General features: G+C 38.6%; 1 protein-coding gene across 2 annotated transcripts; it reads left to right on the top strand.

Moving 5' to 3' along the window:
- The first annotated feature begins 23411 nt into the window (after positions 1-23411).
- On the top strand, positions 23412-71761 carry LOC117405516 (uncharacterized). 2 transcript variants are annotated; one of them, XM_034008634.2, is made up of 8 exons: positions 23412-23586; positions 23666-23701; positions 24422-24730; positions 25217-25321; positions 59861-59911; positions 66605-66709; positions 66973-67043; positions 69249-71761. In XM_034008634.2, exons 1-8 carry the CDS (start codon positions 23556-23558, stop codon positions 69390-69392), a joined length of 852 nt encoding a protein of 283 aa, XP_033864525.1. In that variant the 5' UTR covers positions 23412-23555; the 3' UTR covers positions 69393-71761. The 2 variants fall into 2 exon arrangements, with proteins under 2 accessions (XP_033864525.1, XP_033864517.1); XM_034008626.2 differs by having other exon boundaries at positions 25013-25321.
- Positions 71762-72089: the final 328 nt, after the last annotated feature.

Here is a 72089-nt window from a genome sequence, read left to right as displayed (position 1 = left end):
TTAGCACTCAACTTGTGATCGTGTGTGTGTGTCTTTGTATGTGTTATACTGTTATTATTATTTCAGGACTGTAAACCCTTCATTTGGAACAGTGCAATACACATTGCTGTGTATTGCCTGGGATTATTATTTTTTGCGGTCACCAGATCCGGATTATAAAAATAAACGTGTTTGGATCGTGAACTTTGTTGTCTGTCTTCTGTTTCGTGATCACATCACTTCTACACCTGTGTACTGCAAACCACTTTGCCACACTCTATCGCTGACTTACTGTGTTACCTTGAGCAAGTCACTGAGCAACAACCTCCTTGTGCTCCGTCTTTTGGGTGAGATGTTTTTGTAAGTGACTCTGCAGCTGATACACAGTTCACACACCCTAGTCTCTGTAAGTCGTCTTGGATAAAGGTGTCTGCTAAAATAAACAAATCATAATAATATAAACGTTTCCCACAGTAAAAGCATAGAAAAGTGTAACAATGCAAAGCAAAAGCCGCATTATAAGCCAGAACGAGTAATTCTAAGTATAATGGCTGTATTTCGTGAGTGAGTAGATAGAGCAAGGGCAACACCCAAGTTATCGTTTAGTAATCCAGACTGCAATAAATAATGAAGGTCTGTGGTTTTAGTGGCCGCAAAAGTTTTCTTTTAATTTAATTTGAAAATAAATAATCTTGGAAACAGCACTTGTATAAGCTGTCTGTAGCATGCTATATAGCCTGGCCTAGACATGATTACACCCGTGAAAGGGTTATAATACAGACAGTAGAAAGTGCGAAGGAGAGGCAGCGGAATCGGAAGCCTGGCAGAATCAGTGCAACAGGAGACTGAATGAGTGGGACGGCGGCAGCGAGCACGGCAGGATCAGCAGGGCCGAGGCGACAGGCTCAATGAAGGCAAGGGGAGAAGCGCCAGCAGCGTTGTCGGAGGAAGGAGAAGCAACAGGACAGACGAACTTCCCCAGAAACATTTTGCTGGATTTTGAGTTGAATCATGTCCAGCAGGTAACCATCAACTTATGAAGAGAAAGAAAAAGTGCAGCGGCTGAGTAGCCATTCTATAACTAAATTGATCGTCTTCCAATGGGAAACGAAAAGTAAGGGTCTGCAGAGCTGTGTGACAATACGCAAAAGAAAAAGCAAGACAGAGAATAAGGGTGCACACAAGGGTTTAAATAGGGGGATTCTTTGATATTTTGGGGGGATATGACAGTGGTAGGAATCCTAGCTCCTGCCCCCCCCGAACCAAACATAGAGGTTACAATTAAACCGGTTATGATGGAACGTTGCAATCCATCCATACCAGTGCACTTGTGACATGACTTGATCAGTAAAACCGTTTGCATATATTCAAAGTTATTAGAAATTCAGGAATACCATTCTATTATACAGGGAACTTTTTTGACCTTAAAAAAGAAACAAGGACCAGGGGTCACAAATGAAGATTAGATAAAGGGGCATTCAGAACAGAAAATAGAAGGCACTCTTTTACACAGAGAATTGTGAGGGTCTGGAACCAACTCCCCAGTAATGTTGCTGAAGCTGACACCCTGGGATCCATCAAGAAGCTGCTTGATGAGATTCTGGAATCAATAAGCTACTAACAACCAAACAAGCAAAATGGGCCGAATGGCCTCCTCTCTTTTGTAAGCTTTCTTATGTTCTTATATTTAATACGTTCTGTTTCAAGGCTGGTGACACTATCATTTTGATAGCCAGTGAATAATTATATTTAAGGCACTCTTCATATTTTTAGTTGACATTTTACCTTGTACTGAGGTTAAGAAACACAATATAAAAATAATGCAACAAGATGAAGCCAGTGAGAGGCTTTGAAGGACCAAAAACATGTTTATCAATCTAGATCTTGAAAACTTTAGATTTTGCCAGAAGTACACCTGTGTAATGGAAATATCACACTTAATATCATTTCACCATCTCTAGTCAGGGAGGGTGCTGTGGTATGTCCATTCTTCTGTTGGTTTACCACCCTCGATCTTTTGTTACCTTCTTGGTCATCAAAAACTTACATGTGTAACGGAAACACATGCTTCCACTGTGCATGAGTTTCCATCACTGCACTAATCTTATAACTGTTTCTTTTAGTGGTGTTACAAAAGAAGACCTTCATACAGTAAGTTGTATTACTTGGACGGTTTGCTAGTATGCCTTGGGATATCAAATTAACCATGCTATATAAGTATCATTTCTTTAGCGTTTGTACTTGTGTAGATTTAAAATGTCACTTTTCCTATCTGTAAAATGAATTATTTGTTTTTCAGTGTTTGCAGTTTGAGATGTTCTGCTGGTATGTCTCTGATACTGACATAATAATTATATTTATGAAATGCTTGTCTCCAACATAAAATCATCACATTTAGGGTGAAATTCACAGTCATCAGCACTATGGGCCGAACCAAATCAAACTTTCTTTATCACAAAATCAAAACTAGTCATTTCCAAGCCGTGAAATGGGCGGAGAGAAGATTCGCAGGAGTAGGCGGGACCTCCGAAAAGCAACATGAAAACAGCTGCTGATCAATCCCCAGCTGGTATTTGTGACATTTTGAAGGGGCGAAAACAAGGCGATAACATGCGAAAAGGCAGGCGAAGACTGCCAGGGCAGAAAAAAAAGAAAGTCTGTGTTATACTGTTGTTTCGTTTGAATATCAGTGAATGAATGCTATTACATACAACTACTACTAGCAGTAATAATAATAAAAAAATGCATTTATTAATAATAATAATAATAATAATAATAATAATAATAATAATAATAATAATAATAATAAACAATCTGCTTTTATTTTTATTGTGTAAAATATTGAAAAATACAGACGTGAGTTTGAAAGAAAACACACACGCACACACACACAAGCACACGCACAGTTGGCAATTACCTCATTTCCACAAGTTACATTAACACAGAAAAAATGTGTGTGTGTATATGTGTGTATGTGTGTATACAGTGTATATATATATATATATATATATATATATATATATATATATATATATATATATATATACAGTATATATATATATATATATATATATATATATATATATATATATATATATATATATATATATATATATGTGTATATTAATATGTTCTTATTTTGTAAACAGTGGCTCTGTCATCTATCATGTTTACATTTTTTTTAAATTTACAGAGCCGCTCCGTTCAGGAATACTTAAAATTACTAAATCATCTGTGGTGGAAGGGGAGAACATTGAATTCAAATGTGTGATATCAACTGCGCACAGAAAACAGCCAAACAAGGAGAGGAATTGGTTCCATTTATAAAAACAGAGAGAAGGTCAACTCACTGCCAGAGCCCGGAGGAATAGCAACTGTCACATTTATAAAAGAAGACATCAGAAAGAATGGCACTGGAAACTATACCTGCATGTATGGAAATCAGAATCCAGGAGATGTGAAAAACATCAGCCATGGTCCTCCGATTTACCTGAATGTACAAGGTAAGGAAAGGGGCTAACATTAACAAACAACAGACTGTCTCTATATTGAGGTGCAGTAGCTGTTTGTGAAAGAAATGAAATTATTTCAATATAAAAAACAAGTGAAGAACATATTTGAATATGGACATCTTACCGTCAACCATTCAAGTGATATGGAATACAAGACTGCATGCTTCTAACTATATTTTTTAAAATAAAAATTGTATTTGTAGTATACATAATATTTGTATTTAATGGGTTTTTAAATCAACTTTTCCCAAACCCTGCATATTTAAATATCTTCTATTCTTACAGCATACCCCCATATTATATGGAAGACTGTAGACTCTCACTAATCTGAACCCCAGTGGTCTGATTTGAACCATGCTATTGTAATCCATTCGATTAACAAGAACATTAAATTCTAAATTCAGAGGCACGCACTCCCATCGTACTTCAGGTAGACAAACACATTGCAATTGAAGGAATGGATGATGTATCATTTACATGTATGATATCAGCAGAACTCAGAGGGGATTCTTTCTACCTTTATAAAAGTTTCAAATCACAGCTTGTTCCCAAAGACATGACAGCTGTGATGTTTTCCATTGAAAAAGTTAACAGGAGTGATATTGGAAATTACACCTGTGTGTATGGAAAAGAGAATCTGAATTGGGGTCTATTGAGCTAAACTGTGCACATATAAATACTGCCAACCTTTAAATTGTTGGGAAAACCAACATCCTTAATGGTGTTTGTGAGGAGGCTCTTTACAATATTTGTGTCTTTGAAATTAAGTAAATCTCCAGGTGTTTCTCCAAATATGTGTCTTTATTTAGAAACCAATTAATGATCTCTTCATTGATACCAGGATATTCAGTCTCTCTGAGTCGGGTAAACCTGGGAGTTGTGTTCATCACCAGCAGGGAAGAGCTTGGACACTCCATATAAAATATACTATAGTACCATCCAAGAACCTGTAGAATACAGGAATACAGAACAGTGAAGAATAACTAATATTATCAAGCACGTCCCCATTGGAACCTTTTAGCAGCAAGTACACTTTGTCTGAGAGTGTAGATCTGCACCCAGAATGTCAGCATTCTGAACGCTTAAACCACAACAGGTTCTGCTGTATCCAAACACATTAAGTACATTAATATCAGGTTTTTGTTTGTTTTTGAATTAGATTTAATGACTTAGAATATGTTTATAAGTGTTGGGTGACTACCACTAATCAAGTTCAGAGTGTACTTTCTCTTGCACTTTCTGTATGACAGACACAGCAAACAGGGTGTAAGAAATACAATCTCACTTTGATTAAAGGTAGTCACCGAACACTTATACGATAAAAAACACTTTTAGCACCTTAGCACTAATAACGTGTTATGATCTGTTGGGAGGATGGTGGGGCTCAGTGTTACTGATTAATGGCTATTACACAGATTGTTAATTTACTTGATTTAATATTTACTGTTAATTTGTAATCAGCATAATGAAATATTAACTGTTGTACCTCACCGTAGTTACATTTCACTTAATGTGGTCTAAACTCAGTCTGAGGTCAGTGCTTGTGCAGTTATTAAATTTGAAGAGATAATCAGCATCCTTGAAATTCATATTTGTTGTTCTGAATATTTTAAGAGAAAATGGTCACCTCAGCTTCAGTTTCTAATGTTTGCTTCTATTCTCACAGAATATTTAACACCGCCAACCCAACAGAAAAACCCAACAGGCAAGTGTGTTTGTTTGTTTTGTCTTCAATTCAGTTTCTGTTTTTAATTCAAAATAGTTGAAAACCTGACTAATTCACTAATTAATCTTACTTCCCTTGTCATAAAAATGATAGATTTGAGGGTATTGAGTAAAGTCAAGGTAGTCTCTTAATTGATATTAAACCAAGTCAATTCTTGCTAATTCGAACCCTGGCTGTCTGCACTGACCTATAATCCATACTAGGCTGCCACAATGAAATGCATGCTGATGGCAGATGTAGGAAATATGTTTTAGAGCAATTACAATACAGCCCCAGGATCCCTATAGTGGTGTTACGCTGTTTTAGGGGAAGCTGAACAGCCGTGCTTTCGATGTTAAGCCAGTGTTTTTATACTGAAGGTGTTCATGAAAAAAAACTTCTTGCAGTAATTCTAACATTTTGAAACATATGTGTTCTAAAACACCTTTTGGCGGCCACTCCTTTTTCTCTGTGCATCCATGAGTAGAAAATTATTGTGATTCCAATACTTAGTTGCAGCTTCAGCAAGGATATTTTTTATTAACATAGTAATGGTGATGGGGACTCCCCTCCCTCAAGCACAGGTTGAAGAGAGTCCAAAGATACAATACAATGTTTGGATTAATATAGGCTTCTCTTATGACATCACTCCTTTATTCTTAACCTATCAGAAAAGACAATTATACATCAATGCAAGTTTTACAAGCCTCCTATCAACCAATAATAGTATTGATCACGTGGGAACCACTTTTCTTTTTATTACTTTAAGTGAAATGGAATAAAGTGAACTTTTAAAATAGTTTCACCTTACAGATAACAGATAACCAGAACTTCTCTAAACACACTGCAGTCTGAAGTAGAAGATTATCCATCCATGCCTTTCTTTTAAACGCAATCAAGGGCCATTCCACATTTTCAAGAATTGACAAACCATAGCTCTTTTTTAAGCTAAATCTATTTCTATGAATAATTGTTTTAAATATTATGAAGTGAATTAGCCTACATTTATTAATACAGTCTTTAGGGGTTGTCAATTTTTTTTAATTAAACCTACCCCTTTTCAAAACTTAGCCTGCCATTTGATGTGTATTCTAAGGTCTACATGCAAATACATTTCAGGGGGCTCAGCAAGAAGACCAATGACATATTTTGTATGCACACTTCAACAAGTCTGTTTCTACAGTGCCTGAAAAAAAAATAAGTAAAGGGGAAGGCTTGTTAACTACAGTGCTACCGGCGTTTATTTACAATATTTGCCAATAGACCCGGCGCATATTGGAGACCGGCGATTATTTGAGACTGGCGTTTATATTAGATCACTAGCTTCACATGCTTCATGCGGTCATTGAGAAGCCGCTGTAGCATCAGAGTGGGTCATAATATAATTCTGTGTGTGAAAGTAACAGAATTGAAAAATACAGAGGGGGTTTTAAGCCATTCTCTGTGTCTACTTGGTTTCTGGTCACAAACTCCCCCACTGACAAATAATGCTTTTGAAAAGAGTCATAAACTAACTCCTGAACAAATGACTTATCTTCATGATCGCTAAATGACTCTTTTGGCGCCGCAAGCCAGACAGTTTTGGGTACTTTGACATATAGGACAGAAAACAGTCCATCTCATAAATCCAGCCGACAGGGGGCGGAATAGCGGATCAATGGAGAACAAGGTGTTGCATCCGAACGAGAACAACAAATGAGAAACACTCCATATGGACTCAGGCACCACCCAAAATAACCAAACTATCCAATCACAGGGGTAAAGAGAACCTTACAAATGCTTGAGCGCGACACTCAAACAGGGCTCCCGACACGAAATCTAAGGTTCTGATAGACAAACCAGTCTTTGAACTGTGACAATCTGGAGATCCAGCCTGCGACCAGCTGGAACAGAGATACCATTTTCGGACACTCTAATACGAGATAACTATTCTAGTGTTTGCCTTGGTGTGGGAGTCCGCTGCTCAAGACGTCTAAATCCTAAAGTATTTGTAATCAAATCTCTAACTCAGCCCCGATTGATCACCGGAGAAAGAGTTGGATGAACATTTGAAGTCGACATAAATTGAAATATATTCAATTTATTAAGCGAGCATAGCCTGAGTTTTGCGGTGAAATATCCCCGACATAACCGGACAAAGAGTGCACATCTTATGGAGGATTTGCTGTTTCAGTGGAATACCTAAATAGTTAATGACTCTTGTTCTTTGCAAAGACATTTCTTTCGTACCCTCAAGTGGAGATGAAACGCGAGGAAGGCAGACCCCGGAACCTGGACCTGTCCTTGCCAGCAGGAGAGCCTTCGAGCACCTGTATTGTTGAAAACACGGATCAGCTGGAGGAGGCAGCGCACGTCCGTTAAGTATTCAATGAGTAGAGTTTTAATCCTCTTATGAACTCGAGAATAAGCAGACCTTTAGTAAAGTAAAATTAATGTTTTGTTTTAAGTGGAATGTAAAAAGTATTACTGCTTTCAATTCATGCTTTGAGTTAATGAACACTACAGTATTTGTTTGTATGTGATTTATACAAATTGATGTGGGTTTTTATAAGGCAATTATCATTCAGCATTTAAGGCTGGAATCCAAATTTAGTTGTCTTGATAATAGCTAATTCTCGATAGGTTGTCTGGACGCAAAGAGCGTCTTTTTCTCGCAAGAATGACAATTGCCTTCTGAACCAAAACTATATATATATATATATATATATATATATATATATATATATATATATATATATATATATATGAGACTGATTTAACGATGCTTTGATTATCAAATATTAACGAAAGTAAATATTTGTGTTACTAACAATACCCCTGTTAAGACTAACCTTTGTCTTAAATAGCTGTCAGGAATGCAGTTGTAACCTTTAAGGGAATCTCCCATAGATTGTGTTGGATCACTGATCAACCAGCGGGAGTGGGGTGTCGTTATTTTCTTTTCTGTACTGTTTAGTTAATTAGTCCCTTCTGTATTATTTTAGTTTAGTTGTTGCACCTTTAATTTTTCCTTTTATTTAGTTTTATTTCTAATGAAACTGTTCCTTTGTATTCACTAGAGACTTGTATTCGTCTAGTCTGATTATTTCGATATAGGTTGGGTTCTACATGACGTGAATTCAAACAAGGTATTTTATTATTACAATTGAAACTAGTCCAAATACAAATATACCCTGCACACTACACCGCTAACACACAACCTTGTAGCAACATCGTAACTCAATTTAAACATTCCATCAACTTTGTTAAAAGGTTGTGTGTCAGTGGGAACTAAGTAACAGTTTTGTTTTACAAAATTACATTGTATTGTACACCCTCAAGTATAAAGCGAAAGTGTACAGTCTTTTTATATGCACTGGTTAACAAGGATACGGTATGCAAAACTTTGGAAAATGAACAAGCAGAAGAACGAATTTGTAATTCAAAATGGAATTAGATCTACCATTGTTAATAATAATAATACAAACTTCTAAAATGTTTTTAAAAATGAACAATAAAAGCAATACGTATCATTATCAAAAATAATTTATTGTTTAATCTCAATCTTGTACATTGTTAACACAAAAAAACACATTAAAATACACTGATAGGTTTGTATCTTGACTACTTTCAGAACGCTTAACAAAACTTTTAATAATGTAATAACTGCATTAAACAAATATGCATTACATGTAGGCCTACCTTAAATTACGTTTTCTATTATTATTATTTATTAATCCTGAGAGCCACTTTCATCGCTGTCACTTCATTACGCTCAAGCTCCTCCTCAGCTTCCTCAGCTTCAATGGCAACAACAGAGACCCGGCGTTTATTTACAATCTTTGCCAGCAGACTCGGCGTGTATTGGAGACAGGCAATTATTTGAAGTTTTATGGTATGTACTTGTTAATCACATTGACTGACATTAGCTAGTCCATATGAAACATTAATAATTATCATCATAATGTCACATATTAATGCAATGTAAATATCCAAATACCACAAATACGGGCCCCATTTCATCTCCAGTAATGCAGTATCAATACTCACTAGAAACCTGTCAGACTTCAAACAAATAGTGTAGGCTACTGTAGTTTTCAAACTCTGTGGCACATTCCAGCAATGCAGTTTTCCAAGACAAACACATTCATCTGTTTTTTTTATTATTTCTCAAATAGCATTCGTAAATCATATTTTTTTCATAATACTCAACATTTTTTAACATGTTTACTTTTTTCCAAGCAATACAGAAAATGTGCCCTTTGCAAACTCACACAGTAATATGCTGTCGTATGTTTCTTAAAGCAGAAAGTTTGGTCTCTGCATTGGAAAGGAAACTAGACAAATTCATAAATATTTTCTGTTGTAGTTGAGTTAATCGTCACTCGCCCTGTCAATCACACTAAGGTCAATACTCTTGCTTGGTGTTCCGGTGTCCCAGGAAATAAGTTGATCGGGAAATAAGTTGATCAAGCTCTAGAATTTAAAGGGGAGGTTCCATTGTTTCTAATGTAAACGAGCCTAGGCTAGGAAATAAGTAGATTGGATATATTAATGAACAATAAATAATTTAAAATTAATTTTGTAAGTATAATTTATATCAATTAGTAGATCGGATTTATTGGGCAGTATGTTGCTAGATATGATGATGTGAATATCGCTTTCAATCCGATATATTATCCTAACAAAAATACATAATTTAAAATGACTTTTATACATATAATTTACATTAACATGTAGATCGGATATAGTCGACAGTATTGTGCTAGATAAGGGAATGTGAATATCGCTGTAATATATATTAGCAGCAAATAATAATTTTAAAATGAATTGTATGATTGTACATTTCTGATTGTGTATTTCTGTTTGTGTAACAAACGTTAACTAGCAAAATGTGTTACGTATTAACGTTATTCTGCATTTCTGGAGGTGTTTTTGTTTTGGGAAGCACTACAGTATGGACAGCAGGTATGCGCGCGATTGTCCAAAGTTAAACCATGAGTTTCAATTATGGAAAAAATTAAGCTTCATGCTGCGATTACTAACTAGGCCACGGTGCACATCAATCACATGATGTTATTATTTTATATTTGTTCTTTCATTTATTTTTACATACAGTACTTTGTATAATTAGGACAGAAAAACAAACAGTGCATGTATTTCAATTACAAGTTTGGGAAGAAACAATACATTAATTAATTAAAAACTAAAGAGTTAACGTCTTTGCTAAACCGTGGTAAATACCTGTAGTTCAATTTTAACCAATATTTTGTGTTGTGAGAGAGATCATACAGTATATGTAGGCTACTGTATATCAGCATCATTTTAAAATGGTAAATCCCTGTAGTGCAACAACCAATAAGACATATAACGAGAAAGAGATACAGTATATTGAATTAAAGTGAATTATCACGATTTAAAATCATGTACATATACACATATATATGGTATCTCTCTTCCTCATTATATATGTCTTTTTTATATATCTCTATTCCTCATTATAAATTCCTGTAGTGCAACAACCATGTAAGACATAACGAGCAATCATATCTACCATGGTATACGTTTTTAATTTCTGTATTTGTCCTATCAAGAGGATTTGACAGGGTCCTTTTCTTAACATAGTACAAATCTTATCCCTTAGTAATACTATATATTACTGCAAGGAATACAATTGTCACGTTTACGAAGAATGTGGCATTTATGTTAATGTATTGTGTGCAAACAACATGAGATATTTGTTTTAATTCCCAACCTGAGTACACGACACAATTCCTTTCTAAAAAAAAAACTTTTGTCTGGCTATTTGTGGTTAATTTTCTTTACCCTATTCCAATTTAAAAACCACAACCCTAAACCTAGAACCTTTTTTAAATAAACATAACACATGCAGACAAATCAAGGTATTGTATATACTATTCATTTTTTTTAACTGGCAGTGATAGGCCTACGTTTTGCCATGTCTAAACTGCAGTAAAGTTACAGCTATACTAATATTAAAATGTAAAAATACGACCTTGTCATACTAATATGATGGATGCAACATGTCATCAGATGATATTACTGAAACATTTTAATTTTGATTAAAGATTGACAACATTTTGACGTGTAAAATCATTTAATATATAAATAAATCTCCGCGATCACACATAAACTACATCTGATTGACAACGATGTTATAGAGACATAAGACAGGGATTTAAAACATTTTACTGTATAAAGAGTCGTCGATCACACATTTTAAAGTTCATACGAAAAGACAGTGGCACGAACACGCACCAACATAGAGTGTCTAGTAAACAAAACGGCCAGATAAAAATGAAAAGCCATGCAGTGAACCTCCCCTTTAATCAAACGGTAGCCCGCCTTACTTTTGTCTACCTTTGCCTTACTGCGCTTGCGCGATCAACTTATTTCCCATTCAACTTATTTCCTACGACACCGGTTCAAGAACATGGCAATCAGCATGTAAACAGTACCTTGTGTGTCTGTAATAAAAATAACCTTTTTCTACAAGATAAACATCTGCTCCAAGGTATTACATTTGGCAACGAGGATAAACAAGATCAAAGCTTTGTACAACACTTTGGTTGCTGTGAGTAATGAAACGTTTAAATAATTTACCGAACATGCCACTGTTTGGATGGATTGATCCGTATGATGCAGAGGATCAGAGTCAGTACATTGAGAGACTCGGATTCTATTTCGTTGTGAATGAAATTATTGCTGAAGATAAATGTAAAGCTATCCTGTTGAGTGGTTGTGGCTTTAAAACATACAATCTTATCAGGAATCTGACCGCCCCAAATTTACCTAGTAGTAAATCATACCAAGAGTTGGTGGAGCTTGTGAAGACACATTTTCAGCCAAAGCCGTCTGTAATTATGCAGTGTTTCAAATTTAACACAAGAGTTTGTATACAAGGCAAATCTATTTCGACCTTTGTGGCAAACTTAAGACAGCTGACGGAGTACTGTGAGTTTAGGGAAGCCCTGAATGATATGCTTCGGGACAGATTCATATGTGGAGTTAATGACAACACAATACAGCGCCGTTTGCTAGCAGAAAGCAATATTGATTTCAAACACGCTTTGGAAATTTCTCTTGCAATGGAAAGTGCTGCAAAAGATTCTAGAGATTTGCAGAATGTGAACAATTGTGCTGTGCATCACATTAGACGAAAGCCTGCACTTGAACACGGAGCAAAAAGTAGCCCAGCTGATTTTCAGTATACTAAATGTCACGTTCAGAAGCCTCAACACCATGCGTCAGCTGACAAAGTGCCTGCATGCTATAGATGTGGAGGAAACCATGGAGCAGACACATATAGATTTAAAGTGAAATTACTGCCACAAGAGAGGGCACCTGGCTAAGCAGCGCAGAATAAAAAACAGGCAAGCAGGAAAGCATAATCAGCAGCCGGCTAATCTAACTGAGTCAATTAAAGCTGACCCCATTGCAGTGACAGTGCAGGTGAATGGCAAGCAATTAAAGATGGAGGTGGACACTGGTGCTTCAGCTACAGTAGTTGGGGAGCAGACATTCAAATACCTCAATGAAGGAAGCATAGTAGTGAAGTTGGAGCACACTGGCACAACAATGAGAACATATACGGGAGAGCCCATTCACGTAAAGGGCATTGCTGCTGTTCCAGTATGCTACAAGAAACAGAGGGCCTACCTTCCTATTATGGTCGTAGAGGGGGAGGGGCCAAGTCTTTTGGGAAGAGATTGGCTGCAAAAAATTTAATTGGATTGGTCACAGATATTCCAATTGAAGTCTGATGGAATTCAAGAGCTTACAGAAATGTGACACTGTTTTTCAAAACAAATTCGGCTAAGATTCACATAGATCCCCAGGCAACACCACGTTTATTCAAGGCCAGACTAGTGCCTTATTTACTGAAAGAGAGAGTGGAAGCAGAGTTGTGTAGGTTACAAAAACTGGGAATAATCTAGCCTGTCCAGTTTTCAGAGTGGGCCGCACCCATCGTCCCAGTTGTCAAACAAGACTTAACCATACGACTGTGCGGTGACTACAAACTGACAGTTAACAGAGCAGCAAAATTAGACAATTACCCCATTCCCAAAATCGACGACCTGTACGCCACGTTGGCAGAAGTCAAGTCATATCCCAAGCTAGACATGAGTCATGCTTACCAGCAGCTGGAATTGGATGACACGTAAAGAGTATGTGACGATCAATACTCACAAAGGCCTTCACCAGTACACCCAGTTGCCTTTTGGCGTTTCATCAGCGTGTACAATTTTTCCAGCGAACCATGGAGAGTGTGCTGCAGGGAATCCCACATGTTATTGTGTACTTGGCTGATGTCTTCATCACTGGTCAGACAGAAGCTGAACATTTGCCAACCTTGACGAAGTATTGAAATGATTTGTGGAAGCGGGCGTGCATCTGAAGCGAGACAAATGTACATTCCATACACTTGAAGTCACATACCTGGGCCACAGAGTGGACGCTTTGGGGCTTCATTCAGTTGAAGAAAAAGTCCAGGTCATTAAACACGCACCACCACCCTGTAATATGACGGAACTCAAATCATTTTTGGGTATGATAAATTATTACAGTTGTTTCTTACCGAATCTGTCTACTGTGCTGGCACCGCTACACCTGCTGCTGAGAAAGAATCATTGCTGGTCTTGGGGTTCAAAGCAAAAAGAAGCATTCCAAACATCCAAGGAACTGCTCCATTCTGCTTGCTGGTACATTATGACCCACAGAAGGAACTAGTGTTGACGTGTGACGCATCCCCCTATGGCATAGGAGCTGTACTATCGCATCTCATGGAAGATGGGTCAGACAGGCCAATTGGTTATGTGTCCAGAACACTCTCTGAAGCTGAAAAAGGCTACTTTCAGCTGGAGAAAGAAGGTCTCTCAACTGTATTTGGTGTCAAAACGACTTTCACAGTTGTGTCCGACCAAAAGCCACTGACAGGCTTGTTCAGCGAAGACAAATCTGTTCCACCTATAGCTTCAGCTAGAATCCAACGTTACTGTCATAGTATATATATATAGCGTGTGAGAGTGAGACAAGATCCTAATGTGAGTGTCTCACGAGTCAAGCATGAGACTTGAGGTGTATGTATATGCTTGTTAGTCTAAGAGGAAAACATTGATTGGCTGTGCTCAGTCACTTCGGGCTTACATTTTAGGGCCCCCCTACCTTTTGTCCCATAATTCAAGCACTGCAAACACCACATAAAGCAGTTGGTTTTCTTACAGCCGCGTGTGTGTATGTGTGTGTGTGTGTGTGTTCTACACAAGGTTCTTTATCAGCTCAGCATCACATTTTTTGCATTGAGGTTTGACACCGACTCTGGAAATAATTATGTTCCTTGGGTCCTGTATTTAACATGAAATTCTTCATCTCAGTTACCTTGTTAAAATGCATATGTTATTAAACAGTTTAGTTTAATTGTAAAGTCACCTTTCTTAATGCAGTTGGTACAGTTTTGTTTGTTTTTTAAGCGAGCAGTGTTGCCAGATCTCCCCCAAAAAAACCTCTAGATGAATGCAAGAAAATCTTAAGGGCCTGGTCACACGGGCGACTTTTGTCGACGGCAACAAGGGGGCAACAGATGTTGCCGGCTTATTGCCTCATGTGACCACCCTGGACAACCCGGCAACATGTCTCCCACTTAGGACAATGTTCTATTTTTCAGGCAACAATACCAGCCAATCAAATTTGATAGTAGTGTCATATGACATAAGGCTAGACCATAACGTCAGACAAACAGTGTATGTGATGCATTCAGATTTCTGCATTTCATCCAATTAATTATATGTAGTCTATAACTATGCAATACAGTGTGTATGTGGATAAGCAAATAAAATTCTACAATAATAAAATACCCCCAATCATAACACCTTTCATTTTAACAGTAAACAAAGTGAAATTTGTTTTAAAAACTCTAAGGTTTCCCTCCTTGCTCTCGAAAGCCTAGAATAAAAAGTACAGTATTGAAAATATTGTTTAGGATAATGAATACCGATATATTTATTATGTTTAGCATATTAAATATGTAGACCTAACTAATTCTACTAATGTACAACCTTTTCATTTAATTAAGAAGGGACTACAGGTTTGTTGATGTAATTAGTACATTTTTAAATCGTAGTCTTTCTTTGCAACATGTTTACATCTCGTGACACAAACTTGCATTATGATTGGGTTGCATTACGTTGTTGCCTGTGTGTTATAATGTATATAATATACTGAATTTGTTAAGAGATAATTCATGCAAGAAACACTGAAATACAACTTTAAATAATACCAGAAGCACATCCTATTAAGTCCTGTTACACTAGATTCTTGTTAATTGCATAGCCCAGGTGCCTGCTCCTAACAGTTTTATGTAATTAACCAGCATAGAAGTACATTTCTTTTGAAAATGTATGTTCATTATTCTGATTAAATAAAAATGTGTGTTCCTTATTCTGGTTAAATTAAAATGTATGTTCCTTATTCTGGGTAAATTAAAATGTATGTTCCTTATTCTGAGTAAATTAAAATATATGTTCTTTATTCTGGGTAAATTGAAATGTATGTTCCTTATTCTGGGTAAATTAAAACGTATGTTCTTTATTCTGGGTAAATTGAAATGTATGTTCCTTATTCTGGGTAAATTAAAATATATGTTCTTTATTCTGGGTAAATTGAAATGTATGTTCCTTATTCTGGGTAAATTAAAACGTATGTTCTTTATTCTGGGTAAATTGAAATGTATGTTCCTTATTCTGGGTAAATTAAAACGTATGTTCTTTATTCTGGGTAAATTGAAATGTATGTTCCTTATTCTGGGCAAATGCAAAATGCCCCACAAGTGGGAAGTACAGTATCTTTTATTATTATTATTATTTTTTTATTGCTATAACAAAACTGTACAAAAAACAATACGGTATAACATATACAATCCAGAGGCTAGTGAGTAGAGTTACATTCAAAATAGTAATTAGGCTTCCAAGAATATTGTAAGGATTTTTTTTTTAGGCTTCCAAGCTGGCTATTATGAAGCTTCCAGGCCATAGGGCTGGGAAGCCTATTATTATTATTATTATTATTATTATTATTATTATTATTATTATTATTATTATTTCCGCTAAAACTTGCTCGAAAACTGATGAAATTCGGTAGGATGGTAGATGTTCGTAAGAAGCTAATAGCTTGTGTGGTATGGCGGCCATGCTGCAAGACCTCACAATCGCACGGTACAGATATCATAATCACAAACTATAAAGATCTTCTTCTCCCAAACCGCTAGTCCAATTGAACCAAAAATTGGCACACATGATCCTAGTGGAAGTTGTTACAATTAAAAACATGGCGGCCACGTTGGATGACATCATCAACATACAAAACTGGCTTACAAAAACCTTTGTCTCTGAAACCACTAGTCTGATTGAACCAATAATTGGCACACATGATCCTAGTGTGGTTGTCTTTAAATGTTGTTCAAGGGAAGTTGCTACAATAAATGCACGAAATACATGACATTTATTTTTACTTAAATATGTTTGATGTAATAAAAATGTGTATTTATTTTTGTACAGGGATCCCTATATATCTATCTGACACTGAATCCTACAGATTGGATTAGTAAAGAAGGATTTGTACAGTTCTGGCCAAATGTTTTGCATCACCTAGAATTTTAGGATTGAGACTTAATTTTTATATATATATATATATATATATATATATATATATATATATATATATATATATATATATATATATATATATTAATTATATTTTATTTAACATATTGTAATCAAAGAAAATACTAAATGATATTGTGAAAATAAACCAGAAGCCATAATAGTAGTACAGTGTTTCATGTTAGATGTTAGAAATTTCACATTTTTCCATTTTCAGTCAGTTTTTTGTTAAGTATAAGGAAAACTACAAAGCGGTATGTAATTTAATATATTAACGTAAGATTATTTAGCAGGATTCATTCAACTTTATGAAGCAAAATGTGTTAATTCTATAGGGTGATGCAAAACTTCTGGCCATAGCTGTAGGTTACTCCTCATTATCGGCCTAACTTGTTCCGATCACTTAAACCAATTACTGGGATCATCTGTTTGGTACGCTGCAATCAAGATTAAGTTAGTACAGATTTGCAGGACATTCTAGTCTGCATTTTAGTCCGCTTGATGTGGACTAAATCACTGCTACGCGTAAGCTGGCACATTTAAATGCAAAAATTCCACTGCGCCGGTGTTCTGAAACCCTACAAATGGCCTACGGTAGCACAGGCTAACAGACTAATCTGAAAAATAGCGCCTCCCCTCCAAATGGGCTACCTCAATTGAACAATAGATAGGTCATTTGGAGAAGGAATGACCCATGTTGACTGAGTGTCTTGACTTTATATTATATTATTATTACATGACGGATAAAACCAAATATACATAATGAAAAGGGTATAATGAACCAAGTTTATTAAACGCCCAATACAAACAATTGTACATTATGAAATAGCCGGTATCACGCTATAATTTCATCCTCAGGGAGATCAAAAAGGATAATGCAGACCCCAAATACTCTCCCTTCTTCTCAGTACTCTCCCTCTGTTCCTGGGTTGTTCAGGAAGGTTAGGAGCCTGAACTCTCCATCGTAAGAAATGCTGCTGAACATTCACGATATCACTAATTTCACGGAAATCGTGTATTTGACTGCTTACCGTGAAAAATATGCATTTTATTTTCCTCACAGTATTTTACATTACTGTACTCTTCACCTCCCCTGTTGATTCTGTAATGTTATCAAGCAGAAGCAACACTGGTTGGTTACTACGGCAACAGGGTCAAAAAAATACTGGCTTCATGATTGGTGAATTCCTGTTCTGTACAATGACATTTATACATACTGCTAATGTACAGTTTGTATAAAGAAACACAAAAGCTTCAGTTTTGTCATTTTCAGGTTTGCAGTTAACGTTTCTCCTGTGTTTAATATTTTGGGATTAGAGGCAGCAAAATAGGCTATAAATTACATGATCATTTTAATTGATGTGTCAGCATAAGTTTTAAAGGTTTACAAAACTCGAAAATGTTGCTGAATTTGTCACTCAAGGTTTCTGAATGCTGTTTTTTCTGCTTGTTACTTTTTTTTTTTTTGCAACCAACACAGACTATTTTAAACCTCTTGTTTCCAGCAGAAGTTTGTTACATTTTTAAAGATTGTTTCAATAGCGAATTGAGTTACAATGTACATTTTTAAAGAGTTGACTCAGTAGCTAGTCTACATGTTAAAATGTTTTAGCCTTGGTTTTTTGGTGATGTTCTTGATGAACTATCAATGATAACACATTAGGAAACTTACATCAGTAGAATATAATGTAAAAATAGATTATTCTTTTTTTTTTATAAAATGTCGGTTTCGTGACACTATGAAATTCATTGTTTTCTTTATTGTCATTCATGAATTTCTTTTAAAAATACAATGAATTTTCCAGGCCCCTATGACTGCTGCCATAATGCTCTTTCCTATCAGCTGCTTTCTGACTTTTTCTTTGCGCCCAAATAAGACCAATTTGAAATCGGTCTTATTTGTGGATCCTTTTGGGGCCGGTGCTGCTGTTCTGCTGCTTCATACATCTCATTTAAATATCAGAGACTTCATTTACAAATGAGCCAAACCTACAATTTGCACATGTATATAATTAAGGTTTGACACGCCGTAAAAGGCATGGCTAATGAACGGCAGAGCGCATTGAACGGTGGAGTGCATTTTGGAGGTGCTAACATGGCCTTAACTTGACAAACGTGTCATGATACATACGGGGCAATTTTAAGGCCGGCATAAACTCTGCACTGTGGCCTTAACGCCGTCGTAGACTCTTGATACATGTCCCCCATAGCATTATACATCCCCATGTGTTGCTACTGCTGTTTAAATAACGTACCTGTAATTTTTCTTTTCATTGTTAACATCCTGACAACTTTGAACACTTCTCATCACTGCAGGAAGAGCAGTTAGAAAAAAAAACTAGTGCTCTGGCTTTTGTGTTCCGTAAGACATCATCAGTCATTATTGCTGTGGACGCGATTGTGGAGGAAAAAAATCAAGACGGGGTATTTTTATTCTTATTTCCAGCATCTGATGAGATTAAGCTACAGTGGAGGCTATTTGTACATGTTCATAATCATACTTTCCAAGAGAACAAAAATTCTACAATTTGCAGTGAGCATTTTAATCGTAGTGCATTTCATTGTGTCCCTTAGAATGAGCTCACTGGTATTTCCAATGAGCATCATATATAATGAACAGCGCTGACACAACATAGCAAGTCAGCACATTTTAATGGAAATATTCACATATATTTATTTATACATTTTAATCTATATTTGTTTATCTATTTATCTATTTTAATCATTTGCAGTTGTTAATCCCCGGGTTGGTCCCGTAATAATAACAGTCCCGTTCCTAAACATCCACACGTAACACAAAACACAAACACAAGTCCACAGTGCGTGCTAAAGTGCTCGTGCCGTAAATACAGTTATTCGTGAAACAATGTGCAGTAATGGCCGGGTAAGTGCTGGCCTTTTGCGACAGCTGCGGATCGTGTTCAGCCATCTAATAAGAACAAACAAGTGCTTCTTTAGACACGACAAAACAAAACAAACAAAACACTCACGATTACAATACACACTCTCCTTCCGGTTCAGCTTTAACCATACAAAGGAACAGATCACTTTGCTACGCCCCCTTTTGTACCGTCAATCATGACCCCTTGGTTAACTAGTGCAACCGCTCCTCCAATCCGCAGTTGCCGCATCGCTTCCCTTCTGGGGCAATGATTTGGTGTACCATAGCTCCGCCCCCTTTCTAGATGGCCGACTTCCACCTTTCCCTGGGAATTAATTGTCTGGCCATCCAGTCCAGGGCACTCTGTTCCCTTTACACAGCACCCTCACAGGTCATTCTGTCTCTGTCACAACGACACACTCACCTACTCAGAAATAAACACTGCCCATGTCACCAAGAAGAAACCCAGATTTGCACCTGAAGAAACCAATGTAACATATGCAACAGTTAAAACTTCCACATACTGAAAACCACTGGAAAAAGGCTTGAATGTTGTTTTGAAAAATACCCCCTTTTTATCTAAGTACTCTCTGCTTTAGTGTTGTCCCAGAACAGACAAACCTTTGAATCAGTAAAGAATCTAGGGGACTGTGGGGACATGTGGCACACAATAGAAGACATTGTGGGTCTGGGTTATGTTGCTCCAATATTCCATTCTAATCAATTCTCTGTAAATCTTGCCTTGCTTTGAGGATCCAGGACTGAATATTGAGCTTGTAAGTTGTTTTAGAATTGCAAATGGTATCAAAAGAAGTTGATTAAAGCTTTGAGAACCTAATCTGTTGTGTAATAAGATCTTAGTAATTATTTTGTATTGTTTTTCATGTGTCACCTGTTTATATTTGTAAAACAATTAGATGTATTTCAATAACAAACAGCTGGTTACACAGACCCGAATTAGCAGTAGTCATAAGGGAGACAGGTTGTCCATTAGTGCTAATCTGGGTCTGTGGAATCAGCCAAATGTCTGAGCTAGGGTCACTTCACCATGGCTCTGGATGTATTTAACTTCATTGTTATAAAGTGCACAATATGTATTTGTGTGGTTGTGTTGTCGATTGTCTATGATCTCAACTCACTGTATGGACAACCACAAACTGACATGTTTTGTATTGATGGTCTTTTATCATTCAGTTTTAAATACTGTGGTTTATTTGAGCAAGGTTCTCTGTCATTCTTGTCACCTTGCTACGCATGCTAAAATTAAACACTGCATATGCCTTGCACAATGAGGCTGTGAGTAGCATTGCTTTCTGATTTGTATGTCTAATGTCTAAAATTAATTCATTTCTGTTTGTAACTTCATATTAGTCATATCTATTTCACCTCAGCCACGCCCTTCTGGCTTTGTGCTTTGAGTCAGGGGTGCTGAAGCCAGCTTCTGGTTTTGTTGCTATGTGCTTAGCTGCGTGCATTGCATGTACCTAAGTGTTGTTATGTTTGCTTATCTTAGCCGTCTGCCCTTCAAACTCTCACAAAGTCCTGGAGGTCATTGTCACAAAGTGACAAAGGATTATTGTAGACACAAGAATGGAAAATGAGTAGTCACTAGCCATACATTTCTGTAGTTTTGATGTTCCTGTTTCAATATAATTGTACATGTCTCAGTTCAATCTGTTCCTGTTTCAAAATCCTTCTACATGTTCCAGTTCAATATGTTCCTGTAGACAAGTTAATGTGCTGGTATACCATCAACTTGAAGTTTAGCCAAGCCAGTTAAGATGGCACCCTTTCTGGAAGAAGTTCAGAAATCACCTGTGGCACTAATGTCTCTTGACCCTCACCCTAGCCAAAGGCTGATGGAAATACAGTGCATGGAGTCGGGACCGGACAGACGCCATGCAATAATACGGAGTATGCAATTACCTGAAGTTATACTGATGTTAGCCCATAACTATATTTATAACAAACTAACAGTATATATTTATTACTTCATCACTTCATAACTAATAGTACCAATAGCACTAATTAAACAGGCACATACAAAATCAACTGGCTAGCTGTCATGCAATTAAACAAATTATGCAATTATCAGATGTGCATTTGAGCAGAGTGCAATACCATGTAAACAAAGAAGGAATTTTTGGTACCCAGAAATTGCTATGCAGTTAAATGGAATATGCAGTTATCTGATATGCAATTAAGTGGAGTGCACTGTATCCCAAACTCTGCACTTGGTTTCATGAATGAAATACATTTACTCTACTCCCCTTTGGTTTTTGCAATGCAGCTGAAACTGCAGAGTCTGATGAAATGATTCAATGGGCCTCCAGTCTGGTCTTTCTGGACAACATCCTTTTTATTCAACATTCAAGCAATATCTGTCAAAATGATACCATGTGTTCATGGCCTACTATAAACCGTGAACCCCACGGTAAGTGAAGGCATCCTATTATATGCATTGGCTAGAAATGACTCTACTGTATCCTCTAACTGAGCTGGGGGTCGTCTTACCCCCGTGGAGCATCTCGATGCCACCCCAATCGATGCTATCCCCCAAAACAGAGGAGCCCTCCACTATGAGAAATTAGAACACAGTTAGAAATTCGAAACTTCATACAGTGTAGAATATGATATTTAAATAAGTGCTCTTCAAAAGTCAATTAAGTCCAGTTAGATAGAGTCTTCTATGAGGAGGTGCTTCAGCTGTTTAGAACACAGGAATCCTTTCTTTTTTGGAGGAATCCCATGAGAGATCCAAGCCTGAGAACACCTAACTCCCTTTGGCATGCTTTGGTGTACTCATGGTTTGATGGGCACTTTGTAGAGCCCTGGAGTCAAACAGGAGCTTACTAAGCCTGCATCGTTGTTGGGGTGAGATCCTGGAGGATGATGGATTGAGTGTCTTGAAGATAATGTTAAGCAGGATCTAATTGCTAACAAGGCAGCTGAACGGAGGGCATGATTGGTATAGGAAATCAAAACTAAATTAATGGTTTTATGTGCCAGCATTTTATCACTGGGATTTGTAGTTTTCCTTTCTGAGGGGAAAAAAATGCTTCTAATGATTTGGAGTAAAAAGCACTGAGAATCTAGACTCCTGTCTTCAGGGACTAGAACTGTAGTATGAGTTGATTTATCTTGTATATTAATCCTAATTCATGTATTGCCTGCTAGTTACTGTGAGTTAATGGCACTTATACTGATAAACCAATGCAGTTTACATCACTTAAACAATCTCTTTCAGATCTGCTATTGTACAAAGCATGAATCTGACTTCATGATTTTAATATGATTTGTGTAACTTTCCAATAAATTTACTTTTTGATTTAGTGTCCTCTCATTTTATGTGTGGTTCTTGTGTGTTAGAGCTTTGAGCTTATCATACCTTATTAAATAGCCTGTGTGTTGAGATACTGCTTTTAGTATTAATGCACTGGTTTTAGAGGATCTTTCAGTATCTTATTCATTACTGCATATAAAAGAGATTGGCGTAGTCGGACTACACTCCAATTTACCAAGGCTAGTCGCTAACCTGCCATAGTGTTGTGTGTCCCTGTCTAAGGAGGCAGTCCACACACATACACTACCAGAACTGTTAAAAACAGTTTAATACAACCAGGCAAACTGGTCATAAAGGAATTGTTCTTATTCTGTTCACTTGATTGTATCAGAAATACATGTGGAACAGAAACACTAGTTCAGTATTATTTCCCCATATCTATTTAGGGAACTGTTGTAATTCCATTACTGTGATATTTCGTTCTGTTACAAACAGATGACATTCATACTGTAAGTAAAGTTATTGGACAGCTTTCAAAATGATTTGGGATATTAATTTAATAATTCTGTGTAAGTATCATTTTTTCATATTTTTTTAATGTTTGTACATACTGTTTTCTTATTTTTTAAATAATCGTTTGTTTTTTAGTTTTTGCAGTTGGAGACGTTCTGCTGATTTCGACAGGTATGTGTGTCTCTGACATGTTGATGTAATAAGATATAATGAATGAATACTTGATTACAATATAAATGAATGACATTTAGAGTGCAATTTACAAAGACAACGCAGCTCTCGGGCAGCTTACACGCAAGCCTGCAGGCGTCCGGCCAGACTACAGGGGTTGCTGATGCGCGGTGAGCCAAGGACACCTTGGCCGACCTAACCCTCCCTCCACCCGGGCGACGCTCAGCCAATTGTACACCGCCCCCTCGGAGCTCCCGTCCACGGTCAGCTTTGGAATAGCCTGGACTCGAACTCGCGACGTCCAGACTATAGAGCGCATTCTGCACTCCTTTACTGGATGCGCCACTCGGGAGCCCCCTCAGCTGTTTATTGTAAACTCGCTGGGGTGTGTTTGCTCCCTGTTGAGTTTTGAGATGTTCATTTTAAACATGCTGGGGTGTGTTTGCATCCTGTTGAGTTGTGAGATGTTCATTTTAAACATGCTGGGGTGTGTTTGCACCCTGCTGGGTTGTGAGATGTTCATTTTAAACATGCTGGGGTGTGTTTGCACCCTGCTGTCGCTGATGCAGGGCTGATCCAGGGGTGTCATAGAAGAACTTGATCTCCAGCAATTTCAGATTCAACTTATTTATATTACCATGAAAAACACATGTTCATGTTCTATTTGCTAAACTGCTTGTTGTCTTTCATCTGTTATTTTTACATTTTTAAAACAAATAGAACAACTCCATACAGCGATACTTCAAATTACGAAACCATCTGTAGTGGAAGGGGAGACCGTTGAGTTCAGATGTGTGATAACAGCTGCGCATGGAGAACAACCAAACAAGGAGAGGAATTGGTTCCATTTATATAAAAACAGAGAGAAGGTCAGCTCACTGCCAGATCGAGGAATAGCAGCTGTCACATTTGTAAAAGAAGACATCAGGAAGAATGGCACTGGAAACTATACCTGCATGTATGGAAATCAGAATCCAGGAGATGTGAAAAACATCAGCCATGGTCCTCCGATTTACCTGAATGTACAAGGTAAGGACAGGGGATAACATTAACAAACATCAGCCTGTCTCTATATTAAGGTGTAACTGGAAGAAACATACTTTAATACCGGAGTCTTACTTTGATCTGGTATAAGGGGATTATTTCTTGAAATCTATTTTTGTTATAGCTGTTTGTTAAGTTTATTTATAGCTTGTGGTAGTACCTTTCAGCAATTTGAGTTTCCATGTAGTTTTCTTTTAGTGAGAGCTGTATTGTTATTGTATATTTTAAGAAGTATTATAAGGTACATTAATTAAACTGTATTTTCAGAGTCACAGCATTCACTCATGCTTCAGCTAGACAAAGAGTGTGCAATGGAAGGAATGGACATATCATTTAAATGTATGATACCAGTTGAACTCAAAGATGCAATACAGAAAGATGGGTTTTTCCATCTATATAAAAATGGAAGCATTGTCGACTCACAACCCGTTCCCAAAGGCTTACCAGCTGTCACGTTTTCCATTAAAAAAGTGAATAGGAGTGATACTGGAAACTACACCTGTGTGTATGGAAAAGAGACGATTGTAAACTCAGCAAACAACAAACGCAGTCGCCCAGTCTACCTTGATGTGACAGGTAAGTCCTGAGCTTTTTACTTTGTGTCATACTGGATTCAATTGATCCAAACAGTGGAGGATCTAAATAGATGAAAAGCAACATCTAAACAGCGTGAGTGTCTCTTTAGAGTATGTCTGTCTTCGGTGCTACGACATGTAAACCTGTGTAATTGTACTGAAACTGTGGTTCAAAAGGAAAATGACCTCTAAACTTGCATGACAACAGTTGGAGATATTTCTCTTGAATGGAAATACAGCCACTATTCTAATGACTGAAAAAGCGGTGGATTCAAACATTACCACTTTTTAACAATAAGAATACAGTGGAACAAAGTCCGCAAAGAATCAGGTTTTTAATTTCAAGAAGACGATATTTAGAACTGACACTATTTACATCATTAAATTTGTCCCTGTTGTCTGCAAATGTTGCTACTTCTGCTAAATGACATTGTTTATTTACCCACAGAATGCTTGACAAGTCCAACCACATCCGCCAAGACCCAACAAAACAATTCAACAGGCATGTGTGATTCTGTTTGTTTTTCATAATTTTACTAAACTAAATAAAAGCATTTTTTTTAAACTAGACCAATTTTATTTTTTATAACCATACTGTAGTCTAAAATATAGACTGTACTGCTGAAACTGCTATATCTGTTTAGAACAACTTTCCTATTGGCTATTGAATGGTACGTTATTTCAGCTGGATATTATTATTATTATTATTATTATTATTATTATTATTATTATTATTATTATTATTACATACAATATTTGTGTATAGTCCACTAAGATACAGTAAACCAAAATGTGCATGTAAAGAAAATGACAACCCCAAATTTGTGTTCAAGAGTATGGCAGTTGCAAAAAACTGTAAGTATCCTTTAGATGTTTTATACAGGTGTAACAGAGTGGACAGTTAGAATAGTTAGGCTGGGAGAATGTTGCGTCAATTGCAGCATACTAAATTTAGTCCACTTGGTGTGTCTAACTAGTTGATTACACCTAATCCCGATTACAGCGTACAAAAAGTTAATCATCACAGGTAGATCATCTGCTAAATTAGACTGATTGAAGATCCTGATTGCAGTGTACCAAATCAGATTCATGATGATCCTGTTCAAGTGGATTAACTTAGTACTGTGACGGATAAGACTAATTTAGTATGCTTGCTCGTCCTAAACTGAAATGACGAGTACATCTGAAAACTTTATTCTGTACATTTCTTATGTCCGTCACGTTCGGGCAGTCAGGTTCATGAGAATAAAGTTTCACACAATGTATATAGGCCCTACATTTGAAGCGTTTTAATCATGTACCTTTGATACCATTTTTAGTTTAATGCAATATAATTTCAATTAATATGCTTTAACTATAAACAACTAATGGTCCATTATAACACAATTCAACTTTTCTGTGCCTCTGCAGCCATGTCGGCAATTAAAAGCAAGTATGATCTGCCAGTTTGAAATGTGCACGAAAGACATGACATTTATTTTTACTTAAATATGTTTGATGTAATACGAATGTGTCTCTTTTTGTACAGGCATCCTTATATATCTATCTGACACTGAATTCCACAGATTGGATTAGTATAGAAGGGTTTAAAATGAGCCCCTGTTTATTTATATACCAGCAGTACAAACACATGCTTAACGGGTACTCAGAAAGGAATGTAGTGCCTTCACTAATAGAGTAAGGGCCACAAACAACAGGTTTAAATATTTGATTTCCACTATTTACATCATTAAATCAAATTTATGTTGGTCTGAATTATTACAAATATTGTAAAGCTGACCACCTTTTTAACCTAACGATGAAGATTTAATAAACACTATTGTACACATTATACTATGAGATTAAATTGTCACCCCTGCTCTTCATATGTTAACATGTAGATGAGCCGCTCAGGGGGGTCAGGTTCGGCTCACAGAAATACTTCTTATCCCTGTGTTGTGTCTCCACACAGCCGGTGCAACCACTGATTCTGTCTCTCCCTCAATTCAGAGTCATACGGGCTGGGGAATGACATCAGAATCTTCCTATCCCTGGGGATCCTTCTTGTGCTCTCAGGTATTGTGGGGGAAGACTTCTATAGCAGACAGAGGAAGCACCACGGGGAAGGTAAGGGAGCTTCCCTTATGGATTAATAATCTTTCTTATTGATCAGGAGTCATTCATATATATGCATAGCAAGAAGTCATATTGGATACCTGGTGAGTCGTATGAAATGTATAGCTCAGTATTTTGACATTCTACTGTATACCTTTTTAATACACATTGTGCAATATATTTGGTGATCCAAAATATATAATATACTGTAGAATCCATATATTAAACTGTATTTTTAAAGATATCTCAATACATAGTGAACCTCTATTAATGGGCATTTCGGTAGAAAGTCCACGAGGAATCAAGGCATTTTTAACGTCCTGATCTGTATTCATTGACTCAGCCTTCAGTATGAAGTCCACTATTACAGATTAGCAACACATCTGCAGCCCCAAACAGATCAAAACTATGTTAAATGAATGAAGATGGCTCTAAGGGCTATTTTTACTTAATAAAATGCTGCTCTCTTACAAACACCAATGGACAATAAACAGGCCCATCCTTCAACGCTGCCCTTTGATCTGCAGTGCAGGTGGAACACATCTTGTAATACGACACAAACAACTCACAAGTTACAAAGAAATATCCTGCGAGGATAAGGAGAGATCTGCAAAGAGCACCACGCTGTGCAAGCAAAGTAAAAGTGTTGCTATCTTGTGTTATCTGCTAACATGTGCAAGCTTATTGTAAGACAAGTTCCTGAATTCAACAATGCTGATTGTATAAAGTGTTACTGAACACCCTGAAGTGTTTCAAGATACGCAATACTTTGCTTTTGCTGTATCTATTTTCCGTACATTCTTCAATGTAGGCATGTTTTTTTCACACCTCATATATTTATATGAATATATAACATATTTCTCAGGCGTGGTCGTTAGGAGCAGAGAAGTTCTCTTAAAAACATCATAGTGTATCCAGATCATGCTCCCGCTTGCAACAAAGCTGCTGCTCTGAATGAGTGCTTGTTGTGGAAATTAGCATGGTTGTAGAAGGAGCATGAACTCGATATTCTACAGGCTGATTCATAATTCACACAGCATTGTCAGATCATTGAGAAAACTGGAGCGTACGTGGAGGATGATCTGCAAAGGAGCAATGTCTGTGACTGAGACTGTTTGGCAATCAGGGAGTTATTCAATAATGTCAACATTGAAGGACAACTGATAACAATGTAAAACAACAATGCTGTGCAAATGTTTCACCCTGTATGTTAAAACACACATGATCTTTTCTGGCTAATGATGCAGATTAATGTATTTTCAGCTGATTATGAAGTGTGAATCAAAAATATTAAAACAATCAGAAATGTGCTTAAAACTATACTGACAACAAGGGATACATCATAGATAAAGTAATGTGTTGTAAACAATGTAGGGTGTTCTGTAACACACAACAATATTGTTCTTTTAAATGTGTTGTGTATTAAACCATAGTGTTACTTGAATTAAAACCAAAACATACCTTATGTGTTCAAACTTGTAAACAGTCTGTTTTCCATGGGTTATAAATTATTTAGGATCTGCCGCATATGTTGTGTTTTTGTTAAATAAAATAAATGGATTTGGTCATTTTCTGCTGTACAGGTACCAAAAAAATGAAGCCAAATAGCTGTCCAAAGTACCACACAAACAGATGCTTAAGAAAACAACTTTTAACCAATTTTGAATTCAAATATTCCAAAAAAAGTAAAACAACAAATTAATATGTTGTAAAATATATATATATATTATTCAGAACAAAATAATCACTTTCAGTGTTCTTTCTGGCTACCAAAAAATGTATATTTGACAAAAAGATAAACAGCCTCTTTCACAATTAAAAATACCTCAGTTTAAACACATATTTTGAAATCTGTTTATTGGAGTTTATCATACTTATATGAACTTGATTTCAAGATCATTCCATTTGCCAGAGAAAATGTTTGGGATATCTTTGTATGTTGCACTGGACAGATGTATACCCCATACAGCAGCGAACAACCAATTGATATTTGTGTGGACCATTTATAATGGTACTTTAAAATAAATAATTATAGGGGTGGGGTGTTTCCTATCACATGACTTCCTTTAGGATATAAAGGCTGGCTCAGCATGACCATGCAGTAAGAATTGTCTTTCTGCAGGGCTAGGGGAGAATCACCTCTGAAATATCTAGATCAACTGCTTAAAAAAACTTGCTGCTGCCATTTTTATCAGCATTTTTTATCATTTTTGTAGTGAAACTATAACAGAAATTAAATAGAATTGTATAAAATGTAAATGCTAATTGATTTCCTTGGATTTCTTTAAAATGTCAAAATCTCGATTTCTTCGTCCATGGATTTACATGCCTGTAAATCCCTAGGCTGAAATCAAGGTTGGAAATTGTGTTCTTCTATAGGAAGCAAGAAAAAGGTAATTTGCAATATCAAAGAAATGTTAATACATTGCCAAAATATACAATTTCAACCAGTACATTTAGTTTTAATTTAGATTCATGAATGGCTCATCAGGGACCAATTGAATATTTTTTTATTGGAAGAGTGGAAAATCTCCGTAATCACTGAAACCTGGAAACCCTGCACACCTGTTTGTTAACCACTTCAACTCCAGGTGTAAAAATGAAACCCCTTCCCAGGTACCCGATTTTGAAAATAATAATAATAATGTTTTCAAACCTGTAATTGCTATAAAATGTTAACATATGATGAATAAAACAGAAATAAATGACTTAAACTGTTTTTCATTAACCCTTTATGCTGCTGTGTACTACATATCAATATTCAATAGAGATAAAAACGTTTTTTTTGTTTTTGTTTTTTATTAACAATGAAAACAAAAACGCTGCTAATAGCGATAACAATAATCAGTAAACAGTAATTATCAAATAAAAATCAAACATCAAAACGTGTGCCAGTATCGACTTGCCACTTATTGAAATGTTCAATACAACAGAACCTGGGGCTGCCTTCGCAACCACTGCACATTTTTCTTGCGTGTTTTCTTTTGTTTTCATTTTCGTAGCAGACCCTGTACCTTTTTTACGGTGTCTGCTTCACTTGTGTTGGAGTGATAGTCACAAATTCGTGTACACAGCTACTTTGCACAGGCATTGTTGTAGTGAAGAAATTAAGCTGACAAATGGTTTTTGATTCAAAAACACTGTACAAGAAAGGTATACCTCCAATACAATCATATAAGCACGAGATTTAAACTGACTTTGGACAAGGCCTCAGTACAGCTCAGTGCATATGTTTGTATTAGAAAGCACGGATATCCATGGAGTCAATTCGAAAGAGATGAAAACACTCCACTTACTTCTGTCCAATGATAGGGGTTTCCACTCTATCATTGCACATTCCCGCTGCGGGGGAAAAGGGGGGTTGCATACCACATGGTACCTAGCGGGCGCATCCATCTTGTCTTTCAGTCCCTCTCCCCCATCTCACACTATCTCTACCAATATGGAGGCTAAAACCAATTCCAAGAGAACATTCAAAGAGGAGGTTAAATGTCTAAGAGACACAAATGGCAAAATCATAGATGAAGAAAAAAAAATAGCAAATATATTAAATGATTACTTTTCACAGGTTTTTACAAAGGAGGACACGGACAACATGCCCCACATGTCGACCTGTTCCTATCCAATTTTAAATAACTTTAGCATAACAGAGGCAGAAGTGTTAAAGGGACTAGGAGCTCTTAAAATAAACAAATCCCCTGGGCCAGATGAGATCCTCCCAATAGTACTCAAAGAAATGAAAGAAGTTATTTACAAACCGCTAACCAAGATCATGCAACAGTCTCTTGACACAGGGGTTGTACCAACAGACTGGAAAATAGCAAACGTAATACCAATCCACAAAAAGGGAGACAAAACCGAACCAGGTAACTACAGACCAATAAGCCTGACTTCTATTATATGTAAACTTATGGAAACTATAATAAGATCCAAAATGGAAAATTACCTATATGGTAACAATATCCTGGGAGACAGCCAGCATGGTTTTAGGAAAGGGAGATCATGTCTAACTAACCTACTTGACTTTTTTGAGGATGCAACATTGAAAATGGATAACTGCAAAGCATACAACATGGTTTATTTAGATTTCCAGAAAGCTTTTGACAAAGTCCCGCATAAAAGATTAATTCTCAAACTGAACGCAGTAGGGATTCAAGGAAATGCATGCACATGGATTAGGGAGTGGTTAACAGGAAGAAAACAGAAAGTACTGATTAGAGGAGAAACCTCGAAATGGAGCGAGGTAACCAGTGGTGTACCACAGGGATCAGTATTAGGTCCTCTGCTATTCCTAATCTACATTAATGATTTAGACTCTGATATAGTAAGCAAACTCGTTAAATTTGCAGACGACACAAAAATAGGAGGAGTGGCAAACACTGTTGAAGCAGCAAAGGTCATTCAAAATGATCTAGACAGCATTCAAAATTGGGCAGACACATGGCAAATTAAATTTAATACAGAAAAGTGTAAAGTATTGCATGCGGGGAATAAAAATATGCATTATAAATATCATATGGGAGATAGTGAAATTGAAGAAGGGAACTATGAAAAAGACCTAGGAGTTTATGTTGACTCAGAAATGTCTTCATCTAGACAATGTGGGGAAGCTATAAAAAAAGGCTAACAAGATGCTTGGATATATTGTGAGAAGTGTTGAATTTAAATCAAGGGAAGTAATGTTAAAACTCTACAATGCATTAGTAAGACCTCACCTAGAATATTGTGTTCAGTTCTGGTCACCTCGTTACAAAAAGGATATTGCTGCTCTGGAAAATAGCAAACGTAATACCAATCCACAAAAAGGGAGACAAAACCGAACCAGGTAACTACAGACCAATAAGCCTGACCTCTATTATATGTAAACTTATGGAAACTATAATAAGATCCAAAATGGAAAATTACCTATATGGTAACAATATCCTGGGAGACAGCCAGCATGGTTTTAGGAAAGGGAGATCATGTCTAACTAACCTACTTGACTTTTTTGAGGATGCAACACTGAAAATGGATAACTGCAAAGCATACGACATGGTTTATTTAGATTTCCAGAAAGCTTTTGACAAAGTCCCGCATAAAAGATTAATTCTGAAACTGAACGCAGTAGGGATTCAAGGAAATGCATGCACATGGATTAGGGAGTGGTTAACAGGTAGAAAACAGAAAGTACTGATTAGAGGAGAAACCTCGAAATGGAGCGAGGTAACCAGTGGTGTACCACAGGGATCAGTATTAGGTCCTCTGCTATTCCTAATCTACATTAATGATTTAGACTCTGATATAGTAAGCAAACTCGTTAAATTTGCAGACGACACAAAAATAGGAGGAGTGGCAAACACTGTTGAAGCAGCAAAGGTCATTCAAAATGATCTAGACAGCATTCAAAATTGGGCAGACACATGGCAAATTAAATTTAATACAGAAAAGTGTGTAACGAAATTGGCCTAATAAAGTTCGGGCGCCAGGAAAGTATATATAAACTTCCCAATAAAACACAACTCGTTACTCGGACCTTGTAGCAAAACCAAGTTTCTACCTACGTGACCCTACAATATAAAAATTGCAACTGACTCTTGATAACTTAAGCATAGGGTTTTAAATAAACACCCATTAACATTTATTCCATAACCAGTACTGTCACTCATTTTCGTTTTACACCACACATTTAAGAGCATTCTTCCTTGACACCTTTAGTACTCAATTAGTTCCCAATCACTGAAACCATATCTATTAAGAAACATACAATAGTATATTTCTCAATTTACATGGTCTCCGCATTATCCTAAGCATAGCACAAGCAATTAAACTGAATAGCCAATAAGATTTTTTTTATGGTTAAATGGTAATTCCATTACTCGTATTGAGCCCTCCTAACGGATTAACTATGGTTATTCCTCGGATGCAGTTCTTTACACACAGCAAACATTCACAAACCATCTATATCACATATTGAGAAAATGGCAATTCAGTTTAACTGATTCATATGCAAAGAACCAATTTTATACCATTAATACAACCAACATTCATAAATTATTCATATCACAGGCTGTGCAAATAGCAATTCAGTTTAACTGATTCATATGCAAAGAAACTATCAATATCACAGGTTGTACAAGTATCAATTCAGTTTAACTGATTTATACAAAGAATCAATTTTATACCCTTAATACAACAAACATTCATATCACAGGCTGTGCAAATAGCAATTCAGTTTAACTGATTCATATGCAAAGAAACTCAGTTAATACAGTTTTAATATGGAGAGAGAGAAAGAAGGGAAAAAAAACCATTAGTATGAAAACACTTTCTTTAAATCTGGTCATAAATATATCTGGTTTCAAACAGACAATATTTTCCAAGTCATTACACCAACATACAGATAATAAACAAGCAGTTTGCATCAAGGTAAGTAACAGAAATAATGACCGGGAGGCTATAATAAAGTCAAGCAAAGTAAGAAAGAAACGTGACATAGATCTAAACAGTCATTTTCCCAAAAGAGAAACGACGGGAACTTCCATAATATTGATTAAGTCCCGCTACAGTTGTCAGCCGTCCTCCTCAAATACACGTGCAGGACAACTCCATAACAATCCAGTAGGCAATCAAAAACAAAAAACAAATAAAAACTCCAGGTTTCAGTCTCGTTAATTTAAATCAATATGGATTGTTCTCCACACATTAAATAACCATTGGTGAATTCAAAATTGCAAACCGTGTCGGCGTCTTCACTGGTCCTGCACGTTTCAAATCACTCGCCACTTTATTCCTCAATCGTCGACTTGACATCATTCCTGTCCTAACGAGTTTCCCCATATACAAAACATCCGTGGTGTCAAAGCTATATTTCATATATTAACGGTAAGCTTAGACACCAAAAAAAAAAAAAAAAAAAAAAAACTATTACAACTTATTGCCATACTGCATTCTCTCATTCTCTCTCTCTCTGCGTCAACTATTATGTCACTTCCTACAATCACGCTCTCTCTTCCTCCACCTGACGTCTTTATACAATCTTAAAATGATTGACAGCCAAAGAGGCTAGTGCTGAATTCAAAACGGCACATTTCCCCCCCCTTGTTAAAAGCTAACACTACACGGGGTAGCTAAATCAATCTCCTCCTGAGTAAACCCTAAAAAATCATCAGGACTATCTTCCTCAATAAAAATATCCATAACCCCCAACCTTTCTCGTTCCTCCAAGACTTCAGCAGAAGGATAACAAGGCTTAAGGTTCACAACATGGATAGTTTTCAAATCTTCTCCATTGTCTTCTCGAACAACTTGATAGTTAACAGGCCCAGGTTTACCAACAACTCGGTATGGACCTACCCATCGAGGAGCTAACTTTGCAGAGTAGGAAATACTTGCTTTTGACAGGGGATGCGCTCGTACCCACACTCGATCCTTGAGGTCATAATTTACTTCTCTACGATGTTTATTATAGTTTCTTTCTTGCCGAATTCTAGCCTTATGTACATTTTCAGAAATATGCTTACGCATATGATCAAGATTGGAAACTACCTCATAAGCAGAAGCATCAGGATTAACCGCACACTGCAAGGTCTTCTCTAAGGGACCTTGGAGACGCCGTCCCAAATTTATCTCAGCCGGCGAAAATCCAGTGGATTCTTGAATTGCTGAGTTTATAGCAAAGCGAAATTCAGACAAATACTGATCCCATTTCTTGTGCTGATTCCCTACAAAAGAAGCAATCATGGGTTTTAAAGTTCGGTTTACCCTTTCCGTTAAATTGGTCTCAGGATGATAAGCCGTAGTGAATTTTTTTACAACAAGCCATCGATCACACACTTCCTGTAGGATTTGTGATACAAACTGAGGACCACGATCTGAAAGAACACAATCAGGAGTTCCCCATCTCGTGAAAATTTCATTAACCAAGATCCTACTCACAACATCAGCCGTGCCCTTTCGCAAAGGAAATAACTCCACCCACTTAGAGTAGTAATCTACTACCACAAGTAACTGAGTGTTTCCTTTAACACTCCGGGGTAACGGACCCATCAAATCCACACCAACCATCTCCCATGGCCGATGAACTTCAGTCTGTTGAAGCTTCCCTCCTGGAAGTCTATTCTCAGGTTTGTAAACCTGACAAGTAACACAATTCTGCACATATTTAATCACATCCTTCCACATTTTTTTGTAATTGACTGATTTGATTACTCAACACCTCTATTTCTTTCTGCAGACAACCCTGTAAATCCTTAAATTCTCTAATAATTTGTGTTTTAAAGCCTGTAATCTCATCCACTGTTGACTGAGCTAAACTCTGCACATTTTGAATTACCTGCTGTAGTTCACTACCCACTTCTGAAGTTAACTGCTTCATATTCCAATTTCCTTCTTCTTTAACCTTGGCAGATTCTCCCTCAATTTTCTCAATTATTATCCGTCCAAAATTCTGAAATTCCTTCTCCACAAAAGTCATAATCTCACTTAACTGCTTTTGTCTTTCCTTCTCCAAATTAAACTCCAGCCTCACAAAATCAGAGCGCATCTGCTCTTGTATTTCTTTCTGGTTTTCCAACAACTGTTCCTGTGCAGCTTGAGTTTCCTTTGATACCTCTTTAACTATCTCTGTAGTACCAATTAAAGTACGAAATTCAGCGTGGTTACCACCCCCTCTAGCTCTTGGAGTGGGTGTCGGCAAAGGTCTTAATCCTGGAGTAGACAATGAACGATCAGACCCTACATTTAATGAATCATGATCCTGCCATGAAGAACCGCATGTAACAAGTACTGGTTCTAACAATACATCCTGCCCTATCAATGCAAAGTTATCATAATTGACTTCTTCCGCCATTTTATCAACAATCAAACCGTCAGAAGCAAAAATATTCACATTTGTTTCTGTCCCTGTTTGGGCGCCAAATTATGTAACGAAATTGGCCTAATAAAGTTCGGGCGCCAGGAAAGTATATATAAACTTCCCAATAAAACACAACTCGTTACTCGGACCTTGTAGCAAAACCAAGTTTCTACCTACGTGACCCTACAATATAAAAATTGCAACTGACTCTTGATAACTTAAGCATAGGGTTTTAAATAAACACCCATTAACATTTATTCCATAACCAGTACTGTCACTCATTTTCGTTTTACACCACACATTTAAGAGCATTCTTCCTTGACACCTTTAGTACTCAATTAGTTCCCAATCACTGAAACCATATCTATTAAGAAACATACAATAGTATATTTCTCAATTTACATGGTCTCCGCATTATCCTAAGCATAGCACAAGCAATTAAACTGAATAGCCAATAAGATTTTTTTTATGGTTAAATGGTAATTCCATTACTCGTATTGAGCCCTCCTAACGGATTAACTATGGTTATTCCTCGGATGCAGTTCTTTACACACAGCAAACATTCACAAACCATCTATATCACATATTGAGAAAATGGCAATTCAGTTTAACTGATTCATATGCAAAGAACCAATTTTATACCATTAATACAACCAACATTCATAAATTATTCATATCACAGGCTGTGCAAATAGCAATTCAGTTTAACTGATTCATATGCAAAGAAACTATCAATATCACAGGTTGTACAAGTATCAATTCAGTTTAACTGATTTATACAAAGAATCAATTTTATACCCTTAATACAACAAACATTCATATCACAGGCTGTGCAAATAGCAATTCAGTTTAACTGATTCATATGCAAAGAAACTCAGTTAATACAGTTTTAATATGGAGAGAGAGAAAGAAGGGAAAAAAAACCATTAGTATGAAAACACTTTCTTTAAATCTGGTCATAAATATATCTGGTTTCAAACAGACAATATTTTCCAAGTCATTACACCAACATACAGATAATAAACAAGCAGTTTGCATCAAGGTAAGTAACAGAAATAATGACCGGGAGGCTATAATAAAGTCAAGCAAAGTAAGAAAGAAACGTGACATAGATCTAAACAGTCATTTTCCCAAAAGAGAAACGACGGGAACTTCCATAATATTGATTAAGTCCCGCTACAGTTGTCAGCCGTCCTCCTCAAATACACGTGCAGGACAACTCCATAACAATCCAGTAGGCAATCAAAAACAAAAAACAAATAAAAACTCCAGGTTTCAGTCTCGTTAATTTAAATCAATATGGATTGTTCTCCACACATTAAATAACCATTGGTGAATTCAAAATTGCAAACCGTGTCGGCGTCTTCACTGGTCCTGCACGTTTCAAATCACTCGCCACTTTATTCCTCAATCGTCGACTTGACATCATTCCTGTCCTAACGAGTTTCCCCATATACAAAACATCCGTGGTGTCAAAGCTATATTTCATATATTAACGGTAAGCTTAGACACCAAAAAAAAACAAAACAAAAAAAAACTATTACAACTTATTGCCATACTGCATTCTCTCATTCTCTCTCTCTCTGCGTCAACTATTACGTCACTTCCTACAATCACGCTCTCTCTTCCTCCACCTGACGTCTTTATACAATCTTAAAATGATTGACAGCCAAAGAGGCTAGTGCTGAATTCAAAACGGCACAAGTGTAAAGTATTGCATGCGGGCAATAAAAATATGCATTATAAATATCATATGGGAGATAGTGAAATTGAAGAAGGGAACTATGAAAAAGACCTAGGAGTTTATGTTGACTCAGAAATGTCTTCATCTAGACAATGTGGGGAAGCTATAAAAAAAGGCTAACAAGATGCTTGGATATATTGTGAGAAGTGTTGAATTTAAATCAAGGGAAGTAATGTTAAAACTCTACAATGCATTAGTAAGACCTCACCTAGAATATTGTGTTCAGTTCTGGTCACCTCGTTACAAAAAGGATATTGCTGCTCTAGAAAGAGTGCAAAGAAGAGCGACCAGAATTATCCCGGGTTTAAAAGGCATGTCGTATGCAGACAGGCTAAAAGAATTGAATCTATTCAGTCTTGAACAAAGAAGACTACGCGGAGATCTGATTCAAACATTCAAAATCCTAAAAGGCATAGACAATGTCAACCCGGGGGACTTCTTCTTTGCGCATTATAGAAAGACCACGTACGTTGTCATGTTTAGCTTTTGCTAAAAACTATATAAACTATAACTAAACAAGTAAAACTAATAATAAATAAAAATGTATAATTTAAAACACTATATATATATATATATATATATATACTTGTAAAAGCTGAATGGCTTCCTGCAATATATCTCAGCCTTCTAAACGCCCACAGTTAGATTGGAATCGCTACATGACACGCAATTGGATAAAAATGTCACCTGACCCTCCCCCAACTTTCATTGCACATTCCACAGTACTAGCACTGCTTTAGAGAATGAAACTTGAAACGCTAGACATAGAAGAGAATCATAGAATAGAATGTGAAACTTGACGTACGCAGGTATGGCATGGTCTCAGCCTGTCCTGGTGAACACAGAGCTGTCTAGTTACCCTAATAACAACTTACATGGGTACGTAGCTTCTAAAGACAATGTATAGGTGCTATTTTGCACTGGTGGAAGGATAAAAAGTATTTTGAACTTCAGCAAATTTGCCGTATTTATTATGATTTCCAACGGCCAGTCTACTTATAACACTGGATTTAGTGTTTTATTCTTTTAGAATGGTTTTCACTCACTTATCACACAAAGGCACCGAGGTATATATTCCAAATCATCAATTTGGTACACCTGTAAACTACCTGCCTGTCACGCGGCTGACTGAGTGGTGATGTCAGAACCAGGAAATGAATAACACAGACCGGACGGATGAAATGGTAAATGCGCTTGCTTGCGCTGGTTTATTGTAAATAAAAGGTTTGAACAAAACACAACACAGGACACGGCACTTGCGGCCAAAATAAATAGACAAAACGAACAGACACTAACAAATAGGGACCGTGCTGGTCCTCCAGCACCACGTAGCAATTGCTTAATCTTTCTCTCCTCACTCTCTCCCGTTCCTTCGCCCTGAACACACAACCCTGAGTGAGTAAAATGTGCATCTATATATACTGTCACTCGTTGGTGACTAGTGATGACGTCACAATTTACAATTTTTACAAATTACGAGAGAGAGAGAAAAATACTTGTCTCTCTCTTGCTAGCCTGTAATTATAACTAACAACAAAGCTGTGTGCAGTGACAGTGCAGATTAGGCAAAACTGAGTTGATTATGCGATTATCACCTGGATTGTGCTAGTTACCTACACAATCCGCACAATGGGTTAAAAAAAGGGGGGTGGCTAAGCCCTCCCCAAGCCTTATGGCAGAACCGCCGCTAATGAGAAAAAACATTTTCGATCTCGCCTTCCTCAAATCATACTTGGCAGATATCAGTGGACTGCGACTGGTAGCCTCTGTTGCAGCGCCACCCAAAGGCCATTCACATGAAACTCTTTACAGCCTCCAGAGCATTTTTGGGCATAACTGCATTTTTAACAACTCAAAAAGTCAGCATGAAATTTTAATGAATCTGATGATAGCCAAAAGAAAAAAGCCAAGATTAGATTTTTTTTGCTGGTACAATACAAAATCAAATACAAGCTACTGTACATAATCAGATAGTGAAAATCCACCTGAGAGTTCTCTGACATCTCAAGAGGAGGAGGCCGCGGAACTCCTTGGTGGCTTTTTACTATCTGATTATGTACAGTAGCTTGTACTTTATTGTCTATATAATAGTAATAATGTGTATGAGAATTCTGAAACACATAAATACAAATGCAGGCTACCTGCTGATGATAGGTCGCAGAATCAGCTTGGGTGTCTCTAAAAAGCAACAGTGCAGTATCAAGGACCTCTCTATCCAGGCACACAATTTTTAAACTGGCATTTTGCATGTTGGAGTATGATTAGCTTGACCTATAGCGTGACCATTTTTCAGGAAAAATGCTGTATGCAAGGAATTTCAAAACAACAAACACATTCCTCACAGGTTGGCATTATTGTACAGTTACAGCAGCTGCAACAGAAATTGTGTGCTGTTCTGTCAGGATCCGGATCTCTCTCACTGATCAGATTCCCAGGATTCTGAATCCTTTCTTTCAGTTTCAATAGGACCTATTTGGCGCTCTGTGATTAGCTTAAATTCATACAGCACTGGAAAGCTTTTATCAATAGATTATAGCTCTTCAAATTCTGATAAAGAACTGTCACTTCCAGTGCTCTGTGAGATTTGCCATCTTTGCCATCTCTGACGCTATTTACATCATTAAAATAGTCCCTATTGTCAGCAAATGTTGCTAGTTCTGCTAAATTTCATTGTTTATTTACCCACAGAATGCTTGACAAGTCCAACCACATCCTCCAAGACCCAACAAAACAATTCAACAGGCACGTATGAATATGTTTGTTTTTCATAATTTTAAATTTTTCTAAAACTAGTCCAATTTTATTTTTTATAACCATACTTTAGTCTAAAATATAGACTTGTACTGCAGAAACCACTATATCTGTTCAGAACAACTTTCCTAGTGGCTATTGAATGTACCATATTTCAGCTGGATATTATTATTATTATTATTATTATTATTATTATTATTATTATTATTATTATTATTATTAGGTGTAACAGAGTGGATAGTTAGAATAGTTAGGCTGGGGGAATGTTGAGTCAATTGCATTGTGCCAAATTTAGTCCACTTGGTGTGTCTAACTAGTGGATTAACCAGGTTTAGTCCACTTGATTGGACTAAAGTTAGTACACCTAATCCTGATTACAGAGTACACAAAGTTAATCGTCACAGGTAGATCATCTTTTAATTCAGACTAAACAAGATCCTGATTGCAGTGTACCAAATCAGATTCATGATGATCCTGTTCAAGTGGATTAACTTAGTACTGTGAAGGATAAGACTAACTTAATACGCTTGCTTGTCCTAAACTGAAATGACGAGTACATCTGAAAACTTTATTCTGTACATTTCTTATGTCCGTCACGTTCGGGCAGTCAGATCCGTGAGAATAAAGTTTCGCACAATGTATATAGGCCCAATGCATCACCTAGAATTTTAGGATTGAGATATAATAAAAAAAAAACCTATATGAACATAATTTAGATCTTTTATTTAACATCATGTCATAAAAGTCTACCGGAAGCCATAATAGTAGTGTTTCATGTTAGATTTCGAAATGTCACATTTTTCAATTTTTCGGTTTTACAGGTTTATATGTACCAGTTTACACATGTTTACACAATGTTGTTCAATGGAACTGCGTCTGTGTTTACACAGCTCCTGGATGCAGGCACAGTCAGCTGGCAGACGCATAAACTCCTCCATAGAGTACAATGCAGCCGTCATACCGGAAGTAGTGTTATATTTTATTTTTATGTAGTATTAAAAACAATGATTTCGGTTTTATAGTTTTCTGTGTACATATACCCGTTTACACCTGTACACAGGTATATGTACATACCCGTTTCTTTTGAAATGTGTATTTTATTATATTTTTTCACTGTTTGTAATCATGCTGTGGGCAGCAGTGTGGAGTAGTGGTTAGGGCTCTGGACTCTTGACCGGAGTGTCATGGGTTCAATCCCAGGTGGGGGACACTGCTGCTGTACCCTTGAGCAAGGTACTTTACCTAGATTGCTCCAGTAAAAACCCAACTGTATAAATGGGTAATTGTATGTAAAAATAATGTGATATCTTGTAACAATTGTAAGTCGCCCTGGATAAGGGCGTCAGCTAAGAAATAAATAATAATAATAATAATAATAATAATAATAATAATAATAATAATAATAATAATAATAATAAATAATAATAATACATTGTGATGGATCTGGCTGCCGCATTGCCTGTACCCAGTGTCGGGAGAACTCAGGATCTCCCGTGAGCGTCACCAACAACTCCTGACAGAAGATCATGTACCACATCGGTACTGTGAACGTCAACGGGTGTAGGGACCCTTTCCGCAGGGCCCAGGTAATCCCCTACCTGAAAAAAGGGGGTTACTCTGTGTGCTTCCTGCAGGAAACCCAAACGACCCCAGAGGCGGAAGCCAACTGGCTTCTGGAGTGGGGGGGGGAGTGTCGTTCAGCCATCTCACCGGCACCTCCTGTGGGGTGGTGACGCTCTTCTCCGGGTCCTTTCTTCTCACGGTACTCGATGTGGTAGACGTCGAGCCGGGCCGTCTGTTACACCACCGGATCCGGGACGGCGACAGTATCGTTCACCTGGTGAACGTGTACGCGCCGTCCACGGGTCCGGCAAGGGTCCAGTTCTTTCGCCGGATGTCGACCTATATGAACAACATCAGCGCAGACGAGTGCGTGGTCCTCGGGGGTGATTTCAACTGCACCCTCAAGGCCGCGGATCGGGTGGGGGGGCAAGCTCCAGCGGTCCCGGGGGGCGTTTGTGCGCTCGCGGATCCAGTTCCTTTGGGAGATGGACCGCGGCTCACACTTCTTCTACGCGTTGGAGAAAAAGAAGGGAGACCGCAGGAACATCACAAGCCTTCTGGCAGACGATGGCTCCCTTCTGACGGATCCGGAGAGCGTGAACGAGAGGGCCAGAGCCTTTTATTCTGACCTCTTCTCTCCGGATTCCGTCGACTCCGACGCGTGCAGGGTTCTTTGGGACGGGCTTCCCACAGTCGGCGAGGGCGTCAGGGAAGAGTTCGAGGGCCGACTGACTCTGGCCGAGCTCTCTGAAGCTCTCAGTCTGATGCTCTACAACAAATCGCCGGGCATCGACGGGCTGACCGTGGAGTTCTTCAGAAAGTTTTGGGACTTGCTGGGGCCCGCCTTTGCGCGGGTCATGGCAGAAGCCTCCGAGACCGGGGAGATGCCCCTTTTGATGAGGCGAGCAGTGATCACGCTGCTGCCCAAGAAGGGGGATCTCCGCTGCCTTAAGAACTGGCGCCCGGTCTCGCTGCTGTGCATGGACTACAAAATCGTGGCCAAGGCCGCCTCCCTGAGGCTCAAGTCCGTGCTGGCAGACGTGATCCACCCCGACCAGTCCTACACGGTCCCGAACCGGACGATCTTCGACAACATCTTCCTGGTTCGGGACCTGCTGCACTACTGCAAGGGGACCGGACGGTCGGTCGCCTTCTTGTCTCTCGACCAAGAGAAGGCGTTCGACCGGGTGGATCACGAGTATCTCTTTGGAACCCTGCGAGCATTCGGATTCGGGCCGAAGTTCGTCGGCCTCTTCCGAATGCTGTACGCCTCTGCCGAGTGCCTGTTGAAGGTGAACTGGTCCCTGACCGCGCCCCTCGCCTTCAGGAGAGGAGTACGTCAAGGCTGCCCTCTGTCCGGACAACTGTACGCACTGTGCATCGAGCCCTTCCTCTGCCTGCTTCGCAGGAGGCTCACGAGGATGGCGCTCGGCGCGCCGGACACGAGGGTGGTCAAATACCTGGGAGTCCACCTGAGCCCCACGGAGACCTCGGTCGCAGCCAACTGGGTGGAGTTGGAGGACAAGGTTGCTGCGAGACTGAGGTCGTGGTCGGGTCTGCTGAAAGTGCTTTCCTTCAGGGGCAGGGCTCTGGTCATCAACCAACTGGTGGCGTCGATGCTCTGGCATCGACTCACCGTCCTGAGCCCGCCCCCTGAGTTTGTGGCCAGGGTCCAGAGGAAGCTGACGGACTTCTTCTGGGCCGGAAAGCATTGGGTCTCTGCGGGGGTGCTGAGCCTCCCTCTGGCCGAGGGGGGACAAGGGTTGGTGTGCATCAGGACTCAGGTGCACACCTTCCGCCTCCAGACCCTGCAGAGATACCTGTATGCAGACCCGGCCCCGCAGTGGTGCGCGCTGGCCTCCCTCCTCCTGCGCCAGCTGCACCGCTTGGGCTACGACCGGCAGCTGTTCTGGCTCGACCTCCCGGGGATCCGTCTCCCCGACCTGCCGGTCTTTTACAGGGACCTGCTCAAGACCCGGAGCATGTTTGACATCGGCCGAGACGGGGTTCCGACCGAGGGGAAGGTATTCCTCCTGGAGCCCCTGCTGCACAACCCCCATCTAGGTGCGCAGACGTTGGAATCCCCCGCGGTGCAGAGCCTGTTGATCTCGGCCAAGGTGACCAGAGTCTGGGATCTCCTGGATCACCAACGCGATCCGGGAGTGCAAAGCAGCTTTGCACCCAGACTCTGTCGGGTATCTCGAGGGGGTCCTCAGGACCGTGGAGCCATCGTCCCCCCCGGCTCTCCGGTCCTGCTGATCAAACCAAAGGATCAGGCTCCCCCTCGGCCTCCCCTCGAGAATCACCTGAGCAGGATCTCGCAGTTCTCCTCGACCCCTCTTCGTTCCGTGTCGAGGAGGACCCTGTACGCTATGGCGCTCCACACCCTCCACTTCCTCGCCCTCGTCTCCCGCCGAGACACCGCTTGGCGGGAGCCCCTCCAACCCCCGGAGGGCAAGAGTCCCCAGTGGGAGGCCTTGTACTCCCCGTTGGTCCCCAGAGGCGCTGGGGACCTGGGATGGAGGGTGCTACACGGAGCGCTCGCGTCAGGAGAGGTCCTGCGTCACTTTACCGACTCAGACCCCGCATGCCCTTTCTGCGGTGAGTCCGAGTCGGTGTTCCACATTTATTTACTTTGCGCCAGGCTGCAGCCTTTCTTTTTGTTCCTAAAGAACCTCCTGCTGCAGTTCTGGCTGCATTTTTCCCCCACCCTTTTTATTTTCGGGCACCCTGTTCGTGGCTCCAGCAGGAAGAGAGACATGGCGGCTTTTGTCGACCAGTGGGCTCTGGGTGGCGTGCTCTGTGCCACCCCCCCCCTTTGTTTTGAACGTTTAATTTACAGTTTTTTGTTGGCACCCCCTTTTGATTAGGGGGCGCCAAACTGTATTTTTCACCGGCCATTAAATAGGCTGTACCCGTGAGCAAGGTACTTTACCTAGATTGCTCTTGTAAAAACCCAACTGTATAAATGGGTAATCGTATGTAAAAATAATGTGATATCTTGTAAGTCACCCTGGATAAGGGCATCTGCTAAGAAATAAATAAATAAATAATAATAATAATAATAATAATAATAATAATAATAATAATAATAATAATAATAATAATAATATGCGCTCATTTTGAAAATAAAGTATTTTATGTTTAATTTTCCATTTAAATACAGTGTTTCTGCGATGAAAATTTCAGATAATAATGTTCATGAATAAAACTTTTCAGTTGTATCTGATAGTATGTCTTTCATTTTCATAACGAAGCAGTTTAAAAATGTATGGGTCAAAGACACCCACGTGGCGCTTCTAGGTAGTTTGAAAATCCCGTGGTTCTAGTGTTAAGTATAAGGAAAACTACAAAGCAGTATGTAATTTAATATTTTAACGTAAGATTATTTAGCAGATTTCATGCAAATTTATGATGCAAAATGTGTTAATTCTATAGGGTGATGAGAAACTTCTGGCCATAGCTGTAGGTTAGTCCTCGTTATCGGCCTAACTTGTTCCGATCACTTAAACCAAATTACTGGGATCATCTGTTTGGTACGCTGCAATCAAGATTATGTTAGTACAGATTTGCAGGACTTTGTGGACTGCATTTTAGTCCACTTGATGTGGACTAAATCACTGCTACGCTGCAATTGCAAGAAATGTTGTAGCATGTTGTGATGAGGTGATGGAATCAAGCGAGGGGACAAGAATGAATTTCAGGGCTGGTGAAAAACACTATTTATTGAGAAGTCAGGAGGCGACAGGAAATGGTGAGGTGGGGGGGGGGGATTTGGAGAACACACACAAGACTGGAGCCAGCTCCTCTTCACCTCCTCCTCCTGTCTCTCTCTAGCCTCTGGTCTCACTCCCCTTTCATCTCCCTCTTTCTAAACCACTCCATCATGGCCTTGCTACCTCCCACTGTTCTCTGCCGGTACCGTTCCGTCTCTATCCTTCCCTCATGTCCTTTCACTTCACGGAAACCCTCTTGCTGTCCGTGGTTTCCTCAGGCAAGCTCGGGAAATGCCCCTTAGCAATTCATTTTACACGCCCTTAACCTCCGTCAAACTAATCCTATTTCTAATCATGCTGTCTCCATTATCTGTCATCCAACCACCATTCCTGCGACGACGCAGATCCCCCTTTTTTTTAAAAAAAAATTTAGTCGTCGCCAATTATTTTTACAACGGTTTTCACCCCAATTTAGCATGCCCAATTATTATCTGTATCCCCGGCTCACCGCTCGCAACCCCCCCGCCGACTCAGGAAACGGAGGCTGGAACACGCGTCCTCCGAAACGTGCTCCTTCCAAGCCGTCATTTTTCGCACTGCAGATCCACAGCAATGCCACCAGACCTATAGTGCCGGAGGACAACACAGATCTGGCGGCTCCGCTGCAGAGCCACAGGCGCCCTATCGGCCACAGGGGTCGCTGATGCGCGGTGAGCCATGGATTCCCCTGCCGACCTAAGCCCTCCCTACCCGGGCAGCGCTCAGCCAATTGTGCGCCGCCCCCTAGGAACTCTCGGTTACGGTCAGCTGTGACATAGCCTGGATTCGAACCTGCGATCTCCAGGCTATAGGGCACATCCTGCGAGGAGCGCCTTTACTGGATGTGCCACTCGGGAGCCCCTCGCAGATCCCCCTTTATCACCTCATAGGCCCTTTATCACCTCTCCGGGTTGGCTGGTTCCCCATCGTCCGATGACCCCTTCGCCAATAGTGGCGCTCCCCAGGTGTCACCCCACTGCTGGGATGTCTCTTCTTCGCAGAGTCTGCGAGCCCCCTCAGGACGTTACAATATGTTTGTGTTTGCATGAGTATTAAAGTGTAAGTAGCTGAGTTCTGATAACATATAGGGGGATGTGTATCAAGATCGACCTACGCAGCGCTAAATTGGCAGACTGTAAAGTAGCGCTCTGCCAAGGCGCAAATTTTACCCCATTGTGAGTGTATTAACTGGCCCAAAATTAATTAGGCACGGCGTAAGCTGGCACATTTAAATGCAAAAATTCCACTGTTCCGGTATTCTGTTCCCTCTGTTCCTGGGTTGTTCAGGAAGGTTAGGAGCTTGAACTCTCCGTCGTAAGAAATGCCCCTGAACATTCACGATATCACTAATTTAACGGAAATCATGTATTTGAATGCCTTCCGTGAAATATGCATTTTATTTTCTTTACAATATTTTACATTACTGTACTCTTCACCTCCCCTGTTGATTTTATAATCTTATCAAGTAGAAGCAATGCTACAGTAGCTTTACACGGTCCGGCTCAATGCCTACCATGAAAAATATGCATTTTATTTTCCTTACAGTATTTTACATTACTGTACGCTTCACCTCCCCTGTTGATTTTATAATGTTATCAAGTAGAAGCAGCGCTACAGTAGCTGTACACGGTCTGGCTTAATGCCATGCATTTGGTTACTATGGCAACAGGGTCAAAAAATACCGGCTTCATGATTGGTGAATTCCTCATACTGTACAATGACATTTCTACATACTGCTAATGTACAGTGTGTATAAAGAAAAAAGCTTCGGTTTTGTTATTTCAGGTTTGTAGCTAACATTTCCCCTGTGTTTTAAAGGTTTACAAAACTAAAAAATGTTGCTGAATTTATCATTCAAGGTTATTAAAAAAATCTGTTTTGTCTGCTTGTTATTTTTTTTTAAACCAACACAGACTATTTGAAACATCTTGTTTCCAGCAGAAACAATTACATTTTAAAAGATTGTTTCAATAGCGAATCGAGTTACAATGTACATTTTTAAAGAGTTGAGTCAGTAGCTAGGCTACATGTTAAAATGTTTCAGTCTTGGTTTTTTGGTGATGTTCTTGGTTTACTATCAATGATAACACATGTTAGGTAACTTACATCAATACCATAGAATATAATGTAAAAAGAAAATGTGTTTTTTTTATAAAATGTTGGCTTCATGACACTCCATGAATTTTTTTTTTTTTTTTGTCATTCATGAATTTCTTTTAAAAATACAGTGAATTTTCCAGGCCCCTAAGACTGCTGCCATAATGCTCTTTCCTATCAGCTGTTTTCCGACTTTTTCTCTGTGCCCAAATAAGACCAATTTGAAATCTTATTTGTGGATCCTTTTAGGGCCGGTGCTGCTGTTCTGCTGCTTCATACATCTCATTTTAATATCACAGACTTCATTTACAAATGAGCACACCTACAATTTGCTCATGCATATAATTACGGTTTGACACGCCCTTAAACGTGTGGCTAATGAGCAGCGGAGCGCATTGTACGGTAGAGTGCATTCTAGCGGTGCTAACACTGCCTTAACTTGCCAAAAGTGTCATGATACATACGGGGCAATTTTAAGGTCGGCGTAAACTCTGCGGTTGACTCAGTAGCTAGTTGTGAATTCTTAATGAACTGACTTTGTTTGCAATTCAAACAGGTCTAATATTAGGTTAATTTGGAAACAAACCATATATGAAAAGGCCCCAAAATGTCTACTAGTTCAGCAAAATGAATTGAGTTAAATCCCTTTTTTTCCCAAACTGAAAATGGTTTAATTTTGAACAGTCCCAATAATGAAAATGACCTAAAAAGATCATTTTGGTAAAACACATAGCAATGGTAATGCAACATAAATTTAGCGTAAGCATGGAAAAAGAATTGGGAACTGCAAAAGTACAGTGCAAAAACTGGGGTTGAAACAAGAAGTTACATCTTGGAAGATTCCCGGCATAGCATTTTAGATGCAGTGTGTGTCAGGTTAGAAAATGTATGTGAAGTTGGGTGGGCTCAACTTAGCCCCTCTAAACATGAATTATCAAACAATTCTGCACAACTGCCAGCCTGAGAGAGGCCCAGGACTGAATGTTGAGCTTGTAAGTTGTTTTAGAATTTCAAATGGTATCAAAAAATGTTGATAAAAGCATTGAGAACCTAATCTGTTGTGTAATAAGATCTCAGTAATTATTTTGTATTGTTTTTCATGTGTCACCTGTTTATATTTGTAAAACAATTGGATGTATTTCAATAACAGACAGCTGGTTACACAGACCCCAATTAGCAGTAGTCATAAGGGAGACAGGTTGTCCATTAGTGCTAATCTGGGTCTGTGGAATCCGCCAAATGTCTGAGCTAGGGTCACTTCAGCATGGCTCTGGATGTATTTAACTTCATTGTTATAAAGTGCACAATATGTATTTGTGTGGTTGTGTTGTTGATTGTCTGTGATCTCAACTCACTGTTTTTTTTTTCATATGAGCAACCACAAACTGACATGTTTTGTATTTATGGTCTTTTGTCATTTCTGTTTTAAATACTGTGGTTTACTTGAGCAAGGTTCTCTGTCATTCTTATCACCTCGCTACGCATGCTAAAATTAAACACTGCATATGCCTTGCACACTGAGGCTGTGAATAGCATTGGCTTTCTGATTTGCCTTTTTCCAGTTCAGTATGTTCCTGTAGACAAGTTAATGTGCTGGTATACCATCAACTTGAAGTTAAGATGGCACCCTTTCTGGAAGTAGTTCAGAAATCACCTGTGGCACTAATGGCTCTTGACCCTCACCCAAGCCAAAGGCTGATGGAAATACAGTGCATGGAGTCGGGACCGGACAGACACCATGCAATAATACGGAGTATGCAATTACCTGAAGTTATACTGATGTTAGTCCATAACTATATTTATAGCAAACTAACAGTATACATGTATTACTTCATGACTTCATAACTAATGGTACCAATAGCATGCCTCCACATCTTCTGCTTTCCCAAATCTGTGTTGTTTTCTGTCTGGATTGCTGCTGTTCCGTCATTCGTCAATATTTATCTCCCTGTTCTTTTGAATTTGGGAAATGGCACTTTGATAAACATCAAACTCAGCTGCAAGTGACTTCTGACTTTGTTTATTTTCTAATTTTTTTAAAATAAAATTCAACTTATTGAGCTAAATTAATTGTGGTCTGCCTCCTCTTAGAGGTCACCATAACTGCAAGTCAAATTGTTTGTGGTCACATGGTCAACTCCTCAACCAATGCAATTGTCAGAACTAATTATACAGGCGTGTGAAAAATCAACTGGCTATCTGTCATGCAATTAAGAAAATGACACAGTTATCAGATGTGCATTTGAGCAGAGTGCAATACCATGTAAACAAAGAAGGAATTTTTGGTACCCAGAAATTGCTATGCAGTTAAATGGAGTATGCAGTTATCCGATATGCAACTAATGCATCTTCCGCAGCTAAACATTGTGTTTGTTGATTGGTTATTTTAAAAATCAAAATATCTCTGGTTGGGCATCAACATACTATGTCATCATGAAAGCAAGCAGACACTGCGCATGCAGCGCTGCTTTACCCAATCAGAATCCTGGCAAGCGCAAGAGTCAGTGTGCTGAAAGAACGAGTAACGAGATGCTTCTGAGAAATGTAGTGCATTAAAAAGTACAATATTTTCTAAACAAACATACTTGAGTAAAAGTACAAGTATCCCAAAAATAAACTACTTAAGTAAAGTACAGATCCCCAAAACAAATACTTAAGTTTGCTGTTACAGGAAGAGAGACAAATGTTCCTGTATCTTTATTTTAAAACTCAACGTGATAGTGACAGGGGGAGGGGTTTTCTGTATCTATTTTGGCTCGGTGAGCTGTATTTTGTTTATGATTTGATTTAAGAAAAATAAACTTGCAGTTCTTAAGTCCTGAGTTTCCTTTCTGCCTCCTGACAACCATTGACATCCAGCCACTCTACCACAATCTGTTTCCTTGATTGTATCAGAAATACATGTGGAACAGTAACAGTTCAGTATTATTTCCCCATATCTATTTAGGGAACTGTTGTAATTCCATTACTGTGATATTTCATTCTGTTACAAACAGATGACATTAAAGTTATTGGACAGCTTTCAAAATGATTTGGGATATTAATTTAATAATGCTGTGTAAGTATCATTTTTACATAAATTTTTAAAATGTTTGTACATACTTTTCTTATTTTTTAAATATATATATATATATATATATATATATATATATATATATATATATATATATATATATATATTAGTTTCTGCAGTTGGAGACGTTCTGCTGGTTTCGACAGGTATGTGTCTCTCTGACATGTTGATGTAATAAGATATAATAATTTAATACTTGATTACATTATAAATGAATAAAAGGGAATTGAATGTGAGGTCTCTTAGTAGTGTGTATTTCTAATTTTCTAACATTAACGGGTGTCTACATTTAGCTTTTACATGAGTTGTCCGGTTTCAAAATGTCCATAGTTGTAATAGTAAAGTAAATGCACTTGGCATCAGTGACCTGGGGCCAGTTGTACTATGGGATAAAAAAAAGGATTGGATCCCAGCTCATTTTTAGCCGGATCATGAAAAGGTGTTTGTGTAGAAAGCAGATAACATTTTTTTTTGATCAGATCTTTTGAACAGCACTTGCAGTAACTAGGGAGAATGAGTATGCACGCATATGTATGGTGCTTAAGGCTTCCACATACCGAGTGACAATATAAAGATTCAAAGGTGGAAAAGAGGTGGCTTTAGCGATGCCGTTTCATGAGAAATTATAGAAAAAAATATAAAACTTTAAAGGTAATAATAAATAATCGTTTGTTTTTTAGTTTTTGCAGTTGGAGACGTTCTGCTGGTTTCGACGGGTATGTGTGTCTCTGACATGTTGATGTAATACGATATAATGATTTAACACTTGATTACAATATAAATGAATGACATTTAGAGTGCAATTTACAAAGGCATTTACTGCAAAGTGTCTTTAGCGCCATTATTCCTGAGAGAATCGACACACATTGAAGTTACAAAAGCTCAAATGAACTATCACTATTACCTGCTGTATTATTGAATTGTGGTTTGTCAAACTTGTACTTTACTTGAACAAAAGTTATTGTATTGCTTGCTCTTATTGTATTACTTGTATTGTAACGCTTGAAATGTTTTTGCTTACGATTGTAAGTCGCCATGGATAAGGGCGTCTGCTAAGAAATAAATAATAATAATAATAATAACTCGTGAATTGAATGTGAGGTCTCTTAGTATTCTTCATTTTTTTTTCTAATTTTCTAACATGAACGGGTGCCTTTCTCTTTTCATAAGAAAATGTGCGAACAATCATTTGGAACAAAAACTTTGTGATTTTCACCCAAATAACGTACATTTACCATCTACTCCTTTTAATATTTTGTTTCTGCAGTGAAGATGAAACTGTCGTGAAACAAATTCAAGAAGACAAATGCTTGGGCTAGTATCTTCATTTCATAATGATAAAGATGCCAGTCATTACTTCAGGCAGAATTCAAACTGACTGGGTTTTATGCAATAAACATGTGTAACCATTCACCAGCGGCAATTAACCCTGGAAAGGGCAGACGGGATGTGGCGCACATGCAACCCAACGACACAAAACTATTCACATTTAACAGATCTTTATAAGATAAGCATTGTTTGAAGTGCTGAGCTTTTTTTGTAAAAAAAGTGCTTTCAAAATAATTGCTTTTCAACTTAACATGTACAAAATATAGTGAATACCTAAACAAACCATTGCTTGTCTTTGTGATTTCAAGGTCTGGGAGTGGTGACATTCCAAACTGCCTGTCTATTTTGCAGGTCAGCAGGAGCTGTGTCACAGGAACAGACTTTATGAAAGATAATTCTTTATTGCAACTCAAGATGGAAAAATAATAAAATACTGCACTGCTCCGGGCAATCAGGATACTGTAAAGAATGCAATTCTCAAATGCATTTATTACACACACATAGATGCACAGTTTCATGTTTGTCTGTTCAGGACTGTGTGGGATTATTCACGCTCCCCGTGCTTTACACATTGTTGTGTACTGCCGGGGATTTATTATTTGACGGTCGCCAGACCTGGAAACAGCACAATAAACACTTGTTCACCAAATTACCGTTGTCTGCCTGTCACTCCTGCATCGCATCACCGCTACACCTGTTCCCCTTACCATCCACTTTGCCACATATTCCTATTGGATGAACTGTTCCAAATGTAAACTCAGAAAGGTAAAGGAATATGTATCATAATGATTATTAACCACATGCTATAAATACTAGTATTATGCTAAAATTATAATTTGTGGTTAATCAAACAATAATACAATGTTCATGTTCTATTTGCTAAACTGCTTGTGGTCTTTCATCTGTTATTTTTACATTTTTAAAACAAACAGGACAACTCCGTACAGCGATGCTTAAAATTCCGAAAACATCTGTAGTGGAAGGGGAGACCGTTGAGTTCAGATGTATGATATCAGCTGTGCACGGAGAACAACCAAACAAGGAGAGGAATTGGTTCCATTTATATAAAAACAGAGAGAAGGTCAACTCACTGCCAGAGCCCGGAGCAATAGCAGCTGTCACATTTATAAAAGAAGACATCAGAAAGAATGGCACTGGAAACTATACCTGCATGTATGGAAATCAGAATCCAGGAGATGTGAAAAACATCAGCCATGGTCCTCCGATTTACCTGAATGTACAAGGTAAGGAAAGGGGCTAACATTAACAAACATCGGACTGACTGTATATTAAGGTGTTACTGGAAGAAACATATTTTAATACGGGCGTCTTACTTTGATCTGGTAACTATAATATTTCTTGAAATCTGTTTTTGTTATGTCTGCTTGTTAAGTTTATCTATAGCTTGTGACAACATTGGCTTGGTTTACATGCAAAAATAAAAATAAGTCTCACCATTTTGCCACGCTACTTCGGTAGTACCTTTCTGCAACTTAGGTTTACATGTAGTTTTCTTTTAGGGAGAGCTGTATTGTTGTTGTATATTTTAAGAAGTATTATAAGGTATATTAATTAAACTGTATTTTCAGAGTCACAGTATTCACTCATGCTTCAGCTAGACCAACAGAGTGCAATGGATGTATCATTTAAATGTATGATACCAGTTGAACTCAGAGATGCAATACAGAAAGATGGGTTTTTCCATCTATATAAAAATGGAAGCACTGTCGATTCACAACCCATTCCCAAAAGCTTACCAGCTGTCACGTTTTCCATTAAAAAAGTGAATAGGAGTGATACTGGAAACTACACCTGTGTGTATGGAAAAGAGATGATTGTAAACTCAGCAAACAACAAACGCAGTCGCCCAGTCTACCTTGATGTGAGAGGCAAGTCCTGAGCTTTTCACTTTGTGTCATACTGGGGTCAATTGATGTAAACAGTGGAGGATCTAGATAGATGAAAAGCATCATCTAAACAGTGTGAGACTCTCTTTAGAGTATGTCTGTCTTCGGGGCTATGACATGTAAACCTCTGTAATTGAACTGAAATTGTGGTTCAAAAGCAAACTGACCTCTAAACTTGCATGACAACAGTTGGACAAGATATTTCTCTTGAATGGAAATGCAGCCACTACTCTAATGACTGAAAAACCTGTGTATCCAAACATTACCACCTTTTAACAATAAAAATACAGTTGAACAAAGTCTGCAAAGAACCAGGTTTTTAATTTTAAAGGGGACAGGAAACACTTTTCGGTTTGTTTGTAAATGATAAGCTAGATGAGAAAGCAATGTAATCTCGGGTTTGTGTTGATTGTTTTGATCTGTATATGTTAAACAAGCTGTTTAAATTCCACGATCTATCAAACTGTAATCTGCCATTGCTGGAAATCCCTCCTGTGACATCACTGGTTGGAGAAATCAGCAGGAGAACTACGTTAAGTGTGTGAAGTAAGTGATCTCTCTCATGATGCAAATTGTGTGGAAAATGTCACATTTTAACATGAGATTCGGAGCTTTGTAATTTTTGTGCAATATCATTATAACAAAGTAATGTACATATAATTTACATTTAGCTTTTACATGAGTTGTCCGGTTTCAAAATGTCCATAGTTGTAATAGTAAAGTAAATGCACTTGGCATCAGTGACCTGGGGGCGGTTGTACTATGGGATAAAAAAAAAGGATTGGATCCCGGCTCATTTTAACCGGATCATGAAAAGGTGTTTACAAAGCAGATATATATATATTTTTTTGATCAGATCTTTGAACAGCACTTGCAGTAACTAGGGAGAATGAGTATGCACGCATATGTACGGTGCTTAAGGCTTCCACATACCGAGTGACAATATAAAGATTCAAAGGTGGACAAGAGGTGGCTTTAGCGATGCCGTTTCATGAGAAATTATAGAAAAAAATATATAAAACTTTAAAGATAATAATAAATAAAATAATAATAATACGTTAACAACCTATCACTTAAAACATTAAAGCTGTTATATGTATTTAATACCTATGAAGAAGAATTGTTATTATAATACCAGTGTAAATGATATTTCCCTATAAAACCCTATTCTTAATTCAATGATTTCAGGCTACTACCGATGACAGTACTGTACTATACTGTAATCCCTATTATGACGACAGTACTGTCCTGTAATCCCTATTGTGACGACAGACCGCGCTGATATTTCTGATTACAGGCGCGATCTGACGTAAATGGAATGAACATTTTTAAAAAACTTTTTAAAATTATCTGACAGTTTCAAAGTGCTTTGAAAGTTCAAGTAGACAACTTTCAAATAGAAAGCCTATTTCTTTAGAGAAAAAAAAATGTCCTCTCGATTTACTGTTGTGTCAGAGGCTGAAAGGCTGAACTTTGTAGCACAGCAGCAAAATACCAACACTATAAGGAACAGGGGCGGCTCCAGAAATGATTCCTAGGGGGGCTTAATCTGTGGGGAGTGGAGCCAAGGAGAACATTCTGGGGTTAATAAGTTCTGACAACCCAGAGCAACCTCATTTTTGCTTCTGTAGCAGTTGTTCTCTCTGAAGTCATTATCATGACCAAGCAATAATATAAATACATACATTGCTAATGTAGCCAATCCTGTATAGTGTGCTGTGTTATTGTGAGTGTTTTATATGAGAAATTTAAATCAGCACATGCTAAGTTATGCCACACAAGTTACAAACGAGAAATAAAAAGACAGCATTTGTTTTGCAAGTAAATTTATTATATTGAATTATTAAACTAAAATTAAATGAAGAACAAAACACATTTGTTGTGTTTAAAATTTGTATAAGATTTTTCAGTGTACAAAATTGCATATGAACTTTAGTTCAACTTTCCAATTATCAAAATTGTGTTGGGAGTTTATAAAAAACAAACAAAAAATGATTTAGCTTCTCATTTAAGCAAAATGTAAATATATAAAAAGCACCAGAACACAAACCTGATCAAATCAAACTCATGATTCACTGGTTCACTTATTTATTTATCTACATTCAGAAGACGTAACTCTCTAGACGGAACTCTCTCTGAATTTTGTATTAATTATTTAGTAGATGCTTTTATCCAAAGCAATTTAGATCAAATTAAAGAATATAAAATTATATAAATTACAGGGTGTAACAGGGCGGGGTGCCCTGTACATTGATTTGTTTATTTATTTTTAGAACGGGGTACCCATCCGCCCCTGTGCAGTGTATTGTATTGTTTTGCATTTGTTTTTTAGTTGTTGTCGTAGTCGTATTATTATTGTATTGGTTAAAAAGTATACATGACGGCGAAGCGCTGTGGGTTGTGTTATTGTTTTGTTTAGTGATGGCGTAGTCGAATGTTTGTTTGTTTGTTTTTATTTCATACTGTTTGGTAGTGTGGATGGGAAGCCCCAGCCACTATTATAAAAACCTTGTGCAGAAGGTGGCCATCTCCCGAATTAATTAAGTGATTTAATTTGTTGCTAATCGGGAGATGGTCACCTGCATAAAAGCCTGCAGCTCGCTGCACTCGGTGGTGGTGTTAGAGTGGAGAGAGCGAGCGAGCGAAAACGAAACTAAACGAAAAAGAAAATCCAGGTTCAGTGAAGGCTACTGCCCAGCCTGACCTGGATCATTTATTATTTTGTGTTGAGATTTGTTTTGTTTACCTGTTTTATTTTGCTCTGTGAGCACAGTGTTTTCTGTTTAAAACCTTTTTTTAAATTTATTTTTTTATTTAAATAAACGACGCCGTCGCATCTTTATTATTTTGAAACTGCAGTACTACTGGTGTCAGTGTTTTTTCAGTTCCTGCTTCTGGCCTGACGTCAGACGACTCGGCCACCCTGTCACACAGGGATTAAAAATGCAAAAACAAAAACATATTGTGGCAAAGTGTTTAACAGTGTGCAAGTGCAGGTGACCATTGAACAGACAGATAATTAATTATAATCCAGGTGCAATGTTTAATGTTTTTTTTTTTTTTTTTTAAATCCAATGGCCTGATGGCAAAACAACAGTAAATAATAACAATGGTAAAGAAGCAATACAGCAGCATGTATTGCATATTTGTAATCTGCAGGTTGGCCCCGAAATAATAACAGTCCTGTTTTTAGTTCACCCACACGTAACATATACACAAACACCAGTCCACATTGCATGCTCTAGTGCTCGTGGTGAATACAGTTATTTAGTGAAAACAAAGTGCAGTGTTGTTTTCACTGAGGTTTAGTGCTGGCCTTTGGTGACAGCTCCGGATCGTGTTAGTCGTCCAAATAATTACACACAGTATTATTAGCGATAAACAAAAACAAACAAAAGACTCATGTTTCATAAAATAGGTTCTCCTTCTGGTCATTTATTTTAACCATTCACAAAAGAACAGATCACATCACTACGTCCCCTTTTTATAACGTTAACCATGACCCCTTGGTCAACGAGCGCATCTGCTCCTCCAATCCACGCCATTTCCCGTCCGGGTCATTGAGTTTGTATACCGTAGCTTTGCCCCCTTTCTAGATGGCCGACTTCCACCTAACCCTGGGAATAAACTGTCGTGCCATTTAGTCCAGGGTACTCTGTTCCCTTTATGCAACTGCCTCGCAGGTCGGGAGGGAGATCTAACACCAAGAATCATTCGATCTCTGTCACACTGGTGCAATACAAGGGAAGGGAACAAGTCGGCCAGTATAGGATGAACAGAGAGGGTGAGACGGTATATAAGGAGACACAAGGGATTGGAGATAGGAAGGGGCAGTATGATAGATTTTAGCCCAGGTTCATTCTCACCCCTAAGCTAATTCTCACAACAGGGTAAGAAGTAGCCTAAACTAAAATTCGCAGGGGGTGAAAATTAGCCTAGGTTAGCCGGGGGTGAGCATTAGGCTGTGACACCTGTCGTATAATTCGGAGTGCTCTCTCTTTGGTGACTAGTGATGACGTTACAAATTACAATTGTTACAAATTACGAGAGAGAGAGAAAAATACTTGTCTCTCTCTTGCGAGCCTGTAATTATAATTAACAACAAAGTTGTGTGCAGTGATTATACGATTATCAACTGGATTGTGCTAGTTACCTACACAATCCGCACGATGGGTTTAAAAACAGGGGGGTGGCTAAGCCCTCCCCAAGCCTTATGGCAGAACTGCCGCTGATAAGGAAAACCATTTCTTTGTCAGTCTCTGTTACAGTGCCACCCAAAGGCCATTCACACGAAACTCTGTTACAGCCTCCAGAGCATTTTTGGGCATAACTGCATTTTTAACAACTCAAAAGTCAGCGTGAAATTTTATGATTCTGATGATAGCCAAAAGAAAAAAGCCAAGATTAGATTTTTGTGCTGGTTCTATAGAAAATAAAATACAAGCTACTGTACATAATCAGATAGTAAAAAGCCACCTGACAGTTCTCTGACATCTCCCAGAGGACGAGGCCGTGGAACTCCTTGGTGGCTTTTTACTATCTGATTATGTACAGTAGCTTGTACTTTATTGTCTATATAATAGTAATAATGTGTATGAGAATTCTGAAACACATAAATACAAAAGCAGGCTACTTGCTGATGATAGGTCACAGAATCAGCTTGGGTGTCTCTAAAAAGCAGCAGTGCAGTATCAAGGACCTCTCTATCCAGGCACACAATTTTTAAACTGGCATTTTTGCGTGTTGGAGTAACGATTAGCTTGACCTATAGCATGACCATTTTTCAGGAACTCTGCTGTATGCAAGGAATTTCAAAACAACAAACACATTCCTCACAGGTTGGCATTATTGTACAGTTACAGCAGCTGCAACAGAAATTGTGTGCTGTTCTGTCAGGATCCGGATCTCTCTCACTGAGTCCTTTCTTTCAGTTTCAATAGGGCCTATTTGGCGCTCTGTGATTAGCTTAAATTCATACGGCACTGGAAAGTTTTTACCAATAGATTCTAGCTCTTCAGATTCTGATAAAGAACTGTCACTTCCAGTGCTCTGTGAGATTTGCCATCTTTGTTTACAAACCCGCCGGTCTAGCGCTTCAATCAGTGACGTCACGGGTAAACTCTGTCAATATGGCGGAACACAGCAACATTTAAGTGTCGGTTGCCGTAGTTTTAAAAGTATTGTTATTGTGTTCTATGATAAATACAAGGGTATTTGAGTGGGAAATGTTATCTTTAGCACTTGATGAATCATTGTAACACACAAAGTCCCGCCATTTCCCTTCTCCTTTAAAGAAGGCGATATTTAGATCTGACACTATTTACATCATTAAAAGTCCCTATTGTCTGCAAATGTTGCTAGTTCTGCTAAATGACATTGTTTATTTACCCACAGAATGCTTAAGTCCAACCACAACCTGCAAGACCCAACAAAACAATTCAACAGGCACGTATGAATACATTTGTTTTTCATAATTTTCATTTTTTTTAAAACTAGACCAATTTTATTTTTTATAACCATACTGTCTAAAATATAGACTTGAACTGCAGAAACCACTATATCTGTTTAGAACAACTTTCCTAGTGGCTATTGAATGGTACTTTATTTCAGCTGGATAGTATTATTATTATTATTATTATTATTATTATTATTATTATTATTATTATTATTATTACATACAATGTTTGTGTATAGTCCACTAAGATACAGTAAACCAAAATGTGCATGTAAAGAAAATGACAACCCCAAATTTGTGTTCGAGTATGGCAGTTGCAAAAAAAATGTAAGTATCCTTTAGATGTTTTATACAGGTGTAACAGAGTAGATAGTTAGAATAGTTAGGCTGGGGAATGTTGGGTCTGTTGCAGTGTGCCAAATTTAATCCACTTGGTGTGTCTAACTAGTGGATTAACCAGGTTTAGTCCACTTGATTGGACTAAATCAAAGTTAATCATTACAGGTAGATCATCTGCTAAATCAGACTAAACAAGATCCTGATTGCAGTGTACTAAATCAGATTTATGATGATCCTGTTCAAGTGGATTATCTTAGTACTGTGAAGGATAAGACTAACTTAGTACGCTTGCTTGTCCTAAACTGAAATGACGAGTACATCTGAAAACTTTATTCTGTACATTTCTTATGTCCGTCACGTTCGAGCAGTCAGATCCATGAGAATAAAGTTTCACACAATGTATATAGGCCCTACATTTGAAACTTTTTAATCATGTACCTTTTGATACCATTTTCAGTTTAATGCAATACAATTTCAGTTAATATGCTTTAACTATAAACAACTAATGGTCCATTATAACGCAATTCAACTTTTCTGTGCCTATGCAGCCGTGTCGGCACTTAAATGCCAGTATGATCTTCCAGTTTGAAATGTGCACGAAACATGACATGACATTTATTTTTACTTAAATATGTTTGATGTAATACAAATGTGTCTCTCTTTGTACAGGCATCCCTATATATCTATCTGACACTGAATTCCACAGATTGGATTAGTAAAGAAGGGTTTATATAGATCTGGACAAATGTTTTGCATCAAAGAAACTACTAAAAAGTCTACCGGAAGTCATAATAGTAGTACAGAGTTTCATGTTAGATTTCAAAATGTCAGATTTGTAATAACATATAAGGAAGACTACAAAGCAGAATGTAATTAATATATTAACGTAAGATTATTTAGTAGGTTTTATTCAACTTATGAAGTAAAATGTGTTGATTCTATGGGGTGATGCAAAACTTCTGGCCATAGCTGTAGGTTATGCCTCATTATCGGCCTAACTTGTATTTATCAGATAAACCAATTACTGGGATCATCTGTTTGGTACGCTGCAATCAGGCTTAAGTTAGATACAGAGTTGCAGGACTTTGTGGTCTGCATTTTAGTACACTTGATGTGGACTAAATCACTGCTACGCTGCAATTGCAAGAAATGTTGTAGCATGTTGTGGTGTGGTGATGGAATCAAGCGAGGGGACAAGAATTAATTTCAGGGTGGTGAAAACCACTATTTATTCAGAAGTCAGGAGGCAAGGGAAATGGTCAAATGGGGTGGTGGAGATTTGGAGAACACACACACAAGACTGGAGCCAGTTCCTCTTCGCCTCCTCCTCCTGTCTCTCTCTAGCCTCTGGTCTCACTCCCCTTTTGTCTTCCTCTTTCTAAACTACTCCATCGTGGCCTTGCTACCTCCCACTGTTCTCTGCTGGTGTGGTTCTGTCTCTATCCTTCCCTCGCATCCTTTCACTTCGCGGAAACCCTATTGCTGTCCGTGGTTTCCTCAGGCAAGCTCGGGCAATGTCCCTCAGCAATTCATTTTACACCCCCTTAACCTCCGTCAAACTAATCCTACTCCCGCGATGACACAAAGCCCCCTTTATCACCTCGTAGGCCTCACCGGGTTGGCTGGTTCCCCATCCTCCGATGACCCCTTTGCCAATAGTGGCGCTCCCCAGGTGTCACCCCACTGCTGGGATGTCTCTTCTTCACAGAGTCTGCGAGCCCCCTCAGGACGTTACAATATGTTTGTATTTGCATGAATATTAAAGAGTAAGTAGCTGGGTTCCAATAACATATAGGGGGACTTGTATCAAGATCAACCTTCGCAGCGCTAAATTGGTGGACTGTAAAGTAGCGCTCTGTTGCGGCACAAAAGTTACCCCATCGCGAGTGTATTAACTGGCCCAAAATTAATGAGGCACAGTGTAAGCTGGCATATTTAAATGCAAAAATCCCACTGCATCGGTGTTCTTAAACCAAAAAATGGCCTACGGTAGCACAGGCTAACAGACTAATCTGAAAAATAGCACCTCCCCTCCAAATGGGCTGACCCATGTTGACTTTGTATTATATTATTATTATATGACGGATAAAACCAAACATACAGAATGAAAAGGATATAATGAACCCAGTTTATTAAAACGACCAATACAAACAATTGTACATATTGAAATAGCCGGTATCAAACTATAATTTCATCCTCAGGGAGATCAAAAAGTGTAATGCAGACCCCAAATACTCTCCCTTCTTCTCAGTACCCTCCCTCTGTTCCTGGGTTGTTCAGGAAGGTTAGGAGCCCCAACTCTCCGTCATAAGAAATGCTCCTGAAAATTCATGATGTCACTAATTTCACGGAAATCATGTATTTGAATGCCTACAGTGAAATATGCATTTTATTTTCTTTACAATATTTTACATTACTGTACTCTTCACCTCCCCTGTTGATTTTATAATCTTATCAAGTAGAAGCAACGCTACAGTAGCTTTACACGGTCCGGCTCAATGCCATGCATTTGGTTACTACGGCAAAATACCGGCTTCATGATTGGTGAATTCCTGTACTGTACAATGACAATTCTACATACTGCTAATGTACAGTTTTTATAAAGAAAAACACAAAAGCTTCAGTTTTGTCATTTTCAGGTTTGCAGTTAACGTTTCTCCTGTGTTTAATATTTTGGGATTAGAGGCAGCAAAATAGGCTATAAATTACACAATCATTTTGATTGATGTGTCTGCATAAGTTTTAAAGGTTTACAAAACTTGAAAATGTTGCTGAATTTGTCATTCGAGGTTTTTAAAAAAATCTGTTTTGTCAGCTTGTTACTTTTTTTTGCACCAACACAGACTATTTTAAACATCTTGTTTCCAGCAGAAACAATTACATTTTTAAAGATTGTTTCAATAGCGAATCGAGTTACAACGTAAATTTTTCAAGAGTTGACTCAGTAGCTAGGCTACATGTTAAAATGTTTCAGCCTTGATTTTTTGGTGATGTTTTTGGTGAACTATCAATGATAACACATGTTAGGCAACTTACATCAGTAGAATATAATGTAAAAATAGATTATTATTTTTTTATATAAAATGTCAGTTTCGTGACACTCTATGAAATTCATTGTTTTCTTTATTGTCATTCATGAATTTCTTTTAAAAATACAGTGAATTTTCCAGGCCCCTATGACTGCTGCCATAATGCTCTTTCCTATCAGCTGCTTTCTGACTTTTTCTTTGCGCCCAAATAAGACCAATTTGAAATCGGTCTTATTTGTGGATCCTTTTGGGGCCGGTGCTGCTGTTCTGCTGCTTCATACATCTCATTTAAATATCAGAGACTTCATTTACAAATGAGCCACACCTACAATTTGCACATGTATATAATTACGGTTTGACACGCCCTTAAACGCGTGGCTAATGAGTGGCAGAGCGCATTGCACGGTGGAGCGCATTTTGGCAGTGCTAACACGGCCTTAACTTGCCAAAAGGGTCATGATACATATGGGTTAATTTTAAGGCCGGCATAAACTCTGCGCTGTGGTCTTAACGCCGTCACAGGCTCTTGATACATGTCCCCCACAGCATTACACATCCCCACGTGTTGCTACTGCTGTTTAAATAACATACCTGTAATTGTTCTTTTCATTGTTAACATCCTGACAACTTTGAACACTTCTGCTCACTGCAGGAAGAGCAATTAGAAAAAAATACAAGTGGCTTTTGTGTTCCGTAAGACATCATGGGTCGTTATTGTTGTGGACGCTGTGGAGAAAAGAATAAAGATACCCCGTCTTGATTTTTATTTCCAGCATCTGATGAGATTAAGCTACAGTGAAGGCTATTTGTACGTGTTCATAATCGTACTTTCCAAGAGAACAAAAATTCTACAATTTGCAGCGATCATTTTGATCGTAGTGCATTTCATTGTGTCCCTTAGAATGAGCTCACCGGTATTTCCAATGAGCATCATCTATAATGAACAGCACTGACACAACATAGCAAGTCAGAACATTTTAAGGGAAATATTCACATTTATAGTGTATTTATTTATGCATTTTAATCTGTGCTTATATAGATAAACCTATATAAACATAGATTAAAATTGTAATTATTATTATTATTATTATTGTTTTTGATAGTGTAAGAATTATTGCCCGCTGTCACAGATGACTTTGTGTGGCGTGCGGGTTTATTATTAAATAATAAATTAAATTTAAACAAAACACCAACAAAAGGGCACAAACAAACACTAAAACAAGTAGTATGCTGGTTGTGAAACCAGCATAAGTAGCAATTGTTTATTTCTAATCTCCACAGACTTGCATCTCTCCTCTGACACTCTCCGCCTTCTACGTCGAGAGTGGGTCTTTTATATTCGTGGCTGGAGCCTTAATTACCTATTATTATTTGTTTATTTAGCAGACGTCTTTTATCCAAGGTGACTTAGAGACTAGGGTGTGTGAACTATGCATGAGCTGCAGAGTCACTTACAACTACGTCTCACCCGAAAGACAGAGCACAAGGAGGTTAAGTGACTTGCTCAGGGTCACACAATGAGTCAGAGGCTGAGGTGGGAATTTGAACCGGGGACCTCCTGGTTACAAGCCCTTTTCTTTAACCACAGGACCACACAGCCTTATTAAGGCTCCAGCCACATTCCCACGAGAGTTCTAGGGAAGGGGTTTTAACCCCATCCCCATGACTACATATTACAATGTCACCGGTCTCAAACAGCAAACCAAAGACGGACGGTACTCGACCGACCGCACATAAAACACAATAATAATAACAAACAAATACATACATAAATAATAAAATACACACAAGGGGTGGGCACACTGCCACACCCACATTTTCAAACAGGTAACACAACAATAACGACCCATGATGTCGTACGGAACACAAAAGCTAGAGCACTAAAAGTTTTTTTTTTTGTTTTTTTTTCTAATCGCTGTTCCTGCAGTGATCAGAGTACACACCCCTGATCACAAAGTCAAGTGCTAGAGCTGGCATGTTGAAAAGAGCTTTGAAACAGACTTTAAACTTAAGTGTAAAAAGTATAAAAAGAAAAATGACAGACACGTTATTTAAACAGTTGTAGCAACTGTTTCTCTTATTCCCAGCACATCTCCACTCTGGCACACACTTGCCGATTCTTCCTGAGCAACATACGAAGAATCCGACCCTTCCTGATCAACTACGCCGCCCAGCTCCTGGTCCAGGCCCTGGTACTCTCCCGCCTAGACTACTGCAACTCCCTTCTGGCTGGCCTCCCTGTGTCCGCCACCCGTCCGCTCCAGCTCATCCAGAACTCCGCTGCTCGCCTGGTGTTCTCTTTGCCTCGCTTCTCCCATGCAAGTCCACTGCTCCTCTCACTCCACTGGCTCCCGATCACCGCTTGCATCCTGTTCAAGACTTGTACTCTTGCCTACAGATGCCTTGACCAGACATGCACCCAGCTACCTCCAGACCCTCATCTCTCCCTACACCCCCACTCGACCTCTCCGTTTCTCCTGCACTAGAAGACTGGCACTACCTCCTCTACGCTCTCCTGCTTCCAGAGCCCGCTCCTTCTCCACCCTCACCCCGTAGTGATGGAATGACCTTCCTACAGATGTCAGGACTGCCCAGTCCCTGACCACCTTCCGGCGCCTCCTCAAGACTCACCTTCAGACAGCACCTGTAGAACTCCTCTTTTTCCCTCTGGACACTTATCACTCTTCCTTAAATGTGCTTTACTTGCTCTTATCTGCCCCCTATTTTACTGTATTTAATCCTGTACTTTAGAGTACTGTAATCTGTCACAAGTGTTATTTAATCTGTAGTATTTTGTATTTTATTATATCCTAATGTAACTATCACTGACACTTATCTGCTCCGTTATTGAATCGTATTTTGTCATAGACTTGTACTTGCTAGAACCAAAGTCATTGTATTTTTATCTTGCTCTTAATTGTATTATTACTTGTACTGTGATTCTTGAAATGTATTTTTGTTTACGACTGTAAGTCGCCCTGGATAAGGGCGTTTGCTAAGAAATAAATAATAATAATAATAATAATAATAATAATAACACGCTGGTGTGTATAACGCTATATTTAAACAGTTGTAGCAACACGTGGGGACATATAACGCTATATTTTTCGGAGCACTGCTACTTGCTCTTTAATAGTTGTTTAGTGGCAACAAAAAAAGATGGTTATAATAAATATTGTTTACTTTAAAACTAAACTGTAGGAGGCTGACGAGAGGTATTGCCATCATCAATACAGTTTTACTAGAAGTAGGCAAACATAATTAGTTTACACATGTACATTTACTAGTTATCATCTATGTATGTGAATCCCCCAGGATCTGTTCTATCTCTGTACCTGGGTGCCGGGGTGGGATCTGGTATCCTTGTGCTGCTGCTACTGCTGATCGGAGGGCTTCTGAAGTGTCAGCAATCCAAACGAGGTAGGGTATAGTATTCTTCACCACCATGGACACAATTGAAGTATGTTTAAATGATAGGTAGTTCTTCATCTCTCTGTGTGAATATATTATGTCCCACCATCATACATTCCTGGGTGTTTACTACAGTTTTTCATTGTTCATCCTTAGGTGTCATTTTTGGTGCAAAAATACATCTTGATGTTACTGATGCATAGTGTGTCACTAGCTGTTTTCACCACCATTCAAACGAGGAAACTAATCTATTTAATGCAATGCCATTCCAGATCCTGCTGTCCAGATTGTACCTGTGTACAGCAGGGTGGTAAGACCCTGTGACAGACCCAGAGGCAAAATGGTAAGTTTTTAGCTGTATTTTATTTATTTATTTATTTATTTATTTATTTATTTATAACAAAACAAACAATAACATGGTTCACAACTCTCTCCAAACAGTGCACCTTCCTTCCTTATATATTGGTGACATAACAATTAATCAATAAACACCCCCACAGTCCACACATGAACAATTAACAAACACACACACACACACACACACCTCCCCCCTTGTGCCAATTCACCGCCCCCCCCCCCCCCCCAAAATATCCAAAGTTTGGGCGGGTGGGAGGGAATGTCCATTGTCCCTTCTTGGGATGTCCCCAGGCCCACAACTGCTGGCTTTCCCAGCAACAGCAGTGGTGGTGTGGCTGGTGGTGTTGCCAGCTCCTCCAGCAGTGTTGGTGGAAAGGCTGCTGGTTTCTGCTCCCCGCCCCCCCCCCCCATTAAAATTCAGGAGGTTGAGCCTGCGACACCTTCCCCTTTGTCCCTGGAGGCAGCAGTAATGGCTCCTCTCCCTCTGGCTCTCGGGACGGCAGCGATGGCTCCTGCCCCTCTGGCTCTCGGGACGGCAGCGATGTCCCCTCCCCTCTGGCGCTCGGGGCGGCAGCGATGGCTCCTCCCCCTCTGGCTCACGGGACAGCAGCGATAGCTCCTCTGGCTCACAGGACGGCAGCAATGGCTCCTCCCCCTCTGGCTCACGGGACAGCAGCGATAGCTCCTCTGGCTCACAGGACGGCAGCAATGGCTCCTCCCCCTCTGGCTCTCGGGACGGCAGTGATGGCTCCTCCCGCTCTGGCTCACAGGACGGCAGCGATGGCTCCTCCCATTCCGGCATGCCAAACAGCAGCATCAACTCCTCCTAACTGGCCACATGGAATGGCAGCTCCTCCCCCCTTGTTCCAGCTCGGCCACGGTGGTTCATCTGCTCCCCGCCTCGGCTGCGTGGCACCTCGCCCAGCCTTGTGTGAGCATCCTGTTCCATCTCGCCGCAAGGGAAGGGGCAACTGAGTATTGTGTGCCCGAAGTCGGCACAAGCAAGGCACCTGGCACTGCTTCCGGCTGGTGTTGCTTTGCTGAGACGGGTCTTGCATAGGGGCACTCCATCCAGCAGTGGCCATACCCCTCACAGCAGGCGCACCAGTCTGGGGAACTTCTGGACATCCCCACCAGCAGTGCTCTTCCTGGCCACACCACATGCATGTGGGCCAGGCGTCCCAGGGCTCCTCCCCCTCTTGCTGTGGGTGCCGCCATTGTGGTTGCTGCTGTGACTGCCGCCTCCCCATTTTCGCTTGCTTTTTTTTGTTTTTTTTGGTTTTTTTTTACCTACTCGCCTCCAGATCTGTCGGGCTCGCTCTCTCCCGCTTCTGAAACCAAATGTCACAGACCCGGAGGCAAAATGATAAATTTTTAGCTGTATTTTATTTATTTATAACAAAACAAACAGTAACACGGCTCACAACACTCTCTCCAAACAGTGCACCTTCCTTCCTTATATATTAGTGACGTGACAATTAATCAATAAACCCCCACAGTCCAAATGTGAACTATTAACACACACACACACACGCACACTGTCACAGTCCCATATATTACATGTCTCTCAAAAAATTCACTGATACATATACAGGTTCATTCAGATTTAAAAGGACACATTTCCATTATTTACCATTCTTAAAAAATATTCAAGCAAAATATGCCACCAAAAACATGTCATTCCTGATCTCAAACATAGCACCAACCGGGCTCACTTCTGACTAATACATGCTTTATGGTATTTACCATTGCTGTGTGACCAGTTTTGCTACAAGCTTTATATGCACAGGCACAATTAGATACACACTCAAAACTTTGGGTATAGGGCACTCTGATAATAATAATAATTATTATTTATTTTGTATAGAACTTTAAAGTCCATTTAGACCTTACGTATTGAGTTGAGTGATTTGAATTTGCACCAGGAAAGGGTCATTTGACATCTTTGGTTTCCATTGACTAATGGTTACATTTCTACCTGCTGAAAACATGACTGTGAACAGTGGAGGATAATGACATGGTTTCAACACAATGCACATTTTTTTTTTGTTTTACTTAATCTGAACAGGGTATAACAAGAAGATATCGTGCAATTACTGGTATATATTTTATTTGTTTGCATCTCTTTGTGTGGACAGTTCATTTCATACTGTTTAGCCATCCTGACCATTTATCTGTTTGTTTATTGCAGAAGTCTAACCAGCCTCTAAACCCAGAGGACGACACACTCACCTACTCAGAAATAAACACTGCTCGTGTCACCAAGAAGAAACCCAGATCTGCACCTGATGAAGCCAATGTAACATATTCAACAATTAAAACTTCCACACACTGAAAACCACTGGGGAAAAAAGGCTTGAATGTTGTTTTTTAAAAAAATACCTAAATAGTCAATAAATGTAAATGGTCTTTCCCTTTTTATCTGAGTACTCTGCTTTCATACCTACCAGAATGATCATGAGTCAGTAGTCATAAGGTACACAGGTACTCCATTTGTGCTACTCTGGGTCTGTGGAATCAGCAAAATGTCTGAGCTAGGGTCACTTCAGCATGGCTCTGGATGCATTTAACTTCATTGTTATAAAGTGCACAATACGTATTTGTGTGGTTGTGTCTATTGTCTATTACAGTATATCAACTCAGTTTTTTTTTTTTTCATACGGGCAACCAGAAACTGACATGTTTTGTATTGATGATCTTTAATCATTTCTGTTTTACCATATTTGCTCGAGTATAAGTCGAGAAATTTAACCCCAAAACACAATCCTAAAGTTGGGGGTTGGGGGGTTGACTAATACACGAACATACATCTATTGTTAAACCCACTTATGTCAGAAAACCCTGGCTGTACTTGGCAGGATTTAGGACCCAGGTGGAGCCCTGTGGCAGGCATGCATTCAGTGCTCGAGGCAAGTTCACATACAGTACTTGGCCACGCACCTGCACCCCCCCCCCCCCCCCTCTACACTCCCGATTTTTATATTTTCAAAATTTGACAGGTATGTAATAATAATAATAATAATAATAATAGCATTACCTTTTCTAATGTGTGACCCTGCAGCATAGTGCTTCTGTGGGAAACAGCAGCACCTCCATTGTTGTGGGCAAATTCTTGTTGTCCTCGTTGCCAGAGCAAATGCTTCTGATTTCTCTCAAATCAAAATGCAAACATTTCAAGATTTGGCAAAAATGATTCTGTGACATGATTGTATCCAATAGTTTGCCTTTCATTTTGATATTGATGTTGTTTAAAATGTAGTGTCATTCTGCTGCCGGTGGTTGCAGGTATAAGTATAACCGCAGCGGTTCTAGATTAGGCTAATCCTTTGGGGGAAAGAAATGTATACCACAATCTCGCCCTCACAATGGGGGGATCGACTTTTACACAAGGTCGACTTTTACTTCAACAAATACCGTAAATACTGTGGTTCACTTGAGCAAGGTTTTCTGTCATTCTTGTCACCTCGCCACGCATGCTAAAATTAAACACTGTATATGCCTTGCTCAGTGAGGCTGTGAGTAGCATTGGCTTTCTGATTTGTATGTCTAATGTCTAAAATTAATTCATTTCTGTTTGTAACTTCATATTAGTCATATCTATTTCACCTCAGCCACGCCCTTCTGGCTTTGTGCTTTGAGTCAGGGGTGCTGAAGCCAGCTTCTGGTTTAGTTGCTATGTGCTTAGCTGCATGTATTGCATGTACCTAACTGTTGTTATGTTTGCTTATCTTAGCCGTCTGCCCTTCAAACTCTAACAAAGTCCTGGAGGTCATTGTCACAAAGTGACAAAGGATTATTGTAGACAAAAGAATGGAAAATGAGTAGTACTAGCCATACATTTCTGTAGTTTTTGTAGTTTGATGTTCCTGTTTCAATATAATTGTACATGTTTCAGTTCAATCTGTTCGTGTTTCAATATCCTTCTACATGTTCCAGTTCAATCTGTTCCTGTTTCAATATCCTTCTACATGTTCCTGTAGACACGTTAATTTGCTGGTATACCATCAACTTGAAGTTTAGCCAAGCCAGTTAAGATGGCACCCTTTCTGGAAGTAGTTCAGAAATCACCTGTGGCACTAATGGCTCTTGACCCTCACCCTAGCCAAAGGCTGATGGAAATACAGTGCATGGAGTCGGGACCGGACAGACGCCATGCAATAATACAGAGTATGCAATTACCTGAAGTTATACTGATGTTAGTTCATAACTATATTTAAAACAAACTAACAGTATATATTTATTACTTCATGACTTTATAACTATTGGTACCAATAGCATACTTCCACTACTGCTTTCTGTGTTGTTTTCTGCCTGGATTGCTGCTTTTCCATCATTCATCAATAATTTTCTCCTTTTTCAAAACTAAATTAATGGTTTTATGTGCCAGGATTTTATCACCGGGATTTGTAGTTTTCCTTTCTGAGTTAAAAAAAAATGCTTCTGATGATTTGAAATGAAAAGCACTGAGAATCTAGACTCCTGTCTTCAGGGATTAGAACTGTAGTCTTACTGTAGTAAACTGTAGATTTATCTTGCAGATGAATCCTAATTCATGTATTACCTGCTAGTTACTCTGTGTGAGTTAATGGCGCTTATACGATAAACCAATGCAGTTTACATCAGCTAAACAATCAGATCTGCTATTGTACAAAGCATGAATCTTACTTCATGATTTTAATATGATTTGTGTAACTTTCTAATAAATGTGCCTTTTTATTTAGTGTCCTCTCATTTTATGTGTGGTTCTTGTGTGTCAGGGCTTTGAGCTTATCATACCAAATTAAATAGCCTGTGTGCTGAGATACTGATTTTAGTATTAATTCAATGGTTTTAGAGAATAATTTAGTATCTTATTCATTACTGCATATAAAAGAGGTTGGCGTAGTCGCTAACCTGCCATAGTGTTGTGTGTCCCTGTCTAAGGAGGCAGTCCACACACATACACTACCAGAACTGTTAAAAACAGTTTAATACAACCAGGCAATCTGGTCTTAAAGGAATTGTTCTTGATTTGTGTGGCAGAGCAAGAGCT

Source organism: Acipenser ruthenus, chromosome 10 (assembly GCF_902713425.1).
Source record: "Acipenser ruthenus chromosome 10, fAciRut3.2 maternal haplotype, whole genome shotgun sequence".
In the NCBI taxonomy this organism is placed as follows: Eukaryota; Metazoa; Chordata; class Actinopteri; order Acipenseriformes; family Acipenseridae; genus Acipenser; species Acipenser ruthenus.
The sequence above is the reverse complement of the archived record's forward strand: the minus strand, read 5'-3'. Positions and strand labels throughout refer to the sequence as shown.

Excerpts from the sequence above, each read along its gene's own strand:
- LOC117405516 (XM_034008626.2), top strand. The coding sequence starts at position 23,556 with ATGATTTGGGATATTAATTTAATAATTCTGT. Across the intron at positions 24,731-25,012 it reads GATTTACCTGAATGTACAAG|AGTCACAGCATTCACTCATG; the intron begins GTAAGGACAGGG and ends CTGTATTTTCAG. Across the intron at positions 25,322-59,860 it reads AGTCTACCTTGATGTGACAG|AATGCTTAAGTCCAACCACA; the intron begins GTAAGTCCTGAG and ends ATTTACCCACAG.